The sequence below is a fragment of the Choristoneura fumiferana genome, chromosome 23, assembly GCF_025370935.1.
Source record: "Choristoneura fumiferana chromosome 23, NRCan_CFum_1, whole genome shotgun sequence".
NCBI classification, from domain to species: domain Eukaryota; kingdom Metazoa; phylum Arthropoda; class Insecta; order Lepidoptera; family Tortricidae; genus Choristoneura; species Choristoneura fumiferana.
The window spans coordinates 7,072,059-7,144,147 of record NC_133494.1 but is presented as its reverse complement, the minus strand read 5'-3'; the positions used below and the strand labels follow the sequence as shown (position 1 = coordinate 7,144,147).

General features: G+C 36.2%; 2 protein-coding genes across 6 annotated transcripts in view; both read left to right on the top strand.

The window, feature by feature from the left end:
- The window catches only part of LOC141441112 (piwi-like protein Ago3), a 40,289-nt gene extending 38,870 nt beyond the window's left edge, over nucleotides 1–1,419 (top strand). Inside the window, exon 19 of the mRNA XM_074105781.1 lies at nucleotides 1–1,419. This exon is cut by the window's left edge and continues 5,141 nt beyond it. The gene's annotated coding sequence lies outside the window, so the exon portion shown is untranslated.
- A 26,100-nt stretch (nucleotides 1,420–27,519) lies between these two features.
- Nucleotides 27,520–59,590, top strand: drm (odd-skipped family member drumstick). Of its 5 annotated transcripts, XM_074105366.1 has the most exons (4): nucleotides 27,735–27,962; nucleotides 47,840–48,102; nucleotides 57,729–57,804; nucleotides 58,278–59,590. In XM_074105366.1, exons 2-3 carry the CDS (start codon nucleotides 47,885–47,887, stop codon nucleotides 57,751–57,753), a joined length of 243 nt encoding a protein of 80 aa, XP_073961467.1. In that variant the 5' UTR covers nucleotides 27,735–27,962; nucleotides 47,840–47,884; the 3' UTR covers nucleotides 57,754–57,804; nucleotides 58,278–59,590. The 5 variants fall into 5 exon arrangements, with proteins under 5 accessions (XP_073961466.1, XP_073961462.1, XP_073961467.1 ...); XM_074105365.1 differs by lacking the exons at nucleotides 27,735–27,962; nucleotides 57,729–57,804 and adding an exon at nucleotides 27,520–27,670; XM_074105361.1 differs by lacking the exon at nucleotides 57,729–57,804 and having other exon boundaries at nucleotides 27,720–27,962.
- The last annotated feature ends 12,499 nt before the right edge of the window (nucleotides 59,591–72,089 follow it).

Genomic DNA, 72,089 nt, shown 5'->3' with positions numbered 1-72,089 from the left:
TGTATTATTATCAAAACTAATGGAACCTCCCCCCCACCACCACCAAAAAATTAAAAATACTGTCATAGTGCTGATATGTATTCCTCTCACTTCTATCTATTGTAAAGTGTTGCCTGGAAGAGATAGCTCTGAAGCAATATTGCTGCCTATTGCTTACCTTGTATATTCTACTCTATGTACCTGTTTTCTGTATTGCTTGCTTCTTGGTGGCAATAAAGATTGGATCTAAGTACCAGATTTCAGATCAAATGGTCTACAGGAAAAGGGTAATTATTTCAATTAGGTATAGTTAGTCGGAAAAGTTTTTTCATCAGACTTGCTCGTAAACAGTGTCGTAACATGCAGGCTATCTTGGTTTCAACCCCCCAAATAAAACCCTCGACCTTTTGTTCATGTCACGAAACCCAAGATCGGTAAATGAGTCATTGTGCGTAATAATACTGCTGCGCGCGCTGCTGCTGCGCTAGCTGCCGCAAGAGGACCTGCGCACGCACGTCAGGCACATTCTGCGGATGGTGAGGGTGGGCGGGGTGCTGGCGCTGCCAAGAGCGCAGCCAGCGGTATCGCCAATTTAAAAAAAATATTAGTTTTTCTTTTACAAATATACAATTTTACTCGCAAATGTGATGAAAAACATGTCGCACGGGCGGTACAGTCAAGGGCAATGATATCGACACGGCCAAAGTTGCAAAAATATGTATACACGGCCTTAATGTTAAGTGCATAAAGTCGTGTATACATATTTTTGTAACTTTGGCCGTGTCGATAACTTTGCCCTTGACTGTACTAGAATTACGAAAATCGACTCAGTCTTCGACTTCGGACTTCTAATAGACTCTCGTTCGTAATTCCTTATTTACCGCCCTTAAGACTCAAATTACTATTTCATGTCAGTCTCTATGACATTGACATAGGATTGATTTTTAATTGGCCTGTGTAAAAAGTTTCAGTACATCAATACTGGACTTGACTCGTACATGACAAACAACATACAGAAAGAACCGACACAGGCCAACTCAGCCCACCGTGTAGTTGAAATACCTCAAACGGGACTTATCACCCTAAAACACACGAGTAATATTTACCTCGACGTTTCCCACCCATCACCAGACAAAACAGTTTTTCAGTTGTTTTGCAAGCATAATATGATATGACGTATCTTGACTAATAAAATCATTGGCGACTATCTAATGAAAGAATCTGAAAATTTGAGCAATTTCCTACAAATGTATGTTGATTATGCCGATTTTTTATGTAACAAGTATTGTCAAATTGCAGAGTCGCTGAGTGATAAACAGCGGTTAGTGCTGCTGGTTGCATTCAGCGTTTACTCACTTGTGATAATTGTTATGTTATCGTATAATAATTAGAATTTTGTTAATTTGACAGTTTTGTTCAATAAATCTACTTTTTTCTTTACGTTTGTTTTTTTTTTAATCAATTTAACTCTCCAGGGATAGGCAAAAGAAATGGTATCTATGCAGCGTGTTGTTTCATCCTATGAAGCCTTAAAGCCATGTTCTTTTGGACCCATATATATTCTTTATTGACAACGTTTGTTCAGGCCTAAGTCAAGTAAGTAAAAGAAGTTACTATACAACGTGTTATTTTTGACATCCGTTAAGTTAAAGGGGACAATCAACAGGTCTAATGAAGTTAATTTCTCTAAGACACTAGTGGCCTAACTCTTAGGGGCTGTTTCACCATCCATTGATTAGTGTTAACTGGCGGTTAGGTGTGATGCCGTCTCTATTTGTTTTGTTCAAATAGACGGAGACGGCATCACATTTAACCGTCGGTTAACGCTAATCAATGGATGGTGAAACAGGCCCTTACTGTTTAAAAGATAAATCAAGAGTTAAGATAATTAATATTAGCAGTAAAACAGCGTGAAGTTCCTTAATTTATGTTTTTTTTCAAAGTCCATAACTAATCCGTCTTTAATTCACACATATTTAGCAAAAGAAAGTTAACCTTTTATAAGGCCCCATTTATTGGAGCATACTATCACAAAATCAACAGCTATCGAATACATACTTACCTGACAAAGGATATTTTTTAAATCTAGTAGTATTTCCAATGATTACAATGAATATTGTAACTTATTACTGAAACAATAAGGTAAAATTTCCAAATCAATGCATGTGGTCGCTAAATCGCCTCTACCTAAATAGGTACCTACGTGGATTTTTTTGATAACTCTATTATGTGTTACGTCAATGTCACTTGTCCAGTTTGTTTATTTTACAATTTAAAAATTAACAATGAATGTGAAGCTATTATTTTATTTTCGAAAAAAAACTTTTTTTTTCAATTTGCGATAAGTATCATTCTAGTCTTAAAAAAAATAGGGTAAACCATACAGTAATTGCCCACTTATTTTTTTAAAATGAAACAACAATAATACAAATAATTTAATGATAAAAGCGACTACATTATTTTAATTAGCACGATATTTGTTATGATTTATCATTACTTTTCTTTGTAAATTTTTGATTTAATTCAAATGGGCAATTACTGTACCGTGGCCAATTACTGTATGGTAAATAGGGTAGTGTATATTTGGCTACCCCACCAATTAGGTACTGAATATATCAGGAGTGATTGTAGTCTGACGACAATGCGAGAGTTGTGGGCAACCGGTGGATGCAAGTGGCTAGTTGTCGTTCATTGTGGCGTTCTAAGGGGGAGGCCTTTGTTCAACAGTGGAGGTCTTTCGGCTGATGATGAATGTAGTCGGACGCAATGCGAGGTATACGTCAGTAATGATGACGTGGGTTTTGTGTAAGCGTGCAGTAGGTACCTAAACCCCTCTGGATTTTTGGAGTAGTTCTTAATGGTCGAAAAGAAAATGGTTTCCCTGTATCCTGTTAATGACATTGATAATAACCAATTATCATATCGAACTTACAGTCGGAAAGTCTTTCATACATAACCTTTCTATCCCACTTTGATAAGCCAAAGGCGCAGATTACCAGGGGTTAATTTGTGGCCAAAGGTTACCCACTAGAAACGGTGTACAGTTACGAGTACCAATGTCCGACACAACAAGCGTGCGTAAATATCTGATACGACTCTATTTTTAGGGCCGGAAGGACGTGTCAGATATTTTTGCACGCTTCGCTGTGGCAGATATGAATGCTGGTGACTGTACCTACTCGTACTGCCGTTTCGGCAAAATATTTTTCGCAAAATTTCACTTCCCACTTATCGCAGTAGTGTAATTTCCCAACGAATCTTTAGCATATTTACATTTCGCATTTTATTAATTTGGTCAAATTAACATGTGGAATCATTTTACATTGTCAAGTTTTATTACGACAAACTTTTATTAAGCAAACGTTTTGGCTAATATTATGTTCAAAAAAAATGTTTGTTCAAAATGACACTTCGCACACGAACCAACCACAGAAACCAACTGCTACCAGAAAAGTAGGTTAGGTTAGGTTAGAACTGCGCCCCCACAGAAACGAACTGCTACCAGAAAAGTAAGTTTATTATGCCATGCAATATTTTGGGAAGAGTGCTTTATTCCAAACGATACATTTGACTAAATAATACTTGGTAATATGAAACATGACTACGTAATTATTTTTGAAACAATAATTTGCCAAAAAAAATTACTAACTGTAAAATTGCGATAGGTTGTTTTAGAAAATGATTTTTTGCCAAATGATAATATGTGTAAAATATTTTGGGAAAAGTTTTTTGCTCATACATAAGTAGGCACAAGGCCAGCTAAAAATTAAACAGCCACAAACAGAATATTATGTACATACAAAGTTATCACTGGCAATATATTTGTATTGTATTGCATTAGGTATAGATAGGTACTGATAAGTATTTGGACTTGTGTGTGCTAGTAAATGGAGTTGAATCATCCCTTTTATTATTAATATAATACTACTTAGATTTATTTTCATGTAGCATTTTCTATTAACATTGTTCTTATAGTTCTATGTTGATTGACGTGATAAAAATGTATAAATATTTATTTCGTTACCTTTAGTTTTGTTTTTATTCATACTGGGAATGGAGATTAGACATTTTTCACTAACGTAAACAATTATGAGCGTTTTTACAATAAAATAATTATTCCAATTTAAAAATTGAATAAACTCTGATTGTGACGTCGAAATCACAGCAATCGGAACTTCTCTGAAAGCCGATCGAATTTGTCTAACCGTCCATTCGAATATTTTGCCCTAATTAGAAGCAATCGAGTTTTCGCTCGCGGCGTTACTTGACAGCAGACGCGAAGCGCACGCGCAAGGCACCACGGGAATTAGACAACCACCTACCGAATCATCACTCCATTTATGAACAACATCGAAAGAATCGACTAAGTTTATATACAATGCTGCGTTGTTGAGCAACTCCAAGTAAACGCATCGTGTTTTAAGAGCAATGTATTGATTTTCACAAAGTTGCGATATTTTCACTTGTGCGGTGGTAGATTTGGCAAAGTGGTCCATGGTTGATCACAGTGTCGTAATTTGACTACGGTGAGAATGCATTTTGTTAATTTTAAAAATAAAATTGCCTATTTAAATTAGCTTTGAGAATTAGATCAATAGCTTGACGTGATGATTAAAGGGTGAATGCCGTGAATATTCTCGAATCTAAAAGACATGATGTAGGTAATACCTACCTATTGTATGTTTGAAATCAAAACGCTTAAGTATTTTGCAAGTATGCCGCATAGGGTTCTTTTACATGTTGCTTTTTAGGGTTCCGGAGCCAAAATGGCAAAAATGGAACCCTTATAGTTTCGCCATGTCTGTCTGTCTGTCAGTCTGTCCGTCCGCGGCTTTGCTCAAGACTATCAATGCTAGAAAGCTGTAATTTCGTACGGATATATAAACTATGCCGACAAAATGAAACAATAATAAATTTAAAAAAAATATTTTAGGGTTACCTCCCATAGACATAAAGTGGGGGTGTTTTTTTTTCTCATCCAACCCTGTAGTGTAGGGCATCGTTGGACAGGTCTTTTAAAACCACTAGGGGTTTGCAAAGACGATTTTTCGAAACAGTGATTTGTTTGCGAAATATTCAACTTTAAAGTGCAAATTTTCATTAAAATCGAGGTTCAATTTTGTTAACATATTGATTTTTACATATAAAAATCGAGCGTAAACATAATAAAGAATAAAATTACATAGAAAGAAATTACCTACATTGATCTGTTACCTTACATAGGTACCTACTACTTAATTATGCCATTTATTTGCCTATGTAACCTAGTAGGTAACAGATGTAATGAAAAACCAACTCACTCGCAACAGGTACCTGTAAAAAGCAAACGATCTGAAAAAGTAGAAACTTCTAAACGGCTGAAGCAAATATTGAAGTTCAATAAGTTTATACCAAATGATTACGGTACCCTTGCTAAACTCGATAACAATCAGTTACTATTGCGTATAATGAGTGTAAGCATTATAACATATTTATGTAGTGCTGTAATATGGTTGAACATAATAAGTAAGTGTCTTGTATAGTGCAATACGAGCTCTAATTTTTGTGACGGGCCATATTAAAATTAACAGCACTATTATGTTATCGTCGAATGCCTAAAGCTTTAATTTCATTTGACGCCATTTGCTTTCCGTTTCCTATCTTACAAAAAGAATAAAAGTTACTAAGATCTGATTAGAAAGCGAATGAGATCATTTGTATTTTGTACGGATACCTATAAAAGCAACTTTATTTGTTAAAACTATTGCTAAAAGCTATTTTTTATAATATTTATTTAAACTAGGTTATATAACTTTAATTAATTTTCTTAAAATTTTATATTAATAAAGTATATTAGCGAGGGCGCGTGTATTCTTTACCAATAACATGAATATTTCAGCCGACAAACTGATGCGCGCAGCTCATTTCACTCAAAACAGTCAGAAATAAAGGCAGTAATACTTACACATTCAATATATATTAATTTTCACATTGATCACAATTTAAGTCACAATAATGTTGCACGATCAACAGCAATAGAACTTTACTGATCAATATATTTTTAAAATCAATAAGATTTTCTTTTTTACAAAGGAAATAAAACAGTAAGCGTTGTAATGAAATTTTATGAACAGATTGTAATTTTAAAAGCTATATATCAATTGTATTAAAGTCGCAAAAAATGCCATTTGTTTATTCATATGCTCATAACTGACTTTATTAATGATGTAATACAATAATTGTAATGCTAATAAAGAGCCTTTTTAAAGCTCAACGCTGTCTAAAGGGGGGGGGCCCAAATTTTACTTAAAAGAGTCGTACAAAAGAAATACAGCTGATATACGATTTTGTTATAATGCTTTAGTACATGAACTCGTGCTATCATAAGTTTGTTATAATGGTATTTTGTGCTACCTGGGCAGCTATAAGGATGGCGAATCTTTTAGTGGGTAAAATTTGGCCATTTTTTATGAAAACGATGTGAGATGCCATCATAAATAGATCTGTGAACTATAGGCCGTCCGTAGTCTAGAATTCAACTCAATGTTGGTACCTACCTGATAGACAGGATCGTGAAAATTAATGAAAAATCCGTATGTAGTTAAGCGTGGCAGTTTTAAATTCATAATTTTTAGCGGTCAGTAGAGGTACCGATGAAAATGATCATCTTATTATATTTTCAGATTATCTAAAGTTCGCATACTCTTCGCTAGTCATACCGTAAGTTTTGTCTGAATCTTCGTTTGTAATATTCATGGTCATCCTATAGGAAACTATAGGTTAGGTTAGGTTAGGTTTGTTTTATAACAATTCTGAACAATTATTGGATTCAGAGAAAAAAGAGTTATGGCAAACGATCATTCTGACAAACATTACATTCGGACTTTCAATAAGTTTGCGAGCCGATATGGACCCTCTTCACTGATTGCCATGCCCTTTCGCGACGCCAACGTACTCCAGCTTTACCTATTTTCGGTTAAAGGAAAATATATCAAGTTCTTCACCTTCATGTCGTTTTAACACTTGATTTGTTATTTACAGAAGTACATAGCAAAGAAAGAGAAAAAAAAAAGAAATCACCAAATGCCCAGGTTATCATCACTGTACCTATACCTAGACAGGTAGGTATGAGTATACATAGCATAGGTAGGTACAACTTTAAAACACGGCGTGCGCCTAAATTAATTGATCCATTTGCACTCCCATGCGCGCATGTTTTAAAGTTATCAGCGCCAAAATAAGCACCTGAACCATATCACACTTCTACTCTACGGTGTATCTACCAAGTTATTTGTTTTGAACATAAAGAGAATGCTTAATCGAGGAGTAGCTATGTAGGTTAATATTGAGTGAGCAGGTGAGCCTTGTTTACCATGACTAAGAATTACTTGATTACAAATCCGCGATAATGTCGGCATTAGCTGTAACTGGTCGAAATACCTATCAACCATTACATAAAATTATGGCTTGTTATATTCAAAAGCGTGCTTACAGTAAGTAACAAGCATTGTGCTTGTGTTACATCGATAACAAAGTTCTAGCAGCTCTCCGTGGGCCGACATAATCTACGCCGGTCTGCGGCTCCGAACAATCTGAAATACCGACGTGTGTGGGTGTGCTACGTTTCGAGCGAAGCGGCAGTTCATCAGGAGTGAGAGGGACGCACGCATACCGAGTGAGCGGTGCGCACGAATACGCAACCCGTGGGAAATGCACAGTAGTGGTCAGATCAGAGCGCGCGCGCGCCGGCCCAATGCACGTATTATTGTATTCGTAACTCTGCCTCTACGAACGGCTTATGGCTTATGAAAAGAGAACGCGTTATTTATTTTAAGCTTCAGTTATAAGGTTCAGTTTTAAACTGTGGGACTGGGATGTTTCGTATGTAAATTTCTGGTTAAAAGTATGTAGGTAGTTACGCGTGGAGTATAATGCGGTGATTTTTTTACCGATCGATTGAGGTTTGCGGCGAGCGGCCGGGATGCAAATGCGATGTTTACGAAGTTTGCCGGCACACCCCTAGTCGGCATCGTTATGTTTTATGTTTTAATAAACTCATTATGGACAGAACTGCGGGCAAATAGCGAAACGATTTGTTGCACGTTGCTCTTGTTTGTTACCTACTTTAGTAGCTAAAAGGAATAGGCAAGGCAAGTAGAGACATATTTTAACTATTTGTCAAACAGATGTTTCTATTTTTCCTCCTTATGATCATTCAGACATTTCTATTCTTAGATGAAAAAAGCGTTGATGCTGATGATTATTTTATTCACTCTTCAAGTCTTAGCTTCCATTACCCACCGAAAGCTGTGACCTTCAAATAACAATGGTCAATAATTCGTATCGTCAACCCACGCAGGACTTTTCGGCTGGCCTTTAATTAAATAAAAAATGTAAATTTCTTCACTCTTATATGAATATGGTAATACTTGTTCTTTATAAGTATATTATTAAGTTAATCAGATTAAGAATAGCAGACGCAAATAGAAGCAGATGTCAACTTTTCCACGCGAATCCCTTCTATTCCGCGAGGAAAAAATAAGTTTTTCGGGGAATAATAAAAGTACATGTACCTAAGTATTTTATTTAGTAAAAGTGCAGTGCCTTTAGGATAATGATAAAAAAGCCCAGTTAAAGGTGCTGCCTACGAGACATGAAGATATTTCAACTAAATTAGCCAATTTTTTAATCACACAGCTGTAAGTGCCAAATGGAAAGAGTGGAATGTAATATGGAAGTCTGACTATACAGTATTTCTTTAGCTATTAGAAGCGTCTCTACAGAATAAATCAAAGAAAAACTTTTCTTTGAAGTCCAGCGTGAATGAAAAAATGTGATCAAATTAGAAGTTTCTTACGGGTAGTCTTGTTTGTTTTAAGCTTAAGTATTTATTTTTAAGCTGTTACTTTTTGATTTATCTACGTACATTAATTTGAAAGTGTCAATTCTACAAACTCTAGCTAAAATAAAGATGGTTTTGGATTGAAACGGCAACTTTACAACTTGGAAAATTGTACGTTACTCGTATCTAACCCAAGCCGTAAACAATACTTTCAGTCCCATTCAACCTCACACCCATACATGGACAGCTTGAAACAACGGAGGGTTGGTCACATCGGATACATATCTTAATTAGGCCTCACAAGGCGTCGATCGGTTTCTTTTTTTAACCGTCCGTCTTGGGCGACCATGACGAATACCTATGTATGTACGTATAGAGTTTTTCAAAGCCCTTTTATACCAACCAAAACGTACTGTAGATCTTATTCAGTTGTAAATAAAGGCTCAAGTTTCGGGACCAAGAGGAAAGCTAGCTGGCAGTTAAGAAAGATTCGGCCATAATTTAGAAGATCCATTGACAAGCTCGTTTGTTTTTTTCACCGTAGTGTTTAATGAATTGGTTTCCATTGGCTGAGTTGTAATGAAAGAGTATGAATGAACTCGTTAGGTGACATGACGTTTTAAAAGGCCTTTATGTACGGTGACCTACTATAAAAACTGAGATAGGTTTATTTTAGGAATTAGGATGATGATGATACCTATGAGACGGTTAATTGCTGTGCTATTTGAAATTATAATAGCTTGGCGTAGCTTGACATTTAAAGGTGAGAGATTAAGAATAATACTTGTCTTATATACATTGAGACATGTAGAGTTTTACGTTCGTAAGTAGGTATACCTATGTTTTTAAATCGGAAAATCAGCTTCAGTGATTACAATAAAATTTGCTACCTAGCAATTTTAGGGGGAGAAATGTCTGGGAACAAGGCTTTCTCTGCATTTGCAAATTCCAGCTAAAGATCAGTCGCCGGAAACTTTTCAATAATTTCCACTTATTGGCGTATTAAATACTTCGCAAAGTCATACTCAAATTCGTTAAACTCAACTCTTAACAAGGAATATTATACCCTCATCTAATTAAAATACCACAAATCAACCACTTCAGTAGCTACACTTCTATTAATTCTGCATGAACCACAAATGTCATCTACTTATCCTATTAATCCAAGAACACCGATTTTCAACCGACCTTATTATCTAACAGTATAGTCTCGAATCGTGTGGCTAGTTTTATTAGTGATTTAGTTGCAGCCAGGGCACGACGGTAGTAAATAAGGCAAGCGTGAGATACCCTGCAGAGTTGGCATCAGCAAAATGCACCCGACAACGCTTAGTTCTTCACTTTGCAATAGTTCGAATGTCTGGCGCTTGCCGAATGTTTTACAAGGTTCAGAGAATCCGAAGTTGTTTTGTTTTTCGTTCGATAGTATTTTGTTTGCAATGCTGCATGAAATATTGTGTCATATACGTTACGTGTATGCCGTAGGTATACTTCGTATTTTTAGCATTAGAAAAAGGGTAAACAATCTTGACGAGTATTTTTTTATTGAAAAACGTTAAAAACAGTAACTGTTACTTATGATACCAGAAGCATGTTAATGATTATATGCCTTTGTTAATTGTTGTATATTTGCGGTGACTTATTTTTCAAATCTGTTTTTAAGAGACCTTACCTTCTTTCTAGTGCTAAAAAAAGAAGTATAGTTGGGGGAATTGGGTGAAGAATTAGCGACAGATTTCTTGTTTAAAAAATATATTATAAAATATGTAGCTGAGTGCTAATTAGACGCAATTAAGTTGCTTGTTATAGGCATTTTATGACGATCCCTCTGACAGGATAACCTTCACAAAAAATCGACTTTTTGACATCACTCTACGAGAGTTATCATTGTAAGTGCCAGCCTTTGCTACAGCGATATTGTAGTGTGACTCTACTAGGTATATTAAACGAAGACATTATAGATAGGTACACAGATAAGACATAGAATCAATCAAAAGTGTATTTCGGTTTTACATCACCTCTCTTCTTAGGAAGATGTAATTATTCTCTATCTAGATAGGTTATTCCAGGAAAGAAACCTGTACTCCAGTAGCTGGCTTTGTTCCATTGAGAGCATCACTGATATTATGATAGCACGAGATAGGTCAAGAAAGCTTTCCACATAGAAACATAGAAAAATGGGGTGCAAATTTCTTGAAATTGTCTTGTCCTTGTTATATAGTTTTGTACTGTTGGAAACATTTTGATTATAATTTATTGAATCAGGCGTCACTTTGCGGAGGTCCATGAACTATAAACAACTAGATAGGTACCTACTTTGCTAACTCGCGACCTTACGAAAGCTATGTCTATGCAAAAAAATGTGTTTATGCGGCTCCTCCGCCTCCACACTGTAAGAACACACACATAAACCCAATTAACACCATACTACGCTGACACGTTTCGAACTCAATCAGAGTTCATCATCATTGCTCTGTTTATACTTTTTTTTATGGTATAGGGGGCAAACGAGCAGGCAGATCGCCTGATGGTAAGCGATTACCGTCGCCCATGGACACCTGCAACACCAGAAGAGTCACAAGTGCGTTGCCGGCCTTTAAGGTAGGAGTACGCACTTTTCTTGAAAACTTGAAGGTCATATCTTCATTTTGAGTATCTTTCCACTCTTTCCTGTGTTCTTTAAGAAGTCTAAATGTACCTAACACTTGACTTTGTCATTATCAATAAGTACTTTTATGTATCTAATCTATGTATGTAACGGAATCTTTGAACTTGATTTCCACCTACTAAATATTGTTATGGTAGTTACCTGCCTACTGAAAAAAAAACTTGGCAATTAAGTATGTTATAAGAAGTTCTAATGGCAATGCAATAGTCAGTTATTTATATTTTCATGGTTTCACATTTAGCAATTACCGATTTTGAAAAATCATTTTCAGTAGGTACCTAATGAAGCAGTTCAAGATTGTAACCTAATTTGTAATGGTAAAAAAATGCAGCACACAAAAACATTAGTTAACAAATTAATAATCACGGTTAGACTTGTCCCGATCATCAAAACGGTTCTCACTTGCTTGAAAATAAATAAAATCCGTCTAAGGGATTTGTCGATCGGATTTAAACAGAGTATGGTGGGTTTCAGCCGCAGGCGCAGCGGCGTGGGAACGGTGCTCGCGCCGCGTCACTCGTTGATTTAGCCCGTAATGCGTAGTTTCATTGGCTTACTAAGTTAAGTTGAAACTAAATATAGACGGGTAGATATTGTTAAGCAAGCTGGCTTACTTACTTCTGGATAAAGTTTGAAAAAACTCTTGAGTTTTAATTTTTAACAAGTATTTCGTGGTCAATAATATAAAATTTTCACGTTTTTTCTGCGAAAATTAAAGCAAAAAATAAAGTGAAGTTAATTTAGGTTTTAGTTTTACACATGAAATGTCGACAAATTTCTAATCGCATATCAGTTAAAAGTCAACGTTTCCTATTTTTTCATTTCATCGAATATTCATAATCATTACCTCGAATGATTAAAATAAGTATTTTTAAACTTAGATAATTAAAGACAGGATGAGCCTACCTTTACCTGCAAATTTTTGTACCAAAACGTCCGGGGGGCGAGGAAACACGTATAGCACACTTCTACGCATTGCTGCACACTCGTGTCAAAAAAATTGCGTTCCTACAGATGCCTACCAAGACAAAATCGTGACACAAATGTAAAAAAACGCACACCAACAAACATTTTGTCGTAATCACACTGATTTCTAAAATAACATTTACACGGCGAACTAGTGATGAGGGTTGCTGAATGTAGTGGAGACAGTGTAACTACCATTTTACTAAGAATCTGGCTATAAATAAATGAACTATAATTGTGCTACCAATTATTAGGTCTGAAAAGCTAGGAATTTCCTGCGCAGTGTCAAAAAGTGTTGTTAGGTGCTAGCGGCCATTAGTTATCTTTCAAATGTCGTACAAATTCCTATTAAATAAATATGTTGTATATATCTAAACGTGTAAGCGTTACAGTAGAGTTATGTTATGATGTTGAAGTTCTAAGAGGAGGCCTGTGCTCTACAGTCGGACGTATAATTAAAGGCCGAGATGATGATGAGACCACTCCGATCTCCATAGATTTAGATAGGTTTATGATGGCGACTGTACACTATCAGTAGATTAAAACAATGATTTACAATACATAACATTTTCTTTTTTCATTTGTTAATACTTTGAAACAAGATAGCTTGAAATGACGTGAACAGATGACGCTCGATCTTTTAGGAGCCCAAGTACCAGATCTGTTACGGGTTGTTTCGGAAAAGGCTGTTAACACTTTATTCCAAAACAAAAACTGCAACAAAAAACACCACAAAAAGCTGTAAATTAAATTTAAAATAAACCGCAGGATAAACTTCATTCACTTCGTTCGTTCATTCGTTCAGTTCGTTTGTGTCCCATCACTACCCTCGTGCCTAGTAACGGTTTGTTATTATTCTGTCATTTACGTTAAAAATCAAATCTGATAAATTGATTTTCTGGTAGCGTAAATTAATGATTAAATCACTTATACGTGTGATAAGAAACACCGTTCTTTGTAACGCTAGTCATTGCTGACCTTTTTTGCACGAAATAACTACACCATACACCATTCGTTCACCGGTCCGGACAATCAAAATTGACAACCTGTATGTACATAAACAATAATGGCCATATAGGGGAAATAGATGCAAAGGCTCATCCCGTCTTTAATTATCTAATTTTTAAATCACCGATTTTTAATTGAATACATAGTTTATTTGGCAGATCTTCAATTCATATTTTATTATTTCATATTTTTTTGAAGTGATCCAGCAGGGTGGTCACGACCTTCATTACTGAAGAATACGACACAAGGATACTTTTTTTGAATGATTTTTTTTGGGGTCGCAGTTCTAACCTTACTTTCGTGGTAGCGATTTATTTTTGTTGGGGTCGTAGTTCTAACTTAACATACTTTCCTGGAAGCGATTTATTATTGTTGGGGTCGCAGTTCTAACCTAACCTAACGTACTTTTCTGGCAGCGATTTATTTTTGTTGGCGTCACGGTTCTAACCGAAGCTAACCTAACCTATTTTTCTGGTACAGGTTTATTTTTGTTGGAGTCGCAGTTCTAACCTTATCTACTTTCCTGGTAGCGATTTATTTTTGTGGGTCGCAGTTCTAACCAAATATACTTTCCTGGTAGCGGTTATTTTTGTGGGGGTCGCAGTTCTAACCTAACCTAACCTAACCTACTTTTCTGATAGCGATTTATTTTTGTTGGGGTCGCAGTTCTAACCTAACGTAACGTACTTTTCTGGCAGCGATTTATTTTTGTTGGGGTCACGGTTCTAACCTAACCTAACCTATTTTTCTGGTACCGGTTTATTTTTTTAGGGTTACAGTTCTATGAATTGTTTTGAATTCGATAAATATCGAATATGCTTGTCGATATTTCCACAGGCACCCTTAATTTAGATTAGTGTTCGGAAATATTTGTTTTAAATTTATTATCTTGAATGGCGGAATCTGTTTAGTAGTGCATTAAGTAGGAAGGTAGGTTAAGTAGGTATGTGTACGTAAGAGTTATAAAATAGAAAAATGTACTTAACGGAATTAAATTTGAAGGTAATTATAAACCAAATTAAATTAAATTGCTAAATCACATTGGTTTTGGTAAACCTTTTAAATATTGGAACCACCGCAGGATACGTCTCTAGTACAAAAGATAATTTTCATTTTTTAAAGATTAGAGTATAGATATATGCAGACGAAAATAGATCCTCCTTTTTTTAGGTAGAGATGGTAAAAAAGAGTCAGTTTACATCAGTTAAGAAGTGCCTAGGTACTTTTTAGTGAACTTAGACTTCAAACTTTATGTTTATGTTAAGTTATGCCTTTTTAAAAATGCAGTCGGCACTGGCAAAGGTAATTGTCCGGTTTCAGTGCCCGTCTTGCAGTTGCTTTGAAATGTATACGCGGTCCCTTTGACGCTCCTTATGCTGCGATTCACTAAGTAAAATATAGACTGATATTGATGAAAATAAGTACTTAGTTGCTATTTGTTACACCATTTTAATTTTTTAAGAAAAATCGTGTTATAAAACATTTGATTGACAATTAGCTTTAGTTAGTTTGAGTAGATAGGTTTTGGGTAGTTTTATGAGCGTCCCAACCGCTATCAGTTTCCTGTCGCATATATTGAAGAAATAAGAGACGCGTAAGCCAGAAATTACCGCCAGCCCACCATGTCTAATATACTCAGCGGCAAAAAATCTGGCCCTCAAATTTATCCAGAATCGGTAATTTTGTATGAAGGGTGGGCCAAATTTTTTGCCGCTGAGTATATATAAAATTCTCGTGTCATGTAATATCGTGTCGTGTGTATATACTTCTCTGAAACGGCCTGATCAATTTTTATGAAATTGTTGATGCTACTTACATTTATCATTTCGTTAATGTGAAGAAAAACCTGACGAAATTATTAATTCAAAATGCTATTACAGTACGCAAGATTTTTTAAATGACAATGATTTATAACTATCATTATTACAGTTCCTTTGACATGCAATTATTTAAATATTACAGATTACAGATTGATTATTGTTTATTATTTAATATTTTATTACTCACTTATATTTTTTATTTCATAAGTTCATATTACAGTCTGTTTCTTGCATGGTGATTTGCTTGTTATTTTTAAATATTTAGTACTATTATTAGAATTCCTTACTTTTACTTTATATATTTGTACGCCAACAGGCAAAACATAGTGATACACACTGTATTTTTTTTCCACCTGTATTTTGTTTAGCTATGTTTTACAAATAAATAATTCTGATTCTGATTAATTAATACTGTGTAAACTTTGTAATAAGTGTATCATGAAAATATATATATTTTTTGTATTTAATGAAGCCATTTTTAAAAATCCTGACGCTTGCCAAGTCCTGCTACAGTCTTGGCAAAGGATCAAAAATCCTGACATATCAGGACAAATCCTGATATATGGCAACCCCAGCTAGAGGGTCGTACCGTGGGCTGTACCTACAAGGTTGTATTTCATTGATACTACATTCAATATAGCCTCTCAAAACGTCTTTGGCTCCCATTGTCATACTAACTGGTGTCGTACTTCAGTTCAACAGTGTACTTGGGATTCACTTAAACACTACCGATTCCTGTCGGAAGGGTCTAATAAGTAAGTAGGCAAAGTTATGAGTGAGGGTATTGCCATTCCCTAAGTCATTGGTGGAGATGAATGGTCAGTCTCTACGTGTTAGTGCGTGTACAATGCTGTGCCTGTCCTCTTATTATAGGCGGCTGCTTTTATGTGGACATCACAAGCTTATAGGGATAAAAAGCCGGCCAAGAGAGTGTCGGGCCGCTTCTCTGTACCAAATACGCGGGAAATACTATATGTCCAGTTTTAAAATGAAATGAAATTAAACGTAATAAATCTGTTGGCAACGACTCCATCTTCGAGGAATACGCCATTTGAGTATTTTTAATCCTTACTATATAATTAAAAAAAAATCCCAATTATATTATATTCTTCGCAAGTTGTAAATTTGGCTTGCTGGTAAAAACTAGCCTAGGTACTAATTATAATTCGTATATGAGCTTAGGCTTCAATATAATATCCTAAGTTATAAGAAGTAATAATATTTTAAGTTGTTATAAAATATTTTATATTGTTATAAATACATTTCAGGACTGACCATTCAACGTGGCACCCATTTAGATCTCACTTTTTTTGTCGTTAAAGTCAACAATCAAGGCAGTTATCATAATATTGAACTTGGCTTTTATTTCACATTTATGTTTTGAATAAATATGAAAGTAACTTTGTCTGTCTATCTGTTACCTTTTCACGTTTCAACCGTCTGTATAGGTTAGGTAGGTATCTACATTTTCATAATAATATGTTATAGGATGTGGCTAATTCAGGAGTTGTCTTTCGCGAGAATTTTGTGTAATAAGAACTATCTTATATCCTTAGTAAATTTCAAACAATTTCAGTACAAAATTTAATTTAAATTGGTTCAGCGGTTTATACGTAAAGCGGCAACAGAGAGAGATACTTTCTCATTTATATGTATATATAATATTAGTAAAGACTAAGGAAGGATTTATGAAGTCTGTATAAATAAACGTGAGCGTACGTCATGTAACGTCGGCGACGCACAGCAACGTCAATGGACGCCGCAATAACCCTGCATTACAGCTTGTGACCATATCACAGTCATGTAGCCATGTATGAGGCTTGAGGCTATATTACGAGCATGACGTTCTTGAATGTGCCTTATATTTTATCGCGTGAAGAAGACATTTAAGTAAGTAGAGATATTATGTATATCTAGTGGTAAAAAACTTCTTTGAATGTACCTATGCGACGTGTAGGTACTTACTTGCCTATATAGTCAAAAAATGCTGTAACAAATTCTGTCCGTGGTACCTGAAAACTTCAATTTACTTTTCATATTCATATTCATTTCATTTATTGCGATCATGTTCATTAGTACAATTATTGTAGATCTTAAAGTAAACATGCCAGTAGGTACATGATACCCTGTCAGGGCACTGCAATTTCCTTACATTTAAAATTGTTATTAAATTTAAATGTTCTTCTTCTTTCTAGATCTTAAAAAAAATAAAAAAATATTCTTGGAGTTTAGGTAGCTACCTACCGAAATATTAAAGTGTTAGATAATTGAAATGTATTCTGTCACTTGCTAGAATTCTTTTAAAAATGGTCATATACATATATTTTTATTACTATTTGTATAAAATGACCGATTTAATATAGGTATGGCAAGTGTTCAAACTATAAATTTTGTCGAAAAGGATTCAGTCGCTCAGTCGGTCACAACGCAAATTCAATTTAACAAAAACATAGGAAAATAATAATAAACTACCTAACCGAATATAGAGTTTATATTTTGTACTCGCCAAAAGAACATTAGTGAATGATGTCAAAATTTTCGATTTACCTGTGTCAGAAGATAAGTTTGATGGTTGTCCTGAACCTTCCCAAGCTAGTAGTTGCAAAGTAATTGTATAATTCGGCGCCAACATTAAAGAGCACGTCGCTTCTTTCATCATCCGATACATAAGCATACATCATTGGCTGTCAGAAAACGTCATTCGACCGTCATGACCGCCCGCGGCCGTCAAAGCATCCGCCATCTGACGGTGGTCCTACACCGCAACATTATTTGCGGAGTGTCACCGCCAACGATGTGCCACAATAACGACTGTAATACACCCGCAAGCAATTAAAAAGCATCGACTAACACCTTAAATTTGTTAAATTAAAGTCCATAATCGAAAAAGAATGAGTATATGAAGTCATTTTAGAAGTTAGTTACGCCCTATAGGCAATAAAGGTGCTATCGTTTTTCCGCAGTGTTCTCGGAATGGGATTGATTTCTGATTTTGGAGACGTCTTGTTTGTCTCTGTGCGCGGACGTCGCTAAACATTGTTGTCAAATAAAGACTTCCTGTGAGGTAAGTTCTTGTTATCCGACATCCGCTGTTTCGGAAAACATCTAAAGATACAAGTTAATTCCCATTTTCAATTTGAATCTTTCAGCAGTAAGGTCGCTTTGGAAACTTCTCACATTAATTGACATTACCTTTGATAGAGAAGTTAAAAAAAATCACAACTTTACCAGCTACTTACGTAGCGTAGGACGTCCACCAACGAGACGGATGGATGACCTGGTTAAAGTCGCGGGCTCATGGTGGAATGCAAGCCGCTGCCAACCGCAGCAACTGGAGGAGGCCTATTTACAACGTTGGACGTCCTACGGCTGAGATGATGATGACCAGCTATTTAAATGACCATGGTTTTGAAATTAGCCTCCCGAATCACTTTACAATAGGCGTAACTTCTAAAATCGGTATCCAAAATCAACAGTATTTTTATTTAGCCAATTTTATCGGATACGTTTTCGAAATTATTTAATCCAATAAGTGACACGTTCCGACTTCGACAGAACTTTTCAACGAGCAATTTTTAACGAATTTTATTTCTCGTTTTCAATTATGACAACTGGCAAAATTTTTGCGAAATGCAGTCTTTATCTCAATGGAGTAGGGTCTTGTAATTGTGGCATTCAAGTTTTTACCAGAATGGAATAGGTACTTTGGTCGTTAGGCATCACATCTCAGATTACAGATCTGATGTGTTGTTTAAGTGGGCTCTAAAGTATCGCTTCACGTCTTAATGGTCTGACTCATTATTGCATGCAGCACATTAGCATGTGCGAAGAACAAACAAATTAAATCATTTTGGAAAGTTATTTGCTTTGGTATGGACAACGTAAAGCAAATTTTACAAAAGGGGACAACTTTTTTTTGAACCTACATGCTTGCCGCAAATAAAATATAAAGTAAAGTGTCTTTGAAATGACTGTATCGATTTTCATCGAGTTTAAATAATAAACTGTTACAAAAACGCGCAATGAGTTGGTTCATACGTTTTGAGCCCCACCTAACTATAGTCAGACCAACTTACCTACCTTCTTTTTTCTTAAAAAGATCTCTTTATGTAGGTAAAGCGTCTATAGCTTATATTGTGGTATAATGTAATTAATGGATAAAAGGAATTAGGTAATTGTATTTAAAAAAAGCTTTCCTTTTGCGTTGATCATCGCCACACATCTGTACGCTATTCATGCATACCTATTCCTATTACTAATACAGGCGAAAACCATTTAGAATGGGGAAACATACAGACTAAGGAAAAATCTGAAGTTTTTGCACCCACCTTATTTTTATTTCAAATGCCAATACCGTCGACAAAAAGCATCGTCCTTACCTGTTTCCAATGTTATGACTTATTTGTCTCGCCTCTGCAGATTTATCGATCGACGAATAATATCGATTCGATCTGCATAATACATTCATTATAGAACTTGTAAATTGTTTTTTTTTGTACAACACCTGGCCTGAGCTTTAGATAAGGTGAAACCAGATGTGTCTTTAAGTTTAGTGAGGTCTTCATGATTAGTGAGGGTCAAGTGCTTAAGATGCCGATTGCTGACGAGGAGACTAAAGCAGCGTGAGAAGTTAGACGAAGTGGGCTGCGAGATAGTCAAACCCAGAAGACGTTAAACTATATAATCACAAGAGGTGATATGATGATGTAAGTTATTACCACCAGACAAACCAGACGACCCAGTGGTTAGTGAACCTGACTATAAAGCTTGAGGTCCCGGGTGCAATCCTCGGTCGGGTAAGATATTTGTATGAAAAATACGAATGTTTGTTCTCGAGCATTGGGTATTTAGCTGTGTATTTAAGAATATTTTCCATTATACCCACAACACTAGCTTTGCTTACTTTGGAATTAGATCAATTGGTATTCAATGTTCTCAAAGTTAGTATGTAGGTATATGCATAAAAGCTATCTTCAAATCTTACAAGTCGAATTGTACTCACCTCTGTTCAGTGTTCAAAATTCACAAACAGTTTACATTAAAAATATATTTTAGAACCTTAAGCATGTCCTACATTTTGTTTTAACCAAATTCAAACACGGATCAATAAATTTTTAATTTGTCTTTATTTTAGTCCGGACGTAAAACCAGTGATACAAACACTAAAACTAGAGCTACCTTCGGTGTGATCGCTTCTTTACGTCTGGTCGCAGTAAATTAGAGCTTCGTTGGTCGCTATTTGCATTTTTATTGTCGCCTGCATTCAAAACGGACATGTTGTAATTTTATCGATGGACCGCAAAATTGAATTATTTATTATTTGTAAAACAATTATGAGGCGACGCTATGGTCTTTTTCCGATCATCTCAATAATATGATTGGGTGCGGTTTTAAATTGATAATTTGGGGTCTCATTTTATTAATGACAGCAACGTTTTTGTTTGAAACTAGCATTTACTCGCGGCTTTGTTCGCGTGAAATAATGGGTCTGGTAGTTGAATTTCATTTTAAAATGTGAAATTAAATAAAAAGGAAAAGTTTATTCGGGACACATAAACAGTAGGTAGGTAATTTAAGACAATAACAAAATAAAAAAAGTATAAGATACAAAATTATACAACTATGCTGTGTGCCCAAAATGGTCCCTGTCAATGTAGTTCTACGAGCGTTTCAATCGCTATCAGTTTCTGTCGCATATATTGAAGAAAAGAGAAACCGTAAGCAAGAATTTTTAATGAATTGTAATTGTACCGCATGCATACCATATCGTTTTATAAAATTCTTCCATTCTAACTGACTCATTTCTTCAGTATAAGCGACAGGAAACTGACCGCGGTTGAAACGCTCTTAGCACTACCGACGTATAATTTCATCTATGTTCTATGTTGCATAAAGTGAAGAGTATCTGGAAAATATCACGTCTCAGCAGCAGTCTCAAGATGCATCCCGTGGGAACATCGGGATAAAATAAGCCTATAGCTATGTTACTCTAGAGATCCAGCTATTCAGTGTTACTCCAGAGACTCCTCAACATCCTGTAAAGGTTTTTCATTGGAAGTTTTTGATCCAAAGTGTAATAATTCGTTTCAAAAGTGTTTGATGCGGTATAGGTACTTTGAACATTGATTAACTACAATTAAAAAATCCTAAGTAAAAAATATTTTCAGCCCCTAACCCAAACATCTGCTGCACTATTACCAGTAATTTGAAGACATTCTTACTTCTACACGCTTAAACCGCTGAATTAAGAAATTAGGCTATAGTTTCATACTCTGGGAAGTTTTTATCCCGAAAAATTGCACAGTTCCCGTGAGATAGCGATAAAGGAATTTTAAGCAGATGGAGTTGCGGGCCAAAGCTATAGTATTGTATACGTACCTACCAAATTCTATTTAAAACCGTTAAGTACGTCATTTTAGCGTGAAAGGTATCAAACACTCATGTGTTCATAGGTACTTGCATTTATAATATCAGCGGGTTTTCAATTGATAATTTCAAGTTAACTTGACGGGATTTCAGATCGTGATCATGCCAATGTCCGAGATATCTTAATTGTGAGATAAAGGACATTTCAAGCGAAGTAGTAGGAGTGCTTCATTTTACTGAGCAGTGAAATGCACGGCCACGACGGCAACCTATTTATTGGAACACTAGCTTTTGCTGTCAACTTTATTCGCGATTATAGTAAGTTAAGATTTTGTTAAAAATATAATTTTTAATACAAGCTTTTTTGCTGATTGTACTTTTTGTTGACCGACTTGCATTCATAGTCAAAATACCACAAATGGGTAAAACACACGCTTAATATTTACCTGGACGTTTACTCGTGTGTTTAATCCCGTTTGTAGTATTTTGACTATGAGTTAAAATCACGAAAGTTAAAACGTTGTACTTGCATTGTCATCTAAACTACATTTCGGTACCGAATCAAGTCGATGCTATTAACCATTGAGGAGTTCCCTCCTACGGAAACGATCCTGGCGGGACCACCAGGAGTAACGCCCAAATATTGAATTGTCACCAGATTTAAATAAGTGTGCCAAATTTGAAAGTCGATCCGATCACTGAAAGGGGGTCAAATTTAACTTCAAATATTTGACCGGTACATATACTTACATACATTGCAAGTCTCGTTATCATCTCATTGCAAGTTAAATATAAAAACTTGTAAAATTAGACGAATGAGAATTAAACGTGAATTTCATCCGAAAACTAAATTAACGTTGGCATCATTCCGTGGTTTTAATATGGTGGTAATTTATTAGCACTGTCACATTTTAATACTTATTAAACATATTAATGAATTTAAAATATTTCACCACGCCAATAAAATGCGAAGCTATGATTTAAAGTCGACATTTGACTACCTGAGACGGCTGGGAATTCCAGGAATTCGGTGGCAGATTTGTTATTAACATTTATTAATCGCAATCACTTATTTTGATCAATTCTAACCATTACAAGGTCATTGGTTAGATATTCAATGAACGCCAGCTCTTGACCTACAGAAAAAAAGACGTGAATTATCGAAGTAGTTTTGCTTACTTCTCTCAAGCATAATTTCCACCAAACGGCGCCCATTGCATCAGCTCAGAACGAATTTTACAATCTTTAATCGATATTGAATCATGTAAACAGTACTTAAAGTCTAAATCATCCAGCCGCCCACAGCAGCACACACTATGCGGCTAAGATCGCGCGCGTGCGGAAGTCGCCCGCGATGGCGCGATCAACCAGCTTGGTAATATAGATTTTAAATACTGTTACATGATTTAATCAAAGTCAAAGTCGAAATTTTTTTTTTATTCGACTGGATGGCAAACGAGCAAGTAGGTCTCCTGATGGTAAGAGATCACCAGCGCCCATAAACATCTGCAAAACTAGGGGTATTGCAGATGCGTTGCCAACCTAGAGGCCTAAGATGGGATACCTTAAGTGCCAGTAGTTTCACCGGCTGTCTTACTCTCCATGCCCACGCCGAAACACAACAGTGCAAGCACTGCTGCTTGCGGCATGATTAGCGAGCAAGATGGTGGTAGCAATTCGGGCGGACCTTGCACCTGCAAATTATTTATTAAATGTAGACAAGTTCTTATGAGTGTCAGAAAATCTCCCACCAATTCGGAAAAATCTCAGTTGAGAAGAAACCGGCAAGAAACACAACGAGGTATACGTGTAATATCGTTTAATGATTTTGAAATGATGATGCAAGCCGTTTGGTGGAAATTATCCTTCAGTTTCATCATATTCATTGTCATTTGATATCTATCAGTTGTGAATCTTTCACAACCATCCCCAAGGATTTACACGACGACTCTAAAAACCTTCTTATACCACCTTTGAAGTACAACTAACGTATTTAACATTCAACTATCACTCTAGGTTGATGATCTTTCAATATCATTATGATGACATCACCGTCGGGGGTTTTCGTCATATACTTACGAAGCTCTTACGACGGGAGTTGTATTGAGCTTATCTCTACTCTAAACTTCACTGTTTAGGATTCCGTAGTCTTAGTAGGTATTATAAGAGACCCTTGTAGTTTCGCCTATAAGTCCTGCATCATCCGTCCGTCCGCGGTTCAGCTAAAAGACTGTTAGTGCCAGGAAGCTGTAATTTCATTTCTTCTTACGTAGTAGCTGTTGTAGTTGTAGCTTGCTAATATGCTATGTCGGTCACTTTGAATCCCTAAAGAATAGCTCAGTGTTCAAGCGTAGAAATGTCGCGCCATCAATATAAATGCTGTCATCTCTCACCTAAGATTTGTCAACGAAATTTTCATAATGGATTAAACCTTTTTACAACAGATGCTGGATAACCTTGCTAATTCTTCTCAGCGAATAAGTTTCTGGATGAACTTGGTTAAAAACAAAGTTATGATCAACGTGCATTTTGTCTCGGGACCCGTCGCAGCAAACGAAGCCTCTCTCGAAGTTGTCACCGAGTATGTATACCTTGTGTGTGTTGTAGGTAGAAACAACTTTGATTAGGAAGTCAAGAGGTGGATTCGGCTGGGCTCGTCAGTGTTTGGGAAACTTCGTTAGTTTCCTCATCGCTTATATCTCAAAGCCTAAAGACAAAAGTCAGTTAATGCGTAATCTAACGACATTCGGTATCGAAACGTGGCCACTTACACAGCGGCTGTCCTTCAGCTCAAGGTAGCTTAGCGAGCTATGGAGAGAAATACTACTGCTAAGTAGTTTCTCTTAGGGATTGAAACGGGAACTAAAATAATAGCAATCTTAATTAAAAAAAAAACAGAATAGCCCTTGCTTAACACTGGCTCAAATATTTCGGATCTATTTTGTGATCATAGAACACCGTTTTCGTAAAACAAAAGGCGGCTTTGTAGTTTACTGTTCCAACGTCAGTCAACTAAGCCTTATCCCTGACACTCGTGTGCACTGCGCCGACAATCCGAGCTAAACGCGAGATAATAGGATGAAGAATTTAAGCCACGACTGTACTGCCTTCTTGAAAGTTCTCACAACATCATGAGAATGCTCTTTACAATCGATATTCAAAAAAAGAACGGCATCGATGTCTCTGTTGTCAACGGACAATTCTCTGAGATCAACTGAGCCGACCCCATTAAGAACCCAATCTTATACGTACCATTTTAGAGTTTCGTTTGGCTTGTTTGCGTTAGGTATTTTATTGTTCCGTTTTGGTATGAATTGCGTCACCGTCCAAAAAGATTGAAAGACAAAGCACGAAGCGATCGTCGCATTGTGGGGCTAATGACAAACCAAAACAGTATTTTTAGTTCTAGTCCGGGTCACTTTATAAGGTACAGATCGGATTTGAGATACGGTACGCTTTTATGGTGCCGGTAGCGTCGACAACGAGTCGATGCGAACGATTGTCGATTAATCGTAAGGGAACGATTGTTTGCGATCCTTCACTGCGATATCTAAGTGCAGTTTTAATGGAATGCGAATTCTTGCGCTTGTTATTTTTTATATGGTCTTAGCTCAATATTTGTTGATATGATACATACTGAGTATTTTTTATGGTAGACTCTTGAAATACATATAAGATGAAAAAATGAAGGAAGGCCCTTTTTATGTAGTAGTTATGTACAGAACTGATGTGGAACTTATTATATTATTGTAATTTGTAACCTACCTACTAAAAGGGGCCTATTTACTTTTTTTACTTGCAAGCAAGCTTTGTCTCTCAATGTAGAGTTTACGAACAGTCCATACAGCCAGAAAATGTTGACAAACATTAAACCAAAAATTGGTGTCATATATCAACGTACTTTCAGAGGTTTTTAAAAAATCTTCAAGGTACTTCTACTTCATGTTCGATATTTTTAGTCAAATAATTATTAGGTAAATATATAAATAAATTAATGTAGATACGTAGAGTGACAAGATTAAGCTGGCTTTATATTTGATATTACTGACTATGTTCAAAATACCAAGTAATATCCCAGAATGACTCACTTTGTTCCCAAATATCCGTGACAGAATAGTTCGCAAACCTTTTATTTATTTAATGCAACGTACCGAGCTTTCAAACTAGATTTAAGCTAACGGACCGACACGCGACCGTTAAATACGTCCCATACAATACAAAATGTCACAAAGCTCCGTCACGCTCATACAACCGATCTTATAGACAATACCAACAACGGCAACAACACGACAATGACTGAAAACATCAAAACACATTAACTGTCAATTGTTTTTGAAATTGGAACGCTTTATTCCGAACTACGGGGAGCTATGGTCCCATTTATTGACTGCGAAGTGTCATAGACAAAAGATTCGAAAACCGAATGTTTGCTCACAATGCGGACAAAAAAGAAGTCTATGGTGTTTTTCTTTTGTCCATGGTGTGAATGGCGACCACACTGGCTGGTGATGTGCGTTGCTAATTTTCCAATTTTGAATCCTGTCGAACGTTATGCCTTCGGTTTTGACTGTTGAAAGTTAAATCTAATTGTTGTTTTTTATTTTTATTTTTTTATTCGACTGGATGGCAAACGAGCCAGTGGGTCTCCTGATGGTAAGAGATCACCACCGCCTAAAGACACTAAGAGAGAGAGAGTATTAAAATAGTGGGGTATAATGAGAGTGGAAATACCTACTTGCACCCTATTTACTATTATCGAACGAATTCAATATTTTGCTTAGTTTGATTGTTTCTGGTTGGGTTGAAGATGAGTTTAGGAATTTGAAACACGAATTTTAGGTACATACCTATATGGAATAAAAAGTATAAAACTATTAGTGGAATCAATCATCTAATTACAATTTAGTTGTACAACGTTGACGTACTGTTTTCAAACTATAAAAAGAAATTGTAATGATCTTCTTTTGGTAAATTTGTGGAAGCTTACATAAATCATCTATTTCAATTTGTAAAAATACCTACATCGTGACATATTTTTTTTTATTTCTTGACTTATTTTTTAATAAAATATCCATCCAGGAATCCTACTGCGCCGTGTGTAACGTAATTAGTGCGCACGCGTCGATGTCTTTTCTTCGAACCAAAACTTTTTTTTCAAGTAAAAGTCCAAGGAATCCTCGATAATCCAAAAATGTATGCCAAATCTCTAGAAGGAACATGTTTTTTTAATTGGAATGAGAAAATAACGCCATTAAACTATTAGTCCGTTTTTGTAAGAAAGTATTTCACTAATTAGTAAAAAAATATTAAATTGCAACGAATCAATCAAAAATTGTAATTGAAATACATTGTGCAGCAATAAACCAATTAGAACTTTCTATTACGATCTCACACTATTTTTAAGAGAAAAATAAATTCTGTTTCTTTCTTCATAATAAAAATACGATTGAACGTATGACTGTCTGTACACTGTAAAGAGCGTGTGAATAAAAGAGAAGGCGGCGCGTAGCACGGTAGCGGCGCACATAACCGCACCGACAAGTATTTACGACATTATTATTTATACATGCAATGCTAACACGCACCTATATAACAACGAGTGCGAAGGCGTAACCCGGTAGCGATCTGCCGTCCCGTTCGCCCCCGCCCCAGGCGTGCGACTAAGCGAGACGAACAACCACAAATTTATTGAGTCGAAAAAAAAATGCCGCTACTGCACTCCGCATCGACAGAAAACTAGATACATTTTTCGACGCCAGAAGAGCATTTACGGAGCTGCGTGGGTGTTGGAGCGGGACGGGTATAGGTTTGTGCGTGCGTGGTGAGCTAAACGGTCGGTTCTGTGGGCGCTGCCGGTGTTGCGCAGGCCGCGCTCGCGCAGGATCGACGCGGCCGCGGCGCGCTTAGCCCGCGTGACCTTTACTTGGTGAACTTAGGAAGCATCGTCTGTGAAACGAGGCCCCCTCCCCGGCCCGGGGGAGCCGCCGTGCACAGCCTTGGAGTGAAAGGGATGGGCGGCGGTCCTCGGCTGCGTCGTCGAAGGTATTCGTAGAATGCGTGATCTGTATCGGGAGGGGAGCGGGGCGCGTTCGGAAGCGGTGGCAGCTCCCAACGACTCCTGGGTTATTCTTCCCCAGGCCACTGCTGCTCGAGCTACGTACCAAGTCAGTTTTTTCTCGCCACACACTCGTTAAGTCCGAGCCAACACGAGAAGTCGCCACTAATAAATTACAGTTTTTTACTGCCCTCGATCAGTCTGCGCCGCGCTCTCGACTTATTTATACGTAAAATAAACATTAATCAGCAGTAATCGTAGTTGTCAGCGCCGCACGCAGTGAGTACTTGCACATCATTTTATTTTATTGTCTAATCGCATTTCTTAATCGTTGTAGCCGCGATACGATTTCACGATCTTAAAAGTCGACGAATAAGCAGTGCGATTGCGATTTTTACTTTGTTTACAGGTTTGTGTTTGAAATGTTTGACGTGTTAAATCTCTTTTTGATAACATTACATGTGTTTATTATTTGATTATATGTTTACAAAAACTCATCAATATCTTGTGACACTAACTAATTTGAACGTATTTTATTTTATGATAGAAATACACTACTCACTTTTTCTAAACTCAATCAAAACTGAATTTACGTACTTTTCGGAGCGTTTCCTATAAGTCGCCTTGATTAATCAACAATATTTATACATTGGATTATAAAACATAAATAAAAAATGACCTGCTCCTTTGATGTGAAAACACGCATTATTTGAATATCGAAGCCACATTATTATGCAAACGGCCCTTAGCGCCTCTCGGCGCTAGTTCCACAAAAAAGATCAGAAATGTCCTTTAATACTTTTTTTTACGCCATTCACTGCCCAAAGTGACCATTTTATAACGATTTATGGTTTATTTAACAATAAAAGAGGAATGGTTTGTTGGGAAAAGTGGCGTTTTGGGGAGTTTGGGAATATATTTCGGTAATTCAAGGGGCCTTTGTTGGACAGAATGCGTGGATACATCATTAGTTATTATACACTGAACTCTTTTATTTAGAAAAAAAGTCAAGTTACGCTAAGTTATGTTTGATTAAATATTAACAAATGGAACTGCAAATTAGCAATGTTAAATTGACACATTAATAAAAAAAACCGTGCCCAAATTCTGTAAATTTTTACCCGTATACATCTATAAAAGTACCTAGGTAGTTACCTATTAATTCATTTGTAATTTTTGTAACTAATAAAAAACAAGAACTAAAACTGATCAATGTCGGTAATTCTTTTTGTGCAGATTCTCTAGTGTATACGTAACTACCAAATTCCATTGAGCATAAAATATATACCTACTTCCACCCATCACTAATATTGCATCTATTTTGCATAATTACATCTACATACTTTAAAATCACGATTCGTATTAAAACGAAAAAGACGCGGAAAAATCTTTGTAACTAAAATAAATTAACTCTTTATTCGCTTGACTTGATAATTAACGTTCATAAATAACTTGAGGATGAAATAAAGCCGCTGTTTAAATTTAACCTTTATCCTTCTACAGTACCTACGGATTCTATAAGTTATACATACTTATACTACAATCCTTTGTACGCAGTTACAATAAATGATGAGTCTAAAATTGAACCTCGCTTCATTCGATATTTTACCGCGGTATTGCGGTTCTTAAAATATAAACTTAACAATGACGAAATAAACAGATATTTTTTTGCAATTTTTATAATTAAATTGAATGATTTACTGCAAAACATTAATTACAGATGAAGCGAAGAAAGTTTTTAAGAGGCCAAGTCAAATCAATCTCATGCCAATGTCTTTGACATGGAAACACTTTTTTCATTTTAACTATACCTACCATTGTTTCCAAAATGTCCCATTGTTAAACTAAAAATTCTAGTTTTTAATATTAAAAAGTGTCACCAAAAATAGCTAATTGTTATTAGTTTCAACTTGCACGTGTTCCTGATATAAAATATCTTGACAGACAAACATACTTACGTACAACGAAGTGATAAGTCACTTCAAAAGGAATAAACAGTAGAATTTAAAACAAAATTCCATTCCAATCACATTAATTACACATAAAACAATTTTAATCATCATTTTAAATACGCAACAGAATAGTTGTATAAGTATCTAAACTGTGTATACACGAAATAAGAAAATGATTCCATCAGCGTCGAGCGAGCTAATTCCGTCTTGCGCAAACATCGTAAAGCCCGAGGCTTGACCGAATTTACATCCCTAATTACTAACAAAGTGGGCTTTATAGGCTAAGAGCCGTCGCGTATAAAATGTAGAAAATGTTGATAACTTTAGACTTGTGACATTGCCGACAGTTTGTTCTGTGAAAAAATGTTGGTTTAAAATATTTAAAATTAAAGAGAAGTAATACGTCCTTATGATAAAATATAAATTGATAAAATTGAAACCATGGGTGGCATAATAAAAGCTTTTCTCATAATTTACTTGAGTAAATTATATTCGGTTAAAAAAATATTTTGTATAATTCTACAAAAACTGATTAATTAGTTACTGATAGCGTAATGTCATAATGTAATGATTTTGTAACAAAAATTGATATGCAAACTTTGCGAAGGTTGAGAATTTCATTTATCGATATCTTGCGAGAACAATGCCATTTTCCGTGATAAAAACTATTCTATGTCCTTTTCAGTGTCTCAAACTATGTCAATACCAAATTTAATCTAAATCGATTCAGTATTTAAAACGTGAAGAGTTAACAGACAGACACACGGACAGACAGAGTTACTTTCGCATTTATAATATTAGAAATAAGGATTTCCAGTATTTTGTTTGGCCTACTGTACAATTGCTTTAACATTTTTGTGGCGTCTATTAAAAAAATATTGGTGCAAATGAAGCTTTTTTTTGCTCACCTGGCTCTCGGTCTATTCGCGTATTACAGTGGCACGCGCCGCCACACTCCGCCCGCGCGTCTTCCAATTGAGGTTTGATTGCAATTCCAACAAATTATACATCGAATTATTCCTTTTACACCTAATTATAATACTTTATTGTATATTACCTTTTATAAATTATGTTTGTTACGTAATCTTGAATTTTAGTAGGTGGCACATATTTAATAAGGCTTTGGGTGTCGGACTTCAGCAGGCAAAAGATACTTAGATACATTTGAAATTAAAGCGTTGGCATATAAATCGGTTTATTTGTTGATTTTAACAACATTAATAAGAGAAGAACTTGTACCAGTGTTTAATGACTCATATAATATAATTAATTATATTACCTAACTGCGTTAATTATCGGGAGCTCATTAAAGGTACCTAATCAAGAACCTGTATTTGGTATTTACCAGTGGAGTGTAGTGTAACATTTTATATAATATTTCTATTTCTATTTCTAAATTTTTAACAAAGTAATGAAATGACACTATATCATAGAGGTCGTAGGATATAGAAATTATGACTTTGTTGTTTGTGAGTTCATCTGCAATTTTAGGGATAAAAGTATTCTATCAAAAAAATGGGATCCAGCTTATAATAGTTAAACAGAATAATTCAATTAAAATCAAGTAATGATTTCATAAAAGTGTAATATAGTTGTTTCAATTGATACAGTTTCACACGTAACGGTAATTAAAGCGTTTATCAGCAATAAACGGTACCAAGATTGTTTACCTTAAAATAAAATTTTATAAAAAAACCAAATGGTTTGTCAAATTGAAAAGTGCCAATCCTAACCTAACTTGCTAACCCTTTGACCGTTTTTTTAAGTCCAAATTTTTAAATTTCGAATCACATTTTGAATCCCAACGGGGCGCCATCAGCTTTCTTTTGTGCGTGCCGGCTCGTGGCGACGCTGTCACAGGCAAAGTCGCAGGCGAGCGGCACGTATTAACACATCCCAAGTTTACGAGCGAGGGTATAATGTCCCAGGCAATGATAATTTATAGCTGTACACGCTTTTGTTGTACCGCGAAAGTTGCTAGCGTATTGTGTAGATTTTAGTGCTGCACACGTTAGTGGGAAATGGTACATAGATGGCGCCACAAGTCTATAAAAAGGAAAAGATATGTTTTCCAATTTTCTACGGCCCTTCCATAGGGACAACTAAAGATATGAAGTCAGTTTTGTTTTATGGTTATTGCGAGCAGATCGACAAGAGAAACAAACGTAATGCAAGAATTGAATGAGATATTTAGCAGAAAATTTGTACATTCCCAACGATTATGTTTCTGGTAACTATAAAGATTTTTTTTAAATTCTTGTGCTTCCAACGTTTTGTACATATAAACGAACTTACGTACAAAACCTACTTCGGGGCCAATGACAAAAAAAGGCGCCATCATTACCTGAAAAACCTGTCTCTTCACAGAGTCAATATATTCCTAAATCTTTGACACACTTATTTACCAAGCCGACAGGTAACCATTCAAACTTCAAAAGTCAATAAGCTATACCTTATTTGTACATAACAAACGTCCTTTTAAACGCGCCTAATTTGTCATCTCGAGAGCGCGGGCGCAGCGCAGGAAACATTTGTTTGTGCTAGATAAAAGACAAAGCTTGGTCGAGTTTCGGCTAAGCTTATCTCTTGGTAATCTTGACGTGATAGATAAACGAATTCCTTTCTGGGATGTGTTAAATATCAACAAATAGAGCGCTGAAGTTTGAACGCCATTGCCTTTTAGGGTTGACAAATATTGGTCACAGCTCTTGCGTCGAGCCTTGTGTGACCATTCTGTGTTTTAAAGGGCTAAAGCACGACTCACTACATACACTTTGACAATCCTTGAATCTAAATACATGATTAAGTACAGTCTAATAAGTTCAACATAATCGTATCAGCCACAAGACGTCCACTGTTGGACGTATCCCTCCCCCATAGACCTCCAGTGGCTTCGGTTGGAAGCGGCCCGCATCTACTGTGAACCCGTGGTTTTAACCAGGTCATCCGTCCATGTCGTTAGTGACAGTCCTACGTCCGTCAGCCTAAGCTGACACGAGTGTATTACCTGGTTCTTTTAATGTCAATTTGAATCAACTTAAAAGTTTATGATTGGGTTACCCAATCATAGAAGGATAATCAATCGTCACCATGATCATTTACTTCTGGACATAGGCCTCTTGCGAGTCTCGCCACTACCCCCTTTTAGGCTATGCCCCGATCTTCAGCTCTCCACATCCAGTCAATATCAGCTACACTGCCTAGACCACTGCACTAGATTTGCTAGAGCAAAGGGCGTCCCACACTACGTCTTCCGAAACGGGATCTACTCCAGTACTTGTCTACCCTTACGGTTATCGATTCTGCCAGCTTGCCTCTTCAGTTTGCTGATCCTGTGACCTATATCTATCAATTTAATTCTCTGACTGGTTCATTTTCTGATTGGACATGGACACCCACCCCAGAGACACATAGCTCAGCATGGCTCTTTTCATAGCGCACTCATTATCATCATCATAATATTTATGACCCTAACTCTTGTCGGTGGAGCAATCGCCATTCTGTAGTACGCCTCTTTGCCAATGCTTTGAGCTCCTGATATGACATTACATTGACCTTATCTTTGACTTGATCCTTAAACGCATGTCTCGTGCACTGATTGACTTTATTATAAATGTTAGTCTCACTGTTAGTGTCCACGTCTAGTCTCGGCTCCTTAAGTCAGACTGATGGGACTTTCTTCTCAATAGCTCAGCAAAAACTCTGGATTCTTGCGGAACTTGCGGATCTCGTGGTTTCTGAGGGTTTCGTGTTCACTTCGAAGTGCACCAAAATCGACAAATATGTAACTTATTGTAATTTATCATTAATCAATGGTGTCTCTGTTGACATCCTACGCCAATAAAATATAAGTACGGTTAAAATGAAATCTAATAAAGATAATCTATACAAATATACGTGTTTTTCGCATACCTATGGCCAAAATTATAGCAATCCGAAAAGTACCTAATACTTAAATATTTTTTTTTGTAATTTTGCATAAAAGCGTTATTTGTATTCTTTGTTATTAAAACATTATACAACCATAAGCAACAATGCATCCGTCTAGACTCAAAGGCACCCGATGCCTTCCTAGTAGGGTGTTCAACTGATAGTTGCCGATAACTTATCTATATGTTTGCACGGGTCATGAAACTCTTTGTGGTTCTACAGATTTGCCGACAAAGCGGTTGATAACATTATGGTCAAGCGTACGAGGTAGTGCTTTTGTTTTTTAGATACAGCGGTGCTTGTATTACGTTTATGCTTTTAGTACAATTTTAGGATTTTTAGGAGAATTTTGAGGTTCATATGAGAGAAAGAAAAATAAAATGATACATTGTACGAATATTCTACATTTTTCCTTAGAAAAAGGAAACATAAGTACAATTCTCTGTAGCATGTTTTAGACTAAACTAGGCGAAGAAGAAATTGATATCTAATTGTCTGTACCTATTGCGTGTATTGATTGTTTAGGAAATTTATTTTACTATGTTACAGTACATTTTTAGTTTATGCTCTACAATACTATCTGCTTCTAATAACAATTAGGTTATGTTTTTATGTTCCGTATCTCTTTAAGGAAGGTCAGTTGTAATGTTTTTGGCTTTTCCTAATTCTTTAAAAGATAAAACAGACATTAAAATAATGGTAGGTAATAATAATTTGTTCTACTCAGCAATTACCATTATCCCAAAGTGTTGCAGGTTTATTTAAATAATCCCAGAACTTTTAACAAACTCGTAATTTTTTGCGGCTATCACACTTAACACATTTTCATTCACAATTCGGCCACTCATTGATCTGTTTGCTAAGGTCAGTTCACACCGGCGCTATTTGCTCGAGGCTCGCCAAAACCAACAGGCTGTGAAAACATAGCGCCACAGGTGAAGTACCTGGCGTTTTTTGTCCGTTTAGGAAGTGACGTTTTAAAGCTTTGGCATTTGAAGAAATCGGTCTGCTACGGTTGCCAATTTTGTTAGTTAGTTCAGTGTACCGAGATGTCATATTATTTAAATATTTTGCATGCATACACTATGTATAATGGCGTAAGTCTTTAGAAGATATGTGCCAATAGAAGAATAAAGTTTCTCACAGTCATTTACTGACATCTAAAGCGCCAAATTCTTGATTCTGGGATTGCACAGGTAGTTTTGCTCCGGATTCTTCAATAAGTACTGTCTGGATTGTTTTAGAGTGAGCGAAAAAGTTTTTAGGATGACCTTTGTTTCGCTCTAGCTAAGTCCCTGTTAGCTGGTGATTCCGTTATTGGTTCATTTTCGTCGTCATCATGTCAGTTTTCTTTTCTTTATCCACTCAGTTACAAAAGCGAATCGCTATGTGACCTGTATTTGTTATTTATGTAGAAAAAACTTGCCTAATAAGATAATCTATCTGTGTTTCTACTTACAAGTAGGTACGTCAGCTATTATGTCTATCAAGAATACCTACCACTTTTTAAATCTACATGAGCCTGCGCAAGAGCGGAACGAGTAGCTACCGTGCACCAATCACGGGTATGGGCGGGGCGCGGAACTCAGTAGCTAAGCTCTAAGGGTCGTAGAATGTTGTAACCGGTTCGTCTTAAAGCTTTTTGGAACTGATTTTGTAGGGAATTAGAGGGTTAACTAGTTGTTGACTTACATTTTTCAACCAGAGAACGGCCAAAAGTTATTTGGTGGAGAAACCTAGAAAAACTATCAAGTTTAATCACAGCTGACTTATATGACCCAGCGAAATGGCGCAAACATATTCAGAGGGCTGAATCTAATTGAACTGAGGAAGGGAAAGAACTAGACTTACATTTCTTTTCATGACGTGTGAGCAGCATGTGATCGCATTGCTTCACTGATACTTGAAACGTTCAAAGCATGACAGATGTGTAGTGAAGTTTAATATAGTGTTTTAAACTTAGTTTAATTCTAAAGCCCAGATTTGATGTGCATGAACAATCGTGTAAGTTTAGCTTTACAGCCTCGTAATGTAATGCAACTTGCACGATTTTTCTATTAGGTCGCCGTGCTTAATACCCTTAGCAGCTCCGATCGTGTATAGACCTAGGTATGTATAACCTCTCAAGCAGATGTTTAAGAGTTCGAGTCCGGTTAACATAGCCTCAATGAAGACCACGATATAAATTTTGGGAATTCCCAAAGGAATCCCGGAATTTCAATTGTAACTACCAGATCGAAAAGATTACGCGTGCGAAGCCGCGGGTAAACTCTAGTAAGTCATAATCGGAACGGAACGCATATAAAAATATTACCTCGTTGAGTTTCTTGCCGGATTCTTCTCAGCAGAGGTTTTTCCGAACCGGTGGTAGATTTTTTTTGACATTCATAAGTGCTTGTTATAGCCTAAATTGTATAAAGATATTTTGACTTTGACTTTCAACAAAATTAGAGCTTTATGATTCTTAAGCCATGTTTTATGTCTACTGCGTTACCCGTTATTAGTTTTAACGGCTAATATTGAGTTTTAGTAGGTTGTAGCTTAGTGTCCCACGAGCGGAACCCTCCGGGCGGTAGAAAGTACCGCCCACGCTGAGCCACTAAACGCCACTTAACCTTAAAGTTTGAACAGTTTAGGCAAAAAAAAAACCGATTCTGCTTCGATTTTTATAGTTAGCAGCTTTTATCCATTGCATTGGACTTGGACTTGCATTGTTTAGAGTAAAATAAATAGCTTAAAAATTATATAGGAACCTATAAAGAAAATAAATTTCTAACATAAGGGGCCCTCGCAATCCCATTTGAAATTTGACAGAAAAAATGAATTAGTTCGTATGTAATTGCGAGTGCTGTCTGGTCTAAAACATTATACGCCACGTTCAACGAAGAAAATCATACGACAAGCCCTTCATTAGGTATGCCAAAAAGAAAACGTGAAACGTAAGAAATGCGATGGGGATTTGTCAACTTTTCTAAACATTTAACATAAACCGTTCTTCTTAAACGAAAACCACTTTCGACCTACATCCCAATATGTTGTTTAAAAACCACATCCCAAATTCTCGCCTAAAGCAATCCCTGTATGTATATGCGGTCCCTTTGATTGGCCGCACTTAAACCAGTAGCAGGCTCCCTCACTTACATAACTGGCATATAACCTCCGGGCTACCGGCGGAACGCCCTCGGAAGGAGGAATTACTCTGAGAAATTTGGGAGAAAGAAAACGGGAGCGGTTTGAATATGGATTTTGCCATTTATTCAATGTATGTTGATGATTTCATTGTTATTAGTTACCTACTGCGTCAAATATTCATTTATTATTGTATTTTAGTGTATAAAAGAGTCTAAATTGGTCCCGTGTGCAGTGTTTTTGTGATAAAATATACGATGATTGGCTGATAGGTAGTCATGAGCCAAGTACACATAGGCGCTTGGAAATAATGTAGATAATTTATTGATGGTTAAGATACGAAAGTAAAGAAAGGTAATAGGTATTTAGATACTTAATCACTGTTCTAGGTTGTTACTTATTTTGTACAATAAAGAGTTTACATACATACATACATATTTTATATCAGCTAAGATTTTGAGAAGGCAAATCATTTAAATATTTGAAATAATACTACTTTATTCATATTTTCACAATAGTTCCTGATCAAAACGAGATCCATATCTTTCCGCAGCAATTTTTTTATCTAACCATTGTGTCATAAGCATAAGCATGGTATCTACTCTAGTAGGTAGCGCTAAAATATCTCACCCCAGCGTGGAATAATCCGGAAATTTTATCAAGCCCACTGGCTGGGATCGGCGCTGGCGCAGCGCCGGGGGCTATTCGAGCGAGGGGCTAATATATCAGCCGGGCAGATACAAGGCTAGAACGGGGAGTGCAGTGGAGACGTGTTAGAGCCTAAAAAAATATTAATTTGAATTTAGTTTAAAGTATATAGCTAACAATTTGTGTGTAGAATTCTTACACATAACGTTAAAATTACTATTAGCTACATAATTAGTACCTATTTGATGTGGTTATAATTAGATAATGGGATATTTACACTATTCAGTATGAGTATGGTTACTAGTTCATTGCAGTAGGCAGCCTACCTAGGCAGTACCAAACTACAGTGTTGTTAAAATTAAAAAAAAATGCCTTTGTCAATAATTCATCTTAAATCAATGTTTAATTGAATATTAATTAGTTAAGACAAATTTTTCTTTTCTTTTCTTTTTAACACACATAAATAGTATATTTCGTTTAATTTTGCCTCCACAAATTTCGGATGTTAGTTTAAAACTTTATTGTAATCAAATCATAGTAAGTACAACGAATGTTTTTGTAAAACCTAGAACATGATATCAACTAACTTTAGTAAAGACTAGGCACTAAGGGATTACTATAATATGTATTTTTTGTCTGCTAATGTGTCGGTATATAGGTACATAATAATAATAATATAATAACAATTTATTTATTTGCATAAAGTGTTGGTTACAATTAATGGTCTTAAAATCCAAGCAATATGCAGTTATGGAGAGCTTATGTAGATACAGAGAGGTCTCGTAAAGCATCAGGTTTGTGACTTCGAAACCCAGCAGACCAAGATTCCAAACGAGAGTCAAAGCTCGGACTACCAGCAGCTATCTCCAATGACGGCGCTGTCGGGTGATGGGTGGCATACCTGCCGTAATAAGTAATGAATAGGAGTCCAAGCAATCGCCCTGGCTGAAATTGGTCGGACGCAATCATGTCGGTATGGATAAATATATTTCAATGAACAGCTACTCCACCCACGTCGCTGTCCCGAGCGCATCGCATACCGTTCCTGTGGGAACGCGCGAGACATAAACTGTTTCGTTATTTCTGCTCACTCACTCATTTGTATATTATAATTTGGTTTCGGTTTAGCGAGACCCAGCGAACTTGAATTTAAATTGTTATTATTACAGTCATTATGTACTGCGCCTATGTAGTTTCCTCAGAAACGATTTCGATTAAATCACGTAGCCACTAAGTTATTGACCTATGCACTGTAAAATGGTCCTTACTGCAAGTACTCTGATGACTAAAGCTGGTCTATCGGTGCATAAAATACGAGACCTTGCGAATTTATCCGATAAAATCTGTTGGAACTCTTCTCTTACTCGTTAAGGCAGGCAAATGACATGGATTGGTGATTTTTAGAAAATTGCTGTGAAATGACAATCGTTGAATGCCTATTACATGCAATGATAGATAATCATTAGAAAATACCTACCTAGCTACTAAATGAGTATTATGCTTTACCGCATACAACACAATGGTCTTTTAACTAGGTGCGAGTACCTACCTAAGTTTACAACAAAACGAATCGTAGCAAACAGGTGTATTCTGTAAATCTCTACAAGTATCCTACTAATTCGTAGACTCGCCTACTGTAATTTCCAAGTTCTTGCTTTGATTATATCTATATCTATTTTCTAAGATTATCTATATCTACCTAATTATTGGGTGAATAGATATTTGGGCAGTTACAGAAGTGAGCCCTTTCACTCGAGACGCCCCGTCAAACGTTACAGGGATACGTGGAAATCATTGCTTTTTATGTGGAAATCATTGCTTTATTCTCATAAATTACGCGGGTATCATTAAGAGAATTGCCAATTAAATGGACCGGTAATTAAGTATATTTACTTCTGGATATGTCATGTAAATGTCTGTTATACTATACTCGTACAGCCTGGTCTAGACACCAAGGAAGCGCGTTTCTTAGGTAACATTTATTAGACTTATTGTCAAAAAAAATTTAGTTATAGTGTAATAGCTTGGTAACATTTAAGATATGTATATCAAAGAAGTCACAATACAACTCTGTAACATATAACTCCGTAATAATAGGCTATATGCACAGATAGTAAAAAGAAATGATTTTAATACCTAAAGTTCAAGAAATATCATATCTAATTTAACTGATTGTTTTATAGGTACAACGTGCAAAAGGCTTTTAATATAAATCGTTTTTAATCCTCTTTAAAACTAAATTTGTACAAGAATGATTCAGCTCATACTTCAAATTCTATCAACACATTCCAACCTCATAAGTTACAAACACGTCGTGAATATTGCTTCTCTCTCACTCCGGTATTAGGTCTATAAAGTTGGAAGGAGAAAGAAATGCCATTGTTCATTTGAATGATACACATAAATACATATCTTGCTGTTGAAACGATCAGCTTTGAACACTTCATTGTCCGTTAAAAGGTGTCAACAGTTTTGATATAAACTTGTATTTTTGGCCTTAATACTGACTTTATTTGGTTGCCAATGCCCTTTTCCAGCGTTTCATTTATTATTCGCCTTCTGTGCCTACGTGACTTTTGATGTACAGCAAACAAGCGTCCACTAATGATTATGAATTTATAACCTATTTACGATTAGAGATTTTTATGTTCACGACGAACAATTTAAACATGTATTTATTAGTAAAATAACATTATAAGGACCGATAATTCTCACTACTATTAAGATACTTTCTAGATCATTTCGGACGAGATTTCTATCATAATTATTATAAACCTTCATTTGGATCAGTACCAATGATCTTGTATTTTTTTTTTTGGGCACAGGCCTCTTCTGATTTAAACTCATGATCCTCTGCTTGAGAGGACATTCATCAATCCATTAGGCTCCCGCGGTTTTATAGACAACAATAGCATATTCTTACTAAACAGCTAACCATATAAATATGATTACGCATTAATTAATCTCGATTAAACATACAAATATAAGAAAAGTGTCCGTTATTCGAGCTAATGTTAACAAAGGTATTGATACATTCTTAAACGCCGACAAATTCCTAGAAAGACGAAAGCCGAAAGCCGAATGGACTCACGCTGACTCGGCTATTTCTCGGCACAATGGCTTGAATGCGCATTAATAGACCGTATTTGATGCAACTATAAAGGCAATAGCACAATAACTTGATAAATACCGGAGTTTAGCTATTCATGTCAAGTTCCTTTTGCGTTTTAAATGGGATTGTGTCCATGTCAATTTAACAAAATGTCTTTTTAATATGTTTTCATAAATACTTGAGGAATCAAGGAAAGTAAGTGTGATCTTTAGTGATTGTTTGAATTATTTTATTTGTCATTGCTTTACGTAAATAAAGAAAAAGTAGTGAATTTATTTGACGCATATGGGAGTAACTAAATTTTTAATATTATTCCGCTTCGACCCTTAGCTCCGGCTGTAAGGGGTATTCTTCACTTCAGCGAAGTTAGCATGTTATGTCCGAAATGTCATCATCATCATAATAATATCAGCCGTAGGACGTCCACCACTGAACATAGGCCTCACCCATATAGCTCCAATCTTCGCCGCGCTTGCCGATCCGCTGTCTCCGTTCAAGAACTATTCGGCCCCAACGGTCATATTATATTCTCCATGCTATATGGCCTGCCCATTGCCACTTCAACAAGCTAATTCGCTTGGCTATGTCGGCGACCTTCATTCTTCTACGTATCTCCTTATTTCTGATTCGATGCCGAAGAGAAACCCCGAGCATATCCCTCGTCATAGCTCAATGAGCAACTCGGAGCCTATTCATAAGTCCTATAGTGAAGGTCAACGTCTCGGATCCATATGTCACACACACTGGTTGAAGACTTTCTGTAATGTATCTACTTACTTAGTGTTTTAAGTAGTACAAGGTACATCAGGTTCTTCGATCTTTTAAACATTTACAACTTTAATAAGTAATTGTTAACATTTTACCGTATACACAGTATTTTCAATGGCAATATATAAATCAGGCGTGTTCTACTGCAAGTTGTAAACTCGAGATCCGCGGGCCGAAGTACTTAAGCGACGATTTAGGACTGCATCCAGGTGGTCGAGACACTAATTTAATTTCCAAGTTAAACAAAGAAATAAGTATCGGAACACATCACTACGCATCCAAGCTGTAAATTAAAATTTACGATTCGTAAATAAAATTAAGGGCCACGGTCCATTTAGTAGAGAGCGAAATTAGTATTTTGTTCCTTCGAGCAATCACTCAGCCAGTCATCACCACCATTTTTCCTCGCATGAGGTGGGTAGCTTTTCCCATCACCATAGAAGTAGATTTTTGTGCAATGATTAAAAAAATCTACTGAAACCTACAGTTTTTAATGTTATGGGAGGAAATACTTTTAGCTCAGTATGCGTTTATTTTACATTGTAACATTTTATATAGTTTTTTTCATTTTTGACCGCTTTTTGGTATGTTTTACGTTTAGTCAAAAATGATAGAGAATACTAAGTGCGTATCAAAGCATCATAGGAAAAAAAATCGCCTTTCTATAAAGTTAAAGCATAACCAATCTAGGGTGCGAAGGATGAAAGTCAGACCAGAACCCGCAGACCAGAAAGTTAAATTATCACTTGCGCAAATTGGACAGCAGACTTTACCTAACAGAAATTTACAACTTACCTTCCACAAGCATGTTTAAAGGCATACTTTGGTATTCATACATTTACAATAGAGCAAAATTAGCTCTAAATTAACGATCGACATTGATTTTTATTATGGCTTGAGATAAATTTTAATTGCGACCCTTAAAATCTGAGAACAACCGGTAACGTTTATGACTGGCATTTGATCTTCAGTTCAATAGATCAATGGTTGTTGGTCATTAAATGTAAAGACTCAATACGTTCCATAGATTACACATTTTAACAACTAACCACAATTACCTATGAACGCGAGTTCTTTTGTCAGCGAGCCCACCATTGCCTCGTTAATAAGAAAATCACACACAATGTTAGTAACTGAAGGAGCGATGGACGCTACCTTTATTATCACGATCATTGAATCCAAAAACTTTACTATGTTGCTAACAAATGGTTTTGTAGTCTGGCTGTGAATTGTATTGATTTGTGGAATTTTGCATAATTATCTTTGAAATGGTAGTTTTTGTACGTAATTATGACTTGAGTATATGAATGTGCGATATTGGATACATTGTTATTAATGTGTTGTTTTGAACAATTAAATTTATCTTGTAGAGAGATAGAAGAAAAGATAATTTAATTGGATTTGCTTTATCGTTTAGTCTCATTACGTATTTCTCTATTTGTGCTTGGTATGCCAAGAAAGGTTTAACTTTCATATAACATGTGATTATTAATATCAGTAAAGTTGAAAAACGTATTCAGAATTAACGTCTATAATATACTATTATGTTTAAGGATCCAGTGATCAATAATATGTACTATGAATTTTAGACGCTGGTAGCGGATCTCAAAAAGATGATTAACACCGACATTCCTTTTTAATCAAGATAAAATTAATAGAGGTTTTATTAATCATCAAGTTAGTCACTCAAAACTTTCGAAACAAATGTGTTAACCGCAAAATTTCTGTATATCTATGACAAAATGTTGCGTCTTACGTAATTTTTAACTTAACATCACACTAAAATATGTACTACATTGCGTAAAATCTAGATAAAATTTAAGATCTAGGGATAGCAGCTTGAACGATGTCCACGAAGAGTTTGTTAACTTAAAGATGCACTCAAAGACATCAGTTACTATATAATACTGTAAGTATAGTAAAGATGTTCCGACCACAAAGGTACGAATGTTGGGTCACCCAAAAATAAGGGTGCTATAAGTTTGACGCCACTGTCCGTCTATCTATCTGTGGCATCGTAGCTCTCAAACGAATAAATCGATTTCGACGTAGTTTTTGTTTGAGAAAAAAATAGGTGGGACTTAGGGAGTTTCCTTAATTTGCTTTTGATTAAAATCGATTCAGTTTTTTTTGAGGTATTAAACTTTGAAACTATAAAGTCTGGATTTTTTAACTTTTCTAAGTAGTTTCTTAGGCGTTACTTAGTCCAACATTTGGTAGCATGGTGAACGGTTGTGTTGCTCTGAAGATGAGCTCTGGTTGAATTCGAAACGCGTAAGTGTAGTGTGGTGGTGGTGATAGATGGGTTTGTATGATTTGTGTATATTCTTCTAGTGTGGAGGTGGAGGAATTGCATGATCACACATTTCTTTCATAAACGTAGCTATCATAAGGTCGCGGGTGTTCAAAGTAATTGTTTCAGTTCTCAGTTTCTAAGTAGGTTAGGTTAGTCTTCCAACTTTGGTTATTAGGTATAGTAACAAACAATTTGTACTAGGAATTATAGTGCGGTTGGTTTTACCTAGGGACCTACTTGAGAATGTGTTTTTTACTGTCAGTAATGAAATCGTGGAAGCTAATGAGCAATGTTCTGTGAAATGTCAATAGTTCAGACATTGTCTGTAGTTGTGTGTGAATCATCATTGAGTATTGAGATGAGGCCGGTCAAGACACGATGACGATGACGCATACATTTACATCCGTTTCATCGGGCTGTTATAGATTTCGCCACTCGCCTACGGGGCTGAAATTAAAATCATTGTTACGAAATAATTATTTAAAAGTACTATTATACTATGAAAACACATTTAATCAAAATAACTAAACAAACCAAAATTTTACAAAACTAAAAATTACAAATAAAAAAATACCCTGGAGATCGCCCACTTGGGGCATCGTCCCCAGGACGGAGGCCGCATTGCTCTGCACCGCCAAACTTAGGCGCTGGGCAAAGAAGGTACCAGCCCTATCGTCGCCTGAGACGCCGAAGAGCTTGTCCGACACTTCTTTTACAAACTCTTTTGTGACGGACGACAAGTACTATTATTAAAATTAAATGAAATGAGTTTCGGTAGAGGTCTATGGGGGAGGCCTATGTCCAACACAGTAGACGTCCTACGGCTGATATGATGATGATGATGATGAGGTAGTCAACTGTTAAAATATTAGGATGGCGAGTTTTTGTTTTGGAGAATTGTTTAAATAATGATTCAAATTGTTGTAAACGATTGTTTTCCCATGTGTAAGTTACTAGTCTTACGATAAATAAATAAATGGAAAACTTTGTTATTTACAAACTTTGGTATTTCACAATCTCATGGTCGTTTAATTAGATCTTCTACCTAGTTATTGACAGAAAAATATTTGTAGGGGCTGTTTCACCATCCACTGATGAAATTTTTTTGACGGATAAATGTGATGCCGTCTCTGTTTGTTTTGTTCTAATAAACGGTTTGGTACTTAGTGAATAAGAAAGTTTTTCCATTTATTTATTTATCGTATGGCTTACAAATTACGCTTAAATAATAGCTTAAATTTACACTTCCACTTACATTGAATTTCTATATATCACTTGAAGTGCAGAATAGATTAAAAAACTATCTTTAACCCTTTTCTTGGCAAGTTGAAACAAGTGTACTGAAGTCAAGCCTAGTTGGATTCTTTTAGAGCTAACAAAAATAACTAAAAAAAATATATAAAAGATGATCTAAAATTATGTATCTTATAAGATACGATAGGTACCAAGAAAAGTGTTTAATAGAAATACATTATTTGATCGATAGCTTCTTTAATCTCAGGAAAGTGTTGAAAAATCCCTCGGAGTTCATATAATGTTCCTCAAAACTAATAACATAGTATTTTATAAGTAGCTTCAAGTAGGATTCACGGTATTCTACTTAAAACGTAATTCGTGAATAAGATGTTTATCAAAGCGCAGAGCGTTTCAAATTCCCAACTGCTATAAAAGGAGGTTCTTAGCTTGATGGGAGATTGCCAAACTCTTTTTTGTATCAGTCAGTAACAGAATACTGTTTTAGAAAAAAAGATTTAAGTTTTCTACTACCAGATTACCTATGTTTTGTTTTCGTCCTTCTATTCCATGGTTTTATTGGAGTAACGATTGATAAAAAAAAAAATTTTTTTCATAGGTAGGTATTAGGAATTTGTAATTTTTTGTTACTTTTTTTATTTTATTTTTTTCGACTGGATGGCAAACGAGCAAGTGGGTCTCCTGATGGTAAGAGATCACCACCGCCCATAAACATAAAACCACTACTACCACTTAATATAAAACCAAAAAGGAAATTTACTACTTCCAGACATTTAGGCGTCAATTTCATAATTCTCAACAATCACTAGGAAGGCGCAAGTTCGAGAACTAAATAATAAATCTTTACTGCTTAAACTTAACACATACAATGTTCTCAGTTAATTAGCGAGTTAATACTTATGATCGGCCGGACAAAAGTATTAACGTAGGTATGAATGCGCTTATTATGGCTTGGGTGCGGTCTCTTGTGCATACTTATGTACATATAGAAACAGTAAGGTAAACGCACTAGTGCTCGGCACTGTTCCAATAGTTGGCATCTTTTTTATGTCATTAATAGAGGTGGATGCAAGTAGCGAGTTGTCGTTCATGGCGTCTTAAGGCGGAGGCACTTAACTATGGACGTCTTCTGGCTGATGATGATGATGATGATGATGAATAGAGCAGAGTGTCATTGGGCATTAGCGTGTCCAGCACCCGGACGCTTACTCTACCATAATAATGTCATTCATTGAGATAACTAAGATCCATTTGTAGTAACACGGTTTTGTGGTTTGACTTACGGCTTGGTTAGTAAACGGTCGATACACTCAAAAATTCAAAAACTATGCACTGTTTTTCGGTTTTGCATCATAAACTTCGATCAGAGAAAGTAAATAAGATATGTTTGACGAGGAACGAATAAATTTTCTACGACATTGCCGCAATTAGGTTTAATGAGCTATTTACAGATATTTCGATGCAACTACACCATTGTCATGATGACATAACCTGTCTAATTGAATTAACCGTTAGTCATTAAAAACTGTTAATATACTCGTATCGCATGCCTTTCTACAGTGTGTTTAATAACACCGGTGATAATCCGAAGTTGATTGATAAAATCTACATATGCTGAATGAAAAAGGGTTATTTTATAATAAAAATAATTAAATTACAAACTGTAAACGGTGATGAAGAAAAAGTGATATGTGTAACATATAATACTTCCCCTTTTCTTACCACCAACCCTACAGCCACTGAAATAAATGCTCTAGAAAGCGCTCGCCTAAGGGTGCGGTCATGACGTGACAGAAGCCAAAAATCACCAATTACCGAAGTACCGGTGTGCGGACGCGTGAGTGGAACGCACGGTAGCCGCGAGGCGACCGCGGCTTTCCCACGTGGAAACGAATAATGAAAAAAAAAAGTAATTTTCTGTTTTGTCTGTGACATGTTTATTTTATGGAGAAAGAACTGGCTGTGTTCACTTGGTAGTAATGTGTTACTTCTAATTTTATTGCTTTATTAGTTTGTTGATACATATAATCGTTTCAGTACTTATAATAAGTAGTGTTAATGCGAATGAAGAATTTTCTAAAAATATTAATTAATCCAACATTCCGTTTAAATGACACTACAATACTAGGTACATTGTTAAGTGTTAAAATCACGTTATCAAAATTAATATCGATGACTTATAAAACTTCAAATCAATAAAAATGTTATGCAAATAAATGTAAAACAAATGAGTATTAACATTGCAAAAGCAACCAGTTTGAATGCGTCATAACATAAAAATTCACCTGCACCAAAACATTAACCTAAACCGTTTAAAGCTGGCTGGTAGAGCGAGCGCATCATCAATGTGTTTTCCCCATGCGCCCGCGCCTACCGTGCGGCTTCTTCATTCACTCGGGCGCACGTGGAGGGGGCTCGCCTTCCGTGTAACGTTATCAGTAGTTTCTGCACCCTCGAGAAGCGCAGTTGCTAATAGCCCCCGCTCCCGAACGCACGTCTCCTTGACACTTCTTGACAACTAACTCCGTGTAACTTCGTGAGTCTTAAATCTTAATTAGTTTAATAGGATATCATAGAAAGCGTTTTTGGTTAATTCAGAGGTGAATGTGATCGTAAATCAGTGAAAGTGTTAATACATAGTTCGCTAGTAAAACGATTAAATCGTCCGTCTTGAAGGTGCGTATTTGATGCTTAGATTAATTAACGGTAGATGAAATGATTTGTTAGCAGTAATTTACATTGATTAGGCGTAAAAGTGAGTTGATTGAGTGTTAGAACTCATTAATAAGTATTACATAACCATGTATGTATATGTTTATGATATTAAATCTAACTTTTATTAGATGCGTACTTGTTTATCCATATTAATTCCATACATCTACTCATACAACAATTAATAAAGCCTTATCCACATACCTACACTATCATCACTTATGTACCTACGTCTTGAGCAAACAGTCTTAATGCATTATCAGTCCGGTTCTCATTTCAAAATGAACCGCACACACTTAGCTGTAGAGTATAAGTTGTTCTGTACGTGATGTTTGATAAGTTATCATTGTCGCAGGCGTTCAAGCCCCGCCCGTCGCTCACGCAAGATAGCCCAGACAAAATGTTCGCAGTGATGCAAATCGACGAAGACCACACACGAGACTTCAGGCGTAAACTGCGCCCTAAGTGCGAGTTCGTCTGCAAGTACTGCCAGCGTAGATTCACCAAGTCTTATAACCTGATGATTCACGAACGCACCCACAAGAGCCCAGAGCTCACCTTCAGCTGTGAGGTTTGCGGCAAATCCTTCAAACGGCAGGACAATCTACGCCAGCATAGGTAAGTGGCTTAAGACTTCTTTTGTTTCGGACGGTGGTGTTTTTTTTAAAAAGTTAACAGTTTAGATGTGATCAGTTGGATTTGGTGAAGGATTATTTTTTATTAAAGTGTTATGATTCATTTTCTTAAAAATTTTAATTTAGTTCAGTCGAGTTGTTGATAGCCACTTTTTTGATTTAAAATAGTTAAAAATGCCTGTGTTTTCGATCGCAATAAGTAAGTATTATAATTATCGCAAGTACCTTTTTGATACATAAAAATTATTAAAAAACAATTCAACGATTAAACATTCGAGCAAAAGCCGACGGACGCATTCTGCATGTAGCCGTTGACAATAAGTCTCGTATATTTTATTCTGTCAGTTTTAATATTAATTACTCAAGAATACAAATTAATATAATAAATACCGACTTAAAAGAAATTAATGTACCTATTAATTGCGTTGAAACAATAATGTTTGTTTAAATCATGACATTGCTATGCTGTAGAATTTGTTAACCCTCAGGTATTTCGTAAAGTTGTTTCCCTTCACAAAGCCACGTGGACAAGCTATTTTTCACGCAATCAAAAGATACAGTCATTAAAAAAAAACCGGCCAAGAGCGTGTCGGACACGCCCAAGATAGGGTTCCGTAGCCATTAGAAAAAATCAAGTAATATTATGTGCGTTATAACACAATTAAAACAGTCTTAAAATCTATTACCAGAAAAAGAGCGTATCTTCACGGCACTTATGTCCTTTTGTTGAGAAGCGCAGTTTTTCGGCAATAACTCAAAAACGGTATATCCGATCATGTTGAAACCACTTGTCGTTGAAAGTATTTATTAAGCGTTACCTTTCCATATTTTTTGGACAAACGGCTTACAAGATAGAGGGGGGGGGCACAATTTTTGCTACTTTGGGAGTGATTATTTCCGGAAATCTTCAAACCTTATTATCTTTTCAAAAGAGCTGTCGAACTATGTGCCACACGTTGATGAGAGTTAAATTTTTTTTTATTTTAATTTCTGTTACGCGTATGGAGTGCTCCCCCTATAAATATTTATTTTTGTAATTTAACTACAAAACTAAATTGCAGATTTGACAAATTTCATTGATATACATCTTGTAGTTTTCGAGTAAAATGCCTGTGACATACGGACGGACAGACAGACAGACAGACAGACGAACTTGACGAAACTATGAGGGTCCCGTTTATGCCATTTTGGCTCCGGAACCCTAAAAAGGGTTTTATATACAAATTTCCGTAACTGAAAAACCTAGGTATACCTAGTTATATCTAGGTACTTCCAGTTATATTAAAAACTTGAAACCAAAACCAAACCAAAAACCTAGGTATAGGGTACTTACAGTTATTCTAGAATTTGAAATCAATCTACATATGTCAGTAACAATCTAAAATGACGCCACGCTTTGTACACTTCGCTTAGGAGAGGGGCTCTTTTGGCACAAGATATTCATAAATAACTACAAATTTGTACGGAATCCTCAATGCGCAAGTCCGCATTCGCCCGGTTTTTCAAATACATAACTAATCTACGGACCGAAACCGTATGAGCTGAACTTCACATAAGACGCAGTAAAGTGGCTGATTATAGATATGATGATGGTGACATTAAAGTACTTTTAGCCTAGCGTTTTAACTCAGGTGCAGCAAGGTCGCGGTTGGCTGCCAACTCAGATTAGGGTCTCACTGATCAGTTCTGGTTCAATGAGCAATTTGACTGACTACTGTTACATGGTTTCAATGACATAGGTATTTGCAATAGACAAGTGCTAGTGCCTGTGAAGCCTGCGAAGCAATGAGGGCTATCGTTTTTTTACAAGCTTTTATTTAGTTTCACCTGTCACGTTGTCTGTCTGTCTGTCTGTCTGTAATCAAATCTTGCAAGTTAAATTTGACCAACTTATGTAAATCGCGTGACAATACAATAATCTAGTAGTGACATCCTGGTTGTCCAGCCAGGATCGTCTCCACAAGACGGAACTCTTCAACGGTTAATAGCATCGACTTGAAATTTGGTAAGCAAATGTAGTTTGGGTGACAATGCAAGTACAGTCAACAAAAAGTACAGTCAGCAAAAAAGCTTGTATCAAAAATGAAATTTTTATGGTTAGGTTAATTTGTCTTACTAGATGGCGCCACTGTTGCGTGAGGTTTTTAAGTGTGGCTTTCAAAGTCTGTTATTACGGGCGTGAAAACAAAGTTTAGATTTTAAAACCGTACCATAAAAATATCGAGCATCCATAGTCTTGCGTAGACCCGTTTTGTTCGGAAAAAAAGGGAGGACAAAAGTTTTCGAAAGACAAAACTGTCTCAAAACACAGACATTCATTGCCCCTTATCCCATAATTGCCATAATTACAGAATTATTCTAATTATAAATAAACCCGCGTAGCTCACCCAAAAACTATGTGGTTTGACATTACGGAGACCTCACGCTACACTAGCGCCTCTAGGCGCAAAAATACGCGATAGCCCTCATCCTATGGTGCGTGTGAAGTTCACAACCCGCACTGGGTCCGCGTGGGAACTACGTCACAAGCCCTTTCATTCAGAGAGGCCTGTGCCCAGCAGTGGGAAGTATACTCTTATACGCTGGGATGATGACGATGAAGCATTAGTGCACGGATGTAATTAATTTTTCAGTCTGAGAATTTTCCTTATGCAAATAGGCTTGCTATTGACCATAATCACTAGAGCCCGGAATTTTCACGGCATTTTTGATCTGTCATAGTGATTTCTCACTTATCGACTCTACCTAAATAATATCGATAATGATAATCGTAATATCGTAAAATAATAATCGTAATATCTTTTATAAAGACACTAATGGAACACTTATTAGCACTACAACAGACTCAATATAAAATTTTTTTTTTTGTAATTATTAAATAAGAAATTGTTAACTATTCATTGTTTTCATTGTATAGGCAATCCATATTTATGTCTATTTCACATTTTCGACTGCTCATAAGTTTATTGGAAGAGATCACTCTTTTATTATATGACTGTCTATTGTTGACCTGTACTTTTAATCTTTTTTAACATGTTGTGTATCGATATATCGATATTGAATATAGGAAGTTGATAAGTGAGAAGTCACTATGAAAGATCAAAAACGCCGAAAAAATTATGAGCTCTGAAAATCACGCTTGATGGTTAATTTGAGGTTCTGAATTTGAAGACGGCCAATAGACTACCTCTAGAAATTAAAGGATTACAGAATACCTACTTTACGAGCAAATAAGGGCCTTTTTAAAAAAAAAACGCTAATTACGCCTATAAAAGACTAACGAGACTGGCTGAGAACTAGGACTGGAAGAGAGTGACTGATTGATGGACTGACAGACACCGAACAGCCTAAACCACTGCAGCAAGAGACTTAAACACAAAGCCTAAAAGTCAATTACAATGTGGTTTCTGTCAAAGTTAACTGAAACCAAGAAAAATCGGTATAGATGTGGAAGGTAAATTAGAACTATGTGCCAGTGACATTATTTTCATTGAGTTCTTTTTCTACTTTTCTTCCTTTATAATGATGCAAAGGGCCTTAAAATCTAAAAGACAGTTATCACATTAAAGCATAAAACGGGCACAAAGAACGTCGTCAACCTCCCAAACGGTACATTTATCAAGAGATAAACTAAAAATATACGCTTACATAAGAGATACGAGGTGCCGTGAACTCAATTTAGGATTTATGATATTTAACCTAACCTAGCCTAACCTACTGCCATACAAGGCGGTAGCAGTAGGGATAGAAGTGCTTAGAAAACCTGTGGTAGCTGAATTGGACCATTAATACCGGTTCACCTTTGTTTTTTGATTGTGATGAAAAGCGTACAAAATATTTTGCGAGTCTCCACTCACTCCAGAGTAGTCTTGCACCCACATGAAAATCTTTCGTCAACCTAATCAAATCAAATTTTTCATCCTTCATAAACTGATTTATTTCTGAAACAGTATTTTGTTAGACCTGTTAATTAATAATAATCTAACCTATACTAACGGAACACAGGCACGGTTTTGTATTTTTATGGCAAACGTTTTGGTATGACAAATAATCTTAAGGTAAACGAAGAACTTACCTTATTAATTAGCCAATCAGCATGACGTAATGAAATCATACGTATTGTCTTAAAAGTTACAAAAACCCTTTGTTTACTATTTAGTAACAAAACAAACTAACCTGTCAATGCGGGTCATTAAACTCCTCAAATCATAAGGCAGCGTTCACACCGGCGCTCTCGTGTCACTCAGATTGCGAACCAGCGGTTGTCAACCGCAATTAACATACAATGCGCTAGTAGCGACGAGTTATAGTGACGGGGTCGCGACCCTCACCTATGCAAATATCATCTTAGAGACAATGACGTTACGAAACTTTCTCTGCTAAATACCGTACGTATCGGCAGAAGCAGACGAGTCGTGAATATAAAGTCCTCTGCGTGACATTATAGAAGCCTGTGTTCATTTCTGGTTTAGATAAGGTAAATGTCAGCGTTACACATCTCGCGTTCTCGCGAGAGAAGGGCTATACTTACCAAACTATTTAATCTTCCAAGTATTCATGTGATGCAACATTTTGAGCAATAAATGATTGAAAATTAAAATTTTCTTTTAGGTCTGTTAGTTTTATCTAGAATTTTTAAACACATCTATAACGCTTCTTTTACTGTGAATCGTTAAAGGCATAAACGGCTGACAGGCTTTGATCAATGTTTGCAATGTATGTGCATAAATCTTTTTTCTCTTGACAATGCAGTTATTAGAAAACGAAAACAGCCATTAAATAAGCGATAGCTAAAACTACTTAGGTACTGCATTAGTTTGACCTGATCTGCACTTCCCATTTGGTACATTTTAATCTCTTGTTACTTTTAAATAAGAAAAAAAGTTTCCCTAGAATGTTATACTAATAATTATCCTTGCTCACCTAGAAAGTACGATCAACAGAGAAAACAAAGCGTTTCGTGCGACCCATCGCACTGCATCGCATCCGGGCTACCGAGATCGTCGATAGATCGCTCACGCTCGAGTCGTGAGTCGTGACGTGCTCGTGTGTTAACGGTTCTTAATAGGGCCTAATGCTTCCGAAACTGTGCGAACGCGGACGGTAGCCCGCAAGAGCCAGGCACACGTGACTGCCGCGGTATAATTTGCAGTTTATGCGCCAACCGTACAAGGAACAATGTGTACTGCGCCTAACCGTTCCGCGATCAAATTGCCGCAATTTTGCAGGGCTACGTACTTTATAGACTGCTAGAATTTTGAAAAACGCGCGGCGAGAGAAACAGAGTCGTTTATAGCTACAAACTTTTTTTTGTTCAGGTTTTTATTAATTTCTGTTTCAAAATTTTAGCTGCTTTGAACATCGACAAAATAAACCTAATATTTGGTCGACGTTTGAAGCAAAACACGTCATAGACCTAGTCTCGAACTAAGCAAACATTGTAGTATGAGTACTAGGTATCGGATAAACATACTTATATACATAAGTAAATACATGCTTAAATACAAATCCAAGGCTCGAGAGTAAACACTGCTATTATTCATATAAATATCTGCCCCGACCTTCATAGTCAGGCTCTAGGTTATCCGGTCGTCCGGGACAAAAGGTAACCCAAGTGTTATTCCAGACTTACAGCCACCGAGATAACAAATATCATACAAACCCATCTAGCTGTTTTAGCACGAAGGAATACCACAGGGACGCACTCACAAGTTTTCGCATTTATAATTAAAGTATGACGACCGGATGGCCAAGTGGTTAGAGAAACTGATTACAAAGCTCGAGGTTCCAGGTTCGATTCCCGGCCGGGGCAGGTATTTAAGTAAATATGTATTTATTTATATAAGCATGTTTATCCGTTGCCTAGTACCCATAGTACAAGCTTTGCTCAGTTTGGGACTAGGTCAATCGGTGTCAAGTGTTCCATGATATTTCTTATTTAGGTATTTATATTTATTTCCATTGTCGAAGAAGCCCTAAAGTACGCGATGCCACACGTAATGATACGTGGCCGTGTGAAACTCGCTCCGTGAGCGCCCTAGGCCGCCTCCGCTACCGATGCCTGATTGTTTGTTGAAATAATCACATATGAGCCACTTCCTTAAACGCGATAGTTCGACGAAAGCGTGAAAGGGTTGGTGGCGTTCGGGATCTGCTTGATAAAAATTATTCGACCGTTTCAACCGCCAGAAGTTGGATAACATTTTTGTTTTTTTTTAGATGCCCTGTACTTCCACTAGAATACCTGGAAACTGTAACAGAATCTTCTACAATGTCACCAAAAATTTGCCCACGAATATCTTACTAATATTATAAATGTTTGAATGATGTTTGTATGTTTTTGTTATACTTTCATACAAAAAGTACTGAATGGATTTGCATGAAATTTGGCATACAGGTAATCAGTGGCGGATTAGCCACGTAGCAAGAGTAGGAAATGCTACGGGCCCGCGCGTCTAGGGGCCCCGCGGACTGCTTTCGGAATGCTTTCGATCGTAAAAATGAAAATTTTGATAGAAGCATATTTTATTTTAAATCAATGTGTAAGTACAATACTGCCACCACAAAACCAACACGAAACTGCCGTCAAAGAAAGAGATGGTATCAAAATTATTGACTATAGTATTTTACTTATACTATAAACTTGAAGCAAATCAAGGGCCCCATGATAAAATTTGCTACAGGCCCCGCGCTGACTTAATCCAGCTCTGCAGGTAATATATACCCTGGGTTAACATACAGGCTATTAAAATATAGGGAGTCCTCGTCAAACTGAACAACATTAGCTCAGCGACTTTTGAAAATAATGGAGTCGTTGAATTTTCCTTTTTTCATACAAAATTAAATACTGCTTTCAATGTACGCCATCCTAGAACACAACTGACGCCTGTCACGCTACAAACATCAAGCATTTCGCTTTACATTGCTTCTTCGAATAAACTTAAAAGTGTAATAAAAATTAAAAAACTAATTATTTTTCAAAGTCGCTGAACTAATGTTGTTCAGTTTGAGGAGTACGAAGTACGTTTTAATTATTTGCTCATATTACAGGCCACACCCGGTATTATGTTGCCTTTAATGATTAGGTACTACGAGTATCTAAAATAGGCGACTACCTTACCTTCATTAGGTAAAAATAAAAAACTGGCCAAGCGCGAGTCGGACACGCGCACCGAGGTTTTCATACAGTCAAGAACAAAAATATATAATAATATACTTACACTATAAAATTGATTTATCAATATATTGCGTATTTAATAGTAAAAAATACGTGAATAAATATTATCGGTCAATTTCAAATTCAAGGGTCAGTGTGAAAGAGTTAAAAAAAATATTCGGAAAAAGGATGAAAAATACTGTCAAGCAAAAAATAGGTACAATATCTACATTTTCAACGAGCACGATGGATTTTTTTTTTCGCGCCCCTTTTCAGTTGTGGGAGTAAATTAGAAACCACTGGCTAAAATTTTTTTTTTAGAAATACGAACGAAAAATTAAAAACCACCTTTTCTTAAAAAAAAAATTGCAGCTCAATTAGCATTGTACCTTTTTAAAGCTATTTCAGAATAAGCTTTAATTGTAGTTCAAAATCGAGAGTGCGATGTCCTATAAAGTTAGCGCACTGGGGCATCGGCGCAGGCGCTTATCGCATCGCGATAGGTCGATCCGTTCCAATCAGGGAATAAATTTATTTAATTGGCTGATTTAAGGTACAGGGTTTAATGCAAAACGAGTATGTGATTAAGAGGAATGGAAATACTAACTTTTGTGGCACTTTTTCGTCTCAGGTAAATGGTATGACAGTAACCTCGAAATTTTTATGACAACTAGCATTTTTTTAATTTTTTTTAATTAGTTGTTATTTTTGTATTTTTATTCAAAACATCTATGTAACACAAAGACCTGCGTAACTGTGTCTTTTGCTATATTTTTTAGTGATACACGAAAGTTTTAATATAATTTTTTTACCTGTTATTTTTTATTTTCTTTGCATATAGAAACTACAACAGCTTGTGTTCTCATTTCAAAATCTTTTCAATTATAAGTCTAAACCGTTGAAACTAACACTAGGTGTGCACTTGCGCCGCGAGGTGGCAACTGCTAATTAGGATCTGCAACAATGCTCACTACAAAGGCTGTTTAGAACCAATTAAATAAATGATCAACTTCCACCTTTAAAAAAATCACACACTATTACCTATATTAACATTATGACATATATCATAGATTAGTTTAAAAAATAGACAAAATCAGATTCTGATCTCGAATCCTGGAAACCCCAATGATGATTCAAAATTCCGTCCGGTGACCCGAAAATATTTTTCGTTTTTAAAAATCATAGATACTGTTTTTTTTTTACTAAGAATAATAAAAAACAGACACATTACACACAACACAGATTTTAAGCAGAAATTTTTAGGTTATAATGACGCCATATTTTCTACGTTTACGTTAATAATAAATAACCAATATTACGTAACAAATAAAAAATATAATAATGAAATTCCAATTAAGACACTCTGTATTAGAAAACAAAACGCTCAGTTCCCACAGTCACATACAGGGTGCTCACGAAGTAACCCAGCGTTTCGCGCGGAAGTGGATAAATGCTGTCACCTTACGCCCTTTACACCATTGTGGCGTATCGACCGATCTTAACACTTCGACGCGAAATCGTGTTGAGAAAACAATTTGTGGAAATTAGATCTGCGTTAGAAATTCGAAGAAAATTTTTTTTGATCATAGAATGTAAATTAAATTTTGTTCCAAATGTTGGTCCTTTCAGCACTGGCCCTATCACCACTGGCACTGAGAGGAGGTCTTTGCCCCGCATGCGATGATTTCCTAAATGTTTGCATGACTACTAATTTTAATCAAGTTAATTCAATTGTTTCACAAAAAGTTAAGTTGGATTAAATTTGGAACAAAAAGTTCTGTCACCATCACAGAGATTAAGCTGAGTAACTGACACAGTGAAGTTTTAATAGCATCATCACGATTACAAATAATTACTGGCGACATGTCCATGTCACTCCGATAAAAAAAAAAGTAATTCAACCAACGAATTGGGCGTTTCGCGGTTCGAAACACCGTGGCGTTCAAGTTTGTTGCTAAATATTTTACGACTTATTTTAGCGGACAATTTTCACGGATAAGAATTGAGTCTTTAGGCACGGTTAAAAGGTACAATAATAATATTATTATGAATAACTCGTCGGCACGTTCGACATTAATCCCTTTAAAACTGCTCATTGTTGTTTGGGTCGAAAACAGAGAAGACATAAATGCATTTAAATTTGTAATTTTTTAACAGGCAAAAAGGACATAATCTCGTTTTAGAAACTGTTGTGCGTTTTTCGTTGAAGATGTTAAGATATTAACTTGAAAAAGATTCCAAACTCCAACTGTATTATTTTTGTTTATAACTTTTCTTATTATTTTAATTTACAGCACTGGTAAACTAACTCGAAGTTTTGGTTGCACACATTCCTTTTTGCACCACGGTTTAACCACTTCTTTTTTGATTGACGTGTTAAGGAAGAGTTGCAATTATTTAACATGATATTTTAATTGTAATTGTTTTTAACATGTTTTTCTCAATTGTTGTAGATGTAGTCAATGCTTGTGGCGGTGAAGGTGAGGAGTAAGCACGATCCAACAACAGCGGTCTCTCTTATACAATAGAGTAAGGATCACTTTATATGTACTCTGACTACATTAAAGTCGACGACTACAGCAACTACTGTAATGTGTAGTCTGTGTCATCCAGTTTTCATTATTAAAAAGTCAGGTTGTCAGTTTTATTATCATGGCACACTGACTACTTTATGAAGAAGTTAACAGTGAAGAGGACCGCACATTTGAGTAAAAAACATAAAATTGGTCGTGCTAATTTAAAAATGCCCAAGCATTCATTTTTTTGAATGAAAAATTAACCAATTTGTGATCTGTCCTTTTCATATCAACTTACATCTTTTTTCGTAAAAAGGTTTAATGGATTTTTTAAAATTACGTTTTATTAGACTAACATTGGTTGTTAAATTCTAAGTATCTATCTAACTTTGGTAAACCTTTTAAAACACACCTTTCATAAATTCAAATTAGAGACAGTTTAATTAAATGGTCTACATTTTACTAATGTTTAAATTTTTGTTGCAGAGATTTTCATTACAACTCAAACAAGGAGACCGCTTGTCTAAGATGGTGATGTTCCAAGACAAGTGTGACCACTCAATACGTATTATTCGGGATAATTCTCTACGTAAAAGTATTCGTGCTTCACCATTAACACCGCCAGGATGGGATTTTTGCAATGACTGAATTTGTCACAAAATTGTAGTAATTTCAAATACGAAAATTCTGTAATAGTAAATTTTGGCGCTGAAATAGGATCTAAATTAAGAACATTCTGGTGATCTGTACATAGTATTTATTAGAGTAAGTGACGGTAGCATTTAAACAGCTTAATTGCTTAGCTAGCTTATGTTTTAATGTAAAATAATATTTATATTGTATTTAAAATATTGTTATGGTTTTAAGCTACTAATACGTGGAACGTACATAATAAATGATTAAGTTCAACAAGTAATTCCATACGCAGCAGAATTATTTTAATTTTGATTATCATAAAATACACTAATGTATTTTTCATGGTTTTTATTTATAAGAATATAGTGACGTTCCATTTGCTGCTTAATGTATATTTTGAGGGTTGTTCCTAAAACGTAGAATATTAGTATGGATTAGGGTTGTTTATCCTAAAGATAGCACTTAAGAAAGATCTACGGTTATAGTATAATGAAGAAAAGTTTTAATTCAACTGCTTACTTGATATGAACTTTTCTTTTTCTTAAAAACTACAGGATCATCTTTGAAAAAAAATATTTGCAACACTTTTTTTTTCTGAAAAATTTAAACAACAATATTTATTTTCTATCATAGTTTTGCTTAACTCATGGTCTCCCTCGTGTCATAAAATCTTATAAGCTCTAGTCTTGTAATTTTTTCATCTCTTTTTGTTTAACTTTAATATGAATTAGAAAGTTATGAACTTTCTCATAAATATAAAAGTTCAATGAAATAATTTGAAGGAAAGATAAATTGGCTTCAATTTTAACTTTACCTTTATTTCGATGCTTTTGCGAAATAGACGCGGTAGGGTTTTTTTTAAATTAATAAAATTATTGTCTTTTTACACGATATATAAATATTTTATATATTAAGTGTCGCAGAAGACACTGCTAATTTAAAATCATCTTTATGACTTAACAATAATATGATTAATAATTATTGAAATATTGGAAGGGACGGTAAATAATGAAATAATCTATGTGCCAATAATGGACAGGTCGTCTGTCGCGTAGCCATATTTTTTATAGTTTAGTTGTATAAAATAATATTTTTCGAACTACGTTATTATGTATTCCACTTCATGGTGTAAATCAATGATAATAAAGATTCAGTAATTCAAAGTTTAGTTTTCCTTGTTACCCTAACATAAATTAAATATCTCATAGTCGTACTCAAAGTCGTGAATGAAAGTTAAATATTACATCAGTATTACAAATTACCACCAATGATCTAACCAATCACCAACGAAATGGACGGATGACTTGATAAAGCCGCAGGTTCACGGTGGCTGCAAGCCGCTTCCAACCGAAGCAACTGGAAGTATATACCCTCCTAAGTCCTCGCGTACTTTATAAAGGACTAATTAACACTAAGAATAACGACCGAATGTCCTTTACAAAGTACAAATTGTTCATTGAATAAAGAATTCTAAGAGTTTTGAAATAATATCCAAAATAACAAAGCAGGTCAACCACGTCTAGGTCTTAAACGCTAAGTTTGTTAAAAAATGTCAGGACTCAGGAGGATAGGGGAGCCCCCTATCTACATATGTCCAACTAACAGTATGGCTTATGGCTGAGATGATGATGATGATTATTATTACCATTGATTGATTGGCCACTTGTTGGAAAAAATAAATCTAAATTGTCGGTTAACCTGTTTTTAGATTTGGCTGTTTTACACATTTTCACACTACTGAACTGAGCTCCACATTTTCACCAAGTGTGATGTTTAGTAATAGGAGAAGATATGCACAGGAATTTTAAATAACTTTTGCAATCAGAATTAGAGCCTCCTGCAAAAGACTCCCTTTGATTAAGTATGTTTGGAGCTAAACAGTGTATGAACTAAAAGAATTTCTTTGCTCACCCGCGACCTTATGATAGTTAAGTTTACCTATGCAAAATACGCGTGTTCATGCAGTTCCTCCACTTCCACACTGTAAGAACACACACAAACAACCGACAGTCAGTGAAGTTACTGGCACTTGAGCTCATCTTAGGCCTCTAGGTTGGCAACGCATCTGCAATCCCCCTGGTGTTGCAGGTGTCTATGGGCGGTGGTGATCTCTTACCATCAGGAGACCCACTTGCTCGTTTTCCATCCAGTCGAATAAAAAGAACACAAACCCCTCTATCACCACCACCACACTACACTGACGCGTTACGAACTCAACCAGCGCTCATCTTCAGAGCAACACAACCGTTCACCATGCTACCAGTGTGTGTGTGTTCTTACAGTGTGGAGGTGGAGGAACTGCATGAACACGCATATTTTACATAACTATCATAAGGTCGCGGGTGAGCAAAGAAATTCTTTTAGTTCATTGATATATGGACCTCCGCAAAGTAACGCCTGATTCAATTAGTTATTTAAATAGTTTATATCTGGACAGTTGTTTTATTGTTACTTTTATGTCACAAAGTCATGACAGTATACTTTAATTTTAAATCATAATACATAATGCGGGTTTTACACTCGTGCCGCGAATTCTCGCAATAACTGCGAACCTCATCAGTGTTTTCTTATTGTTTGCAGCTTCACATTTTTCGCAGCGTTCCGCATCCAGTGTCGACTTATATCTCGCCACAAATGATTTAGGAGGTTCTATGTTCTATATAGATATTACGTGAAATGAGGTTAAAGTATAATCAATAAGATTCCAACACTTAAGCTTTTTTAAAATGCGTTCTGCGTTCGCTGATCCAGAAAATTCATACATTTTCATCACATTTTACATGAATATCTTGACAAGGCCTTTAAACTATTGATTGTCTCATACATAACACAAACAATTATCTACTATATTAGGTATAATTTTGATCCAAAAGGGAATACATCAAACTCAGATAATGGTATTATCACTGAAAACTTAGCCAATAGCTATTTTAAAGGATGGTTGTAACTTGTAGTGTCTAACAGTAAAAAGTGTAGGAACTTCTACGAGTAAATCTCCACGTTTCCTGTCGATACCATGTGGATGAACACCATCAATAAACTTTAGGCGCATTATTAATAAACCGATTGACATTTGGTATTACTTGTTTCCACAACACCTGACTCGATAAAGTAGGTAGGTATGTTTGACATTTGATCATGGAACTGGTTTGTTAAAGCAATTCTCCGTTACACGTGAGAAGATATGCACTTTTGTATCTCTTTTGGTTTAGAAAATATTATTATATGCCTGTTATCTTACTCCTTGATATGTATAGTTTTTTTTGCAACTTCTGACCACAATCACGTCTAATGGACGGTAAGCCAAAATGTGGTCTAAGATGGAGCACGCGCCCCTAGTAAATTCTCATTCACCCAGGGTTGCTACTCCGAAATTCGAAGTTTGTATCTTACCGCCCCTCATACTCTTCTATTAAATACTAATTAGCATGAGCAAAACGGCATGATAGAAAGTTCCAAAACATTTTGTTTGAGGGAAAACAGCAAAGAGCAAGTACGGAACTCCATTCTCCTGCTGTTCGGATAAATAAAGGACAATCGAAGTCAGAATTTTAGGAAATCTGATCATTAGGATTGTAACTGTAAATATTTTTTTTGCTAACCCTGAATTGTTTTTCATTTAAATCAATGAATCACAGGGTACACTTCGAAAAACTCATCAAGCGTCTTGGGTTGCCATGTTTAATGTAATAAACAAAGTTACAATTTGGTAAGAAATAAAGTTAAATATCGTTTATTTAGTTATTTATTAATTTAAAATACAAAAGACAAAAAAACAACAAACAAAAACAACCAATTTATTTAGAAATTATAAACAAATGTTTTCCACTGACTCAAAGTAAAAAGTATACTTATCTGACAAAAATACGGTATTAGTGCTACGAGAGCTGAAGAAAAGGATTACTACATTAGCTGGGTATGTGTAATCATTTTCTTCATGAAGAACTGATTGCATAAACGGAGAATGAATTAAATGAATGAGTGAATGTCAAAATCCCGCTGTCATTACATGACATGTTCTTATGTGCGCGACCTCATCTCTGGTGGCACTACATATGTAATGAGCATAGTTTTTTAAAACTTTTATTAAGGACACTTAAATATTCACTTTTTAATTCCCAGTCTTTTCCATTCGCCAATCCCGTGTCAGAAATCGCTAACAATCGGACGCACAACGATATCGCAGTCGACAAACAAATCAATAATCATTGATCTCATATATAAGTGTATTAGCGGAATAAATTCCGAACAGGTGTATCGTAGTTTGTGGAACTGGTTGGTGCGTAACACGGCGGCAGACGGCGGGGCTCCGATTAGTCATCAGCTGGTGGTGAGTTATTTAATTAAGGTAGGTACCTCTACACAGCAAAATAATAATAAATACTATGCGATTCAACTGCTATTAGGATGAGATTTTGAGCACGACTACCGCGAGACTCACTCACAGTGAAATAAAATGGATTAAACTCACGTCTTTGAGTTTAGCTCGACATGTTTTAGACTAATTTGTAGTTCTTCCTCAAGGAACAACAAGGCCTCCTGCGCGCTGGCGCGGTGCGCGTTTTGCAGCAGCCGCCGTGGCGTGCGCTCCTAGACTGTGAATAAGTACGAAACATGTCCAGATAATTTTATTTCACTTGGATGAGATTTGCTGACAACTTTACTCGCTGCCTGGGTGTAATGTTTTTTGGATGAACTATAATTTCGTGAAATAACAATATTTAAAACGGCATTTCAAGGATTGTAAGGATGATGTTTAGTCAATAAAAGTATAAGTAAGTGTTCAAGCGCTGGTCGCTTATTCCGCCATGGCACCATCAATGACCTGGTGCGCCGCTCGCTTGCCACCGTCTCTGTGCCCGCAATCCTTGAACCTGTGGGCATGGCCAGAGAGGATGGCAAGCGCCCCGACGGGGCTACTCTGGTGCCATGGAAGCTGGGTAGGGCTCTGGTGTGGGACGCAACGTGTGTCGACACTTTCGCGCAGTCCCACATTCAGGTAACTCGCTCACAAGCCGGGGCTGCAGCTGACCAGGCCCAAGGGACTATGAGTTTGCGGCGGTCGCAGTGGAGACAATGGGTCCCTGGTCGGCTGACATGCCGTCCCGGCTGATAGAGACCTCAGGAGACCCCAGAGCTGGCGCTTACCTCTCCCAGCGAATTTCTCTCTGCCGCAGGAGGGCCTCTTAGATGGTGTTTTCTTTTATAGTTAGGTATATTTATGTAGTTTTTATTTATTTTGTTTCCATCATATTGTTGTATCTTGTGTTGTGTGTTTAAGTATGTGTCTATTCATTTAAATAAAATTTATAGTACTTATGTGTTATTTATTCCAATTATTGCACCCAGCACCGCATACATAGATCTTTATCATTTTCAATTTTTTGATCTTGAAACGGTAGTAAACGCCAGTTGACGCTTTGCGTAACAGGCAGGACATTATTTGATTGGAATTGAATAGTTTTTTATGGCTACATAATAAATTAAGTATATATAGAATTCAATAATTTTCATTGCTACCTAATATTATAACAAATAAAGAATTTTATCTATGTATTGAAAATGAATAAGGTAAATGATCCGCCAAAAATGTGACGGATCTGGATTTGTCTTTTCCTGCGGATATCCGCGGATACGGATACGGATATCTAGCACATCACTACTATAACAAAATGGTATTTATTTCCGAATATTAAAATCCCGAAAACGAAACGCCTTTTTTTCGTTTGCTTTCTTACTAAAGTGTCTCACTTGACCTAAAAGCTGCACATAATAAATAAAACACGCTCATTTAATTTTTAATACAAAGGGCTGTGAGACAATGTCGACGGTTCTAAGGTATGAGGATAAATATGACAAATTGATGAAGGTTAATACCGCTAATGGCTATTTGACTGGCGACAGCGACAAAATGTCCTTAAAACTTTCATTATAAACAACAGTTATTCCCAAAAATCATAATACACAACATAAAACATACATTAGTGGTTGCCACATCCGTGTTTACGACGTCCTAAACTAAAGACCCGAGTTTGAATGTACCAGGGCCCCAGAACTGAGCAAGAACCGTGATTCACCGAGTCGTTTCGCGACCTATCAGTCATCTCAGATCGTATCTACGCCCGGGTCGCCCAACGGAAGCCCGCTTCGGCGAGAAAGCAAATTTTTATAATGTAACTCACATCAGCGTCGGGTTCCCACGACACAGTTTTGTGACTAAAGGGTTTTGCAAGTCTAGATTCCATTGGGCACGGTTGCAACAGTCGGATGTTAGCTCGCCATATTGCACTTTGCGGCTACGCAAATATCTATCTTCTAATCTGGGAGTAGCTTAGCTATTCAGAGAGTGAGTTACACTGCCAGCATTTTCGGGAGTCTTTCCTTCCTCCTCCTTCCTTTTAAAAAAATCCTTTATAAGTAATTTGTTTTAGGTAGTTTTTATTTTATTTTGAGCTGTAGATACCACGCGGGCCCAGTGTGGATTGCGAACTTCACACATACCATTGAATGAGAGCTATCGCGTATGAATTCACCGCTAGAGGCGCTAGTGTAGCGTGAGGTCTCCGAAATGTCAAATCTAGTCTGTCATAGTTTTTTGGTGAGCTACGCGGGTTTATTTATAATTAGAATAATTTTGTGAATACTTTGCATTACCTGAAGTTAATTATGGCAATTATGCGTTACGGGGCAATGAATGTCTGTGTTTTGAGACCGTTTTGACTTTCGGAATCTTTTGACCTCCTTTTTTTCCGAACAAAACGGGACTACGCAGGACTGTGGTAGCTCGATATTTTTATGGTACGGTTTTAAGATTTACTGAATAAATGATTTTTTTTGTTGTATTAAATATGATTTTAATCTAAACTTTGTTTTCACGGCCGTAATAACAGACTTTGAAAGCCACACTTAGAAACCTCATGCAACAGTGGCGCCATCTAGAAAGACAAAAAACGATAGCCCTCATTGTTTCATAGATGTTTGTCGTGCCTTATTCAATATTTTCCTTCACCGAATAGTTCATGGTAAATTTGAAATGTAATTTCACATTTAAATTCAATAAACTTTGCATTAAATTATAAAAAACTAGGTTGTAATGCGGTTGCAATGTAATGAAGGTACAATTGTCAGCAATAGCTTTCAGGCAATATAATATATTCACTCTCCGCGTTCCGACTGACTTAGTGACCTACTAAGTGCATCAGGACGTAATAAGGACGATTGACATTAATGACAATAACTAATCCTACTAATATTATAAATGCAAAAATTTGTGAGTTTGTGTCTGTGTGTGTGCGCGTGTTTGGTTGTTAATCCTTCAAACTAAGACGGCCAAGCGGATTTGGATGAAATTTCGTATGTAGATAGCTGGACGTCTGGAATATCATATTTGGTACTTTTTATCCCGATATTCTCAAGTAAAATACCAAAATCCTCGGCATCTTTCGAAACATGAACGGTTTGGGTGAGCGAAGCTGCAGGTCTAATAAAGCACTAACAAATAAAGATATAATATTTAAAGAAGACTGTAACAACCAGCACATAGATTTGAATTGAAATGAATCAAATATAACTTCAAATATGCTCAACTCGTGCATAGACTACCCAGGTTGCTGAAACAAAACAACCAATCCACGATATTCCCGCAGCGCGCTAATTCCCTCGCGGCGCGGGCGCAGACAAAACGCGGAAGGCGCAGCTTTGTGTTGAGCGTGAGTGTTATTGTTTCATTGTGACGAATGTTTTAGTTAAATTATAGGAAATTTTACTTTGTGGCTTCTTATTCCGAGAGCTTGTCTTCTGTATTACCTACGTATTATTTACTTACGTAGGTATAGGTAGAGTCATTCACGATGACGCGTGCCGTGGTTCTTATTACAATGTCATTAATGGCTAATTTTGACAAAATCACGCGTCTTTGTGTATAGCACTAGGTATACCTAAGTATTAGTTGTTGTACTCGTAGTAAACAAATGGTTGTAGTGTTTGAAGATTGATTTGGTAACTACTTAAGTTTTTATCAATTGACCAAAATTTTCGAGTCGAAAATGATTGCTGCCTGTGTCGCGTTTTTCGGGAACTGTATTTACGTAATAAAATAACAACAAATTAGCATGATGCCAAAAACAACCGGGCAAGTGCGAGTCGGACTCGTGCACCGAGGGTTCCGTACTCATTTATAGGTATGTAAACGGGAATCGTGTGTTGAAGATATTTCCCGCTCTTTTAGTGATTTACCCAGTGTGGGGTCAGATTATATTGGTCATTGATATTTACAGACACACATAAAAAAATCATGATTTTCAGACTTTTCTAGTTGGTTGTTTTATAAAAGCTACCTTCACACCAAATTCCAAGTTTCTAGGACAACTGGAAGTACCCTATAGGTTTTCAGTGCACGGCAATTTGTATGGAATCACGTTGTTTAATGACTGTAACTTTTGATTGCGTTGACAGTTTGATTTTTTCAAGGCTTCAAGGGACCGCAGATAATGAGTATTCGATATCAATTTCAGTTTGAAACCTCCACGCGTTCCTGAGAAAAAGGGTCTTGACAGACGCAGGGACGGACAACAAAGTGATCCTATAAGGGTTCCCTTTTTTCCTTTCGAGGTACGGAACCCTAAAAACCGTCTTGTTTAGGTAGGACACATTACACGTAAACCATAAAAAAAATTATCATTAACATTTCCACGTAACTTTTTTTTGCGACATTGTAAGTAAAATCGAGGGAACTGAATCGTACCAAACGTGAACATACCAAAGTGGACATTTTAAATAGTCAATTTCACAATTACACTTTCAACATGATAACATTTGGACCAAAAAAAATCTACCCTGATGTACGTCAACCAATTTGATTTCTAGGCCACTGCAGAACCTTGCTATAGTTAATAATTTTGGTTTTCTATAGCAATGCTTATTGGATGACGTAAAATATCACAATGACAAGGTTCTATGGTGGCCTAGGAATCAAATAATTTGACTGTACGCGATTTAGTTTCTTCAACTACACAACACATCCCTTCTAAATGAGATCAGTGACGAATAAATTTCGCACTGCTCAAGTCTACCCACAACATAGACTGAATTGAAGTAGCTCCACCACCTTCACTGTATTATAATACCATAGCGCTGGTCAATAGCAAAGCGTAGGTGTTCTAGCGCTAATGAGTACATTTCACACACATTGTCTACGGACTTAAACAAATGTCCTCACCGTTTGTAATCGTGCCTGCACTCCAAGCCAGTATTAATCGTTACTTATTAAAAGATAATTAGTTTCAAGAAATGTCCGTTTGTGTAACGTAAAAAAGGCCGTGTATAATTGGCTACCAACGCTTTAGACCGTAACGTTCGACACATCGCAGACAGCCCAATCAATGGTGAGATGAAAAAAACAAAGGAATTAATTAACAAAAAACTCCAAATCGTTGAAAATTATAATGTTCCAGCAATTTCCTTTATTGATTCTTGAATCCAACAAATAATTATATTAATAGCTACACGGATGGACTAGACAGCGGTGGTTTTTCCTTTCAAAGAATGAATGATCCACATTAATGAACCGATTTCGTTTTGAGAATGATTCGCGTGCGATTCGGTCGTTAAATATGTTTGGACGGGTCGGACTGGTCGGGAAATGGTTCATTCATAACTCATAACTTAATACCATACACGGAATTAATTCAATCTATTTTAAAAAGAAATATTGCCTTTGAATCTTTCATTGATCGTCTTGTGGTTTCTCTAAATCAATGGAGCCATGGTGTTTGTGAATGGAAATCACAACCTGGAAAATTGATACAGCAACACATTGTTTTGGATAGAATTTATGGTTAGTGAATGAAAGTGAAGATGCTTGAAACCACTAGTAACTTAAGCTAGATTTATAAGACAAGTTACAGTGACTTATGTTTATGCTGTAAATTGCTTTCTGGTTTAGTATATCTAAGTAGGTGTTATTGGTAAATGGCTATCAAATTGCAGCGTTTGGTTTGTGGGTCATACACAGATGTTCTTTAGCGTCGTCATGTTTTGTATTGTTTATGCACATACTACATGCATGGCGTTTGGCCAACTTAGGTACACATTTAAAAATATCATGAATTGGTGTGATTTACATGGTTGACCAGGCTCCATCCTTACCAAGTTACAACTTTTTAATATCAAGAGTTTGAGAGAAGAGGCTAAGCCGCTTCTGTTTTGATATTTCAGCCATTAACCATTAAAAAGCAGTTTTAGACAATAGTTATACAGTTTACTAGCTGGCAGGAAATAAAACTTATGTTTTATTTTCATTTTATATATAACAATTGTGTTTAAAAGGCTAGAAATACATAACATATAAGCTAGTTTTTATTTCGATTTTACCAAAAGATCGAAATATACGCAAACAAATCTAAAGTTTAACATTTAAAGGGAATTTAGTAAAATAAAGGAATATCAATTTGTGCTGACGGTTTGTGCTAGCGAAACTGCGAGTCAATAAATAAATTTATTCGTAACAGACAGGTGGTGCTAAAAAAGCCGCGGTGGCCTTGTGGTTTGACCTATCGCCTCTCAAGCATTGGGTCATAGGTTCAAACCCCGGCTCGCACCTCTGAGTTTTTCGAAATTCATGTGCGGAATAACATTTGAAATTTACCACGAGCTTTGCGGTGAAGGAAAATATCGTGAGGAAACCTGCACAAACCTGCGAAGCAATTCAATGGTGCGTGTGAAGTTCCCAATCCGCACTGGGCCCGCGTGGGAACTACGGCTCAAGCCCTCTTGTTTTGAGAGGAGGCCTGTGCCCAGCAGTGGGTCGTATATAGGCTTGGATGATGATGAGGTGGTGCTATATTTTAACAAACATTGCAAGTTCTTAAGTTAAACAAATAGTCATTAATATTCGGAGCAGGGTATGAAAGTCTGACTTAGACCACGTCGTCTCAATTTTCCGTGTATAGTAGCTAGCCTACTTTATGACAGTCATGTGCAAGCAATACTTGATCCCATGCACAATGCAATACCGTTTGAAGTGTGCAGAAATTGTATGGATACTAAATCAGTAATTGAGCAATCAAAGTAGGCCGCACATTTTGCGTTTACTCTACATGGAGGTACAAAATTGCTGTGGGAAAATGTCGCCAAAAGAGTAAGTAAAGTAAGTAAAGAGTAAGATTGATATACCTACAGTGCTTTTAGTTTCTTAATGCCTTCGACAGTTGCCGTGTTCTGAATAAACATGAATGAAATAGTAGATTGTTGCACCGAGCAGAAAGTTGTTTATTATTGGACCGAGTGCCGATTTGGAGCCCGAGCGTCAGCGAGGGCTTAAGAAAGCACGAGGGCAATATAAATTACTTAATGCGAGGTGCATAATCTGCTTTTTTTTCAAATATTACAGTAGGGCTACTACGAAACACGAAACTCGAAGTTCATGTCGTGCGGTCCCTCTCGCTCTCGTATTATATAGTGTAAGTGTCAGAGGGACCGCATGGCATGAACTTCGAGTTTCGTAGTAGGCCTGCTGGAATAGTAGACGAAAAAAAACTCGTGCTAAACAATTAATAGGAAAGAAATGTCACTAGCACTCGATGATGCCATTTTTGTAAGTTTACATTCGCACTCAAAAAATGTCCACGGAAAAGTCGCAAGGTTCCCGCCAATTTTTTTTTTTTAATTTCTCACTTTGTTTTGGCAGAGTTAGTAGCCAGTAGCAGATATTTTTACCCACGATCAGTCAAATTTCGGATGGGCGCCAGGTTGGCCAACCAAACACACAAAGTTTTTTTTAAATATTCGGCTACTTACGGTTTTTGGTAGGATTGCTAGCAACAATTTTTTGTACGCTATCTGTCACATTTCATAAGACCGTCAGTTTGAGCAACCTAACACTAGATTTTTTTACACTATGCAGGCTAATTTTATAGCAAAATACTTGTGTTACCTCTTTGTTGGTGCAATTTTTTTTTTAAAACAATGCAATAAAGCATTTTCATACATTTTTTCTGCTCTAGAGCCGAAAAGTCCCGCTTTGTGCTGGGTATTTAGTGCGGTTATGATAAAATTAAAGCATAGTTGGAAGAAAAAGAATGTTCTTAAGTTTGATAGCAACTGCAACAGCTGCATCGTGCATCACTCTGTCTAAATTACTCGCTCTCATTTCATAGATAAGTATAGCGTAGACTTTTTCCCAGGCTTACAATACATGACGAATACGATGTTATACTTTACTATTATATACGTGTTTGCGATTTTTGAAATGTCAAATAATAGTATAGGAAAATAAAATAACAAAACGTAGATTCGATGTCGATAAAATAATTACGTACCTACTTAAACTCAAAAGAAGTTAATTAAAAAATATTTCTTTACAATTGAAGTAGGTATAACGTCTTCTTACTCCAAATGCTTAATCCTACGAGTAACTTCGTGGAAGGAGTGACACATGAGAGATGAGGTCAATCCTCATGCGCCGTAACGCGCACGCGCAATGCATGCGGTGCGGTTGCGGTTAGCGAGAAATCGACTTTCGTAGAAACTTCTCATCTTGGTGACAATGCTATGGTAAAATAAAGAACATACTGGCATAAGAAGACTGAGTACAGGGTAATATTTAGGTCAGTTATAGCAAAAACAACTGCCTTCCAACAGCAGTGGATTTTTTAGCAATGTTGGTATTTCTGAAAGCCCTGGTAGATTTAAAAAATACACGTAAAAAACACCCTTTTAGCAAATAAGCTTTCGATTTTAATGATCGTGAACAAATCATTTGCACAACAGCTTTAGTAGCGCGATTAAGAGGCTCCTTGTGACTGTATCTAAACGTAATGGTCAAATCAAAAAGCATTTTAAGAAACAAATCATGCAGTAGGTAAAGTTGGTCAGAACTGCCCATCATTTTCTAGACATTGCAGCTATCAATAAACAATCCTTTGCCATAAATAACGTCTGTGCGTCTACAATACCTGATTCGATTATAGCGTTAGCGTACATCGTGTAGAACACGGCAGGGCGATCAGAGCCTCCCATTCAGGAAAAAAAGTGCTCAGGGCTGTCTGTGCAGAACAATATGGGTAGGTAATTATGCAAAGAGCGTAAAATCATGGTTGGTACAATCGTGCCATGGTAGAGGGAGAGACCGCGGCCATCCTACAAATTTCTGAAAGTGAAAATGTACTGCCAGATCAAACAAAAAACAGGCATGATTCGTTTCGATTTGTGTGCGTATTGTTGTTTAGCTTTAAATATTATAATTAGTGCTTTATCTCATAAGTTAGGTATACTTAAAATTACGCATTGAATATAAGTTTGGGTTTCAACATAATTCGGTGTACAGTAATAGGTATGCACAATATGGAATAAGTACTTTCAAATTATGGAGCTTAATGTAAAAAAAACTTCGTTTTTGCAGGTACCTACGAGTACATCATCGCTCTAATGATGGAGTCTGTAAATGATTATGACTATTGTTGCCCGATTAACTTTAGTGCTGAATTGTCTCCGCCATGTTTGTATAGTACCTTGTTAAAAGTAGATTAATACGCTGGAAAGCCAGCTAACGACCTGAAGAAGCGAAAAGTTATTTTTATTCATATATTTTCTTGTACGTTTCTCTTGTAAATACATCCGACACTCCCGCCCAAAATGTATCACAATTGATTCTTGAAGCATTTC

Bases quoted from the DNA above. Each gene is read 5' to 3' on its own strand.
- drm (XM_074105365.1), top strand. From the start codon at position 47,885: ATGTTCGCAGTGATGCAAATCGACGAAGACCACACACGAGACTTCAGG. The intron at 48,103-58,277 runs GTAAGTGGCTTA...TTTTTGTTGCAG, and splicing joins GACAATCTACGCCAGCATAG to AGATTTTCATTACAACTCAA.